Source organism: Oncorhynchus tshawytscha, linkage group LG11 (genome assembly GCF_018296145.1).
Source record: "Oncorhynchus tshawytscha isolate Ot180627B linkage group LG11, Otsh_v2.0, whole genome shotgun sequence".
NCBI lineage: Eukaryota > Metazoa > Chordata > Actinopteri > Salmoniformes > Salmonidae > Oncorhynchus > Oncorhynchus tshawytscha.
This window is the reverse complement of record NC_056439.1, coordinates 47,564,538-47,635,560: the sequence shown is the minus strand read 5'-3', so window position 1 is coordinate 47,635,560 and position 71,023 is coordinate 47,564,538. Positions and strand designations below refer to the sequence as shown.

At 41.5% G+C, this 71,023-nt stretch overlaps 4 protein-coding genes and 2 long non-coding RNA genes across 17 annotated transcripts; 4 read left to right on the top strand and 2 right to left on the bottom strand.

Annotated features, from left to right (window-relative positions):
* Window positions 1-18,684: 18,684 nt before the first annotated feature.
* Window positions 18,685-21,937, bottom strand: LOC112262100. The gene is made up of 2 exons (XR_002955287.2): window positions 21,663-21,937; window positions 18,685-19,767 (listed from the first exon to the last, which is right to left on the bottom strand). It is a non-coding gene; the product is annotated as an uncharacterized LOC112262100 (long non-coding RNA).
* On the top strand, window positions 20,230-28,275 carry LOC112262101. The gene is made up of 3 exons (XR_002955288.2): window positions 20,230-20,968; window positions 27,246-27,382; window positions 27,917-28,275. It is a non-coding gene; the product is annotated as an uncharacterized LOC112262101 (long non-coding RNA).
* A 5,112-nt stretch (window positions 28,276-33,387) lies between these two features.
* lrr1 (leucine rich repeat protein 1) lies at window positions 33,388-39,222 on the top strand. Of its 4 annotated transcripts, none has more exons than XM_024437811.2 (5): window positions 33,388-33,665; window positions 34,013-34,330; window positions 35,032-35,130; window positions 36,883-37,610; window positions 37,748-39,222. In XM_024437811.2, exons 2-5 carry the CDS (start codon window positions 34,148-34,150, stop codon window positions 38,001-38,003), a joined length of 1,266 nt encoding a protein of 421 aa, XP_024293579.1. In that variant the 5' UTR covers window positions 33,388-33,665; window positions 34,013-34,147; the 3' UTR covers window positions 38,004-39,222. The 4 variants fall into 4 exon arrangements, with proteins under 4 accessions (XP_024293579.1, XP_024293578.1, XP_024293577.1 ...); XM_024437810.2 differs by having other exon boundaries at window positions 33,388-33,790; XM_024437809.2 differs by having other exon boundaries at window positions 33,388-33,790; window positions 34,010-34,330.
* LOC112262095 (kelch domain-containing protein 1) lies at window positions 38,170-53,167 on the bottom strand. Of its 7 annotated transcripts, none has more exons than XR_006084588.1 (10): window positions 53,054-53,167; window positions 52,792-52,864; window positions 49,152-49,269; window positions 48,030-48,104; window positions 47,558-47,838; window positions 47,388-47,454; window positions 45,447-45,531; window positions 43,485-43,537; window positions 40,572-43,264; window positions 38,170-40,406 (listed from the first exon to the last, which is right to left on the bottom strand). XR_006084588.1 is itself a non-coding variant. In XM_042330196.1 (8 exons), exons 1-8 carry the CDS (start codon window positions 48,485-48,487, stop codon window positions 43,129-43,131), a joined length of 603 nt encoding a protein of 200 aa, XP_042186130.1. In that variant the 5' UTR covers window positions 48,488-49,103; the 3' UTR covers window positions 42,497-43,128. The 7 variants fall into 7 exon arrangements, 1 of the variants encoding a protein (XP_042186130.1); XR_006084587.1 differs by having other exon boundaries at window positions 47,388-47,667; window positions 47,780-47,838; XR_006084589.1 differs by having other exon boundaries at window positions 47,780-47,838.
* Window positions 50,250-62,858, top strand: pole2 (polymerase (DNA directed), epsilon 2). 2 transcript variants are annotated; one of them, XM_042330195.1, is made up of 19 exons: window positions 50,250-50,311; window positions 53,848-53,948; window positions 54,287-54,362; window positions 54,470-54,547; window positions 54,820-54,913; window positions 55,552-55,626; window positions 55,748-55,831; window positions 56,160-56,216; window positions 56,363-56,411; window positions 56,516-56,588; window positions 56,855-57,027; window positions 57,325-57,414; window positions 57,532-57,586; window positions 57,782-57,841; window positions 57,948-58,025; window positions 59,625-59,733; window positions 62,121-62,297; window positions 62,460-62,527; window positions 62,700-62,858. In XM_042330195.1, exons 2-19 carry the CDS (start codon window positions 53,924-53,926, stop codon window positions 62,716-62,718), a joined length of 1,440 nt encoding a protein of 479 aa, XP_042186129.1. In that variant the 5' UTR covers window positions 50,250-50,311; window positions 53,848-53,923; the 3' UTR covers window positions 62,719-62,858. The 2 variants fall into 2 exon arrangements, with proteins under 2 accessions (XP_042186129.1, XP_042186128.1); XM_042330194.1 differs by lacking the exon at window positions 50,250-50,311 and adding an exon at window positions 53,182-53,319.
* A 125-nt stretch (window positions 62,859-62,983) lies between these two features.
* On the top strand, window positions 62,984-70,757 carry klhdc2 (kelch domain containing 2). Of its 2 annotated transcripts, none has more exons than XM_024437807.2 (14): window positions 62,984-63,121; window positions 63,816-64,064; window positions 64,345-64,424; window positions 64,543-64,660; window positions 65,018-65,130; window positions 66,120-66,201; window positions 66,469-66,552; window positions 66,674-66,754; window positions 66,993-67,051; window positions 69,060-69,169; window positions 69,252-69,324; window positions 69,489-69,576; window positions 69,719-69,771; window positions 69,993-70,757. In XM_024437807.2, exons 2-14 carry the CDS (start codon window positions 63,822-63,824, stop codon window positions 70,114-70,116), a joined length of 1,308 nt encoding a protein of 435 aa, XP_024293575.1. In that variant the 5' UTR covers window positions 62,984-63,121; window positions 63,816-63,821; the 3' UTR covers window positions 70,117-70,757. The 2 variants fall into 2 exon arrangements, with proteins under 2 accessions (XP_024293575.1, XP_042186131.1); XM_042330197.1 differs by having other exon boundaries at window positions 63,013-63,121; window positions 63,798-64,064.
* Window positions 70,758-71,023: the final 266 nt, after the last annotated feature.

Sequence of the window (71,023 nt, the reverse complement as noted above, 5' to 3'; positions counted from 1 at the left end):
GAAGCACGGGGGTGGCAGCATCATGTTGTGGGGGTGCTTTGCTGCAGGAAGGACTGGTGCACTTCACAAAATAGATGGTATCATGAGGTAGGAAAATTATGTGGATATATTGAAGCAACATCTCAAGACATCAGTCAGGAGGTTAAAGCTTGGTCGCAAATGGGTTTTCCAAATGAACCATGACCCCAAGCATACTTTCAAATTTGTTGCAAAATAGTTTAAGGACAACAAAGTCAAGGTATTGGAGTGGCCATCACAAAGCCCTGACCTCAGTCCTATTTTGTGGACAGAACTGAAAAGCGTGTGCGAGCAAGGAAGCCTACAAACCTGACTCAGCTACACCAGCTCTGTCAGGAGGAATGAGCCAAAATGCACCCAACTTATTGTGGGAAGCTTGTAGAATACTACCCAAAACGTTTGACCCAAGTTAAACTATTTAAAGGCAATGCTACCAAATACTAATAGAGTGTATGTTAACTTCTGACTCATTGGGAATGTGAAGAAAATAAATAAAAGCTGAAATAAATCATTCTCTCTTCTATTATTCTGACATTTCACATTCCTAAAATAAAGTGGTGATCCTTACTGTCCTATAACAGGGAATTTTTACTAGGTTTAAATGTCAGGAATTGTGAAAACTGAGGTTGAATGTATTTGGCTAAGGTGTATGTAAACTTCTGACTTCAACTGTATTTATATGTACATATTCTTATTCAAACCTGACTCAGCTACACCAGCTCTGTCAGGAGGAATGAGCCAAAAGGAAAGAATTCTTAACTGACTTAACTGACTAGCTTATACACATTTGTGTGTATAAGGTAGTCGTTGTGAATTTGTTAGATTACTTGTTAGATATTACTGCATTGTCGGAACTAGAAGCACAAGCATTTCGCTACACTCGCATTAACAACTGCTAACTATGTGTATGTGTATGTGGCCAATACAATTTGTTTTGATTTGAGTGATGGAGTGCTGCATCAGATGACCTGGCCTCCACAATCACCTGACCCAATTGAAATGGTTTGGGAGGAATTGGACCACAGAGTGAAGGAAAAGCAGCCAACAAGTGCTCAGCATATGTGGAAACTCCTTCAAGACTGTTGGAAAAGCATTCCAGGTGACTACCTAATAAAGCTGGTTGAGACAATTTCAAGGGTGAGTAAAGCTGTCATCAAGGCATAGGGTGGCTACTTTGAAGAATCTCAAATATAACATATATTTGGATTTGTTTAATACTTTTTTGGTTACTACATGATTCCATGTGTTATTTCATAGTTTTGATGTCTTCACTATTATTCTACAATGTAGAAAATAGTACAAATAGTTGGAAAAAAACCTGAATGAGTAGGTGTGTCCAAACTTTTGACTGGATCTACATACTGTATATACGTTTGGGTTGAGGTCGGGTGATTGTGGAGGCCAGGTCATCTGATGCAGCTCTCCATCACTCAAATCAAATCAAATTATTATTGGTCACATACACATATACACATTAAAATACAAAAACACAGTCATGGGAAACACAAATATAAAATCACCCAGAAAACAGTTACATTCCTCCACAAATAAGTCCTCAATCAATACTTTAAACTGCCCGAACGGCACCAGAACCTCAAGATGAATTGTATATAGAATTTTATTCCAGCAATACGTTGGATTAAAACTAAAAGCAGATTTAGCTAGCTGGCTGAAGACCTTAGGAACCTTAAGAGTTAACCAATTCTGTGAACGGGTTAGGTAACTCAGGTGTCTATACTTCAACAGCAAAGTTAGATAAGACAGAAGTTTATAAAGTAGGGCTTTGTTCACAAAAAAGGGAGTAATGTAGAGATCTACGGTTCTTTAGCAAAGTCCAGACAACCTTTTGATACAGGATGCAGTGATGAGTATCAAAACTGTCCCCTGGAACAAAACGAAGGGCACTATGGTAAATGCCATCCAAAAGTTTAAGAGTAGTAGCAGCTGCTCTTTTTAATAAATATCATCACCATAATCAAAAGCAGATAAAAAGGTTGACTGAATCATTTTCAACCCAAACCAGACAAGAGTAAATTAATCTATCAATCTTATGCATCTCTATTTCCATGCACTGCATAAAGAGGAGCAATATCTGAGAGCCACATTTACAATGCTAAGGACAAGAGACATTTATTAAAAACAATTGCAGAATAATATGAGTTGATATTTTTCATACAACCCTACACTTTTCTCCCAAATTTTGTTTTGTGGTTTAGATGTGAGAAAAAAACAGGCATGATTCAAAGCCACCCCAAGAGATCTTTATTCAACGAGCCGAGTAGATGGAAGAAGACCTCTGGGGATGCACAGGTATGCAGATAGTTCATGGAAATGGAAGCCAACGGTCATATAACGTTGATTCAAGCACTAATTTACTCCTTAACCTTGCAATTGGGAGAAAGATATTAAAGCGTTTCACATGACAAATGAGCAACAGCGCTACCAGTGTTCCCATCACTGACTGCAGGACATGAATTGATACCTGGAAGATTCATGGTCTCGACCAGATTGTTGTACTTTCTTTTTAGAGGAATAATCCACTTTGTTATTATCCGAGTGCCATTTAAATGTATGGCTGGACTGGAGGCTGGGCAGTGTCTCGTGGAGAATTGATGAGGTGTGAAATGTGAAATTAAGTTGAATGCAAACAGGCTCATATAAAGGAGGTTTAGACTGCCTGAGGTAGGATGATGTTGAGGCCCAGCACTCTACATCAGGGATCATCAACTAGATTCAGCCGGGGGTCGATTTTTTTTTCCTTAATTTGTAGAATGCAAATTGACCGCAAGACGCCCAAACAGATTTAATATTTGAGTTAAACATAATTTAAAACCTTGCTTACATTTGTATACGATTACTTGTCTCTCTATTATGCGTGGAAATACTGGAAACAGATTTCTAAAATTAAAATCACTTGGAGACAATTTTATGTCTTTTATGTCCAATAATGAAAATAATGTACTTTCTTTTTAAACAGACTGAGTGTGGTGAGGTGTGGTTTGAAACAATGAGTGACGTATTTAAAGGGCAGTGGCCATGCTGATAGCGTTCCCCAACCCAAAACCCAACCTCCTCTCTGTTTTTCAACTGATCGTTTAGTACGGCACCGTTTCTTTTCAATTGAACGTCCCAGAACATAAAAACTTACTGAACCGTCCCAGGTCTGTGCAATACGAGGATCATCAGAAATCACACTTACATTAAGGTGCGATGTAAATGTTAACAAAATGTTGAAACTAGCTCTAAGAAACTTGAATCGGCTACTAACTAGACTGTTGAACAGGAGCCTCCAGTTGTCTTTAGCTGCCTCTGTCATTTGAGAGGGCAAGAGTAGATCATAAATAAAAGACAAGTGAAGAAGATGTGGCAATGCAGATACTACAGAGAGGTGCGGAGGCTTGATGATTAGTTGACGAGTAAAATCAGGTGTGCTTGTCCGGGGCCACAACAAAAATATGTACTGTTGGGGGTACTGGAGGAGGGAAACACTGTTGGGGGTACTGGAGGAGGGAGACGCTGTTGGGGGTACCGGAGGAGGGAGATTTTTTTTTCTCTCCTTGAGCAGGGTTGGAATGGATTAAAAGATATTTCCATCTTTGATAGCTGCTGCTGTATCTTCACAGACCAGAGGACTTTGCACCCCAACCAGCCCAGATTCAGCTGTACATTTACATCTATTATGTAATGCAAAAGTGATTTGCATATCTTCTCTTGCCCTCAACTTTGTAACATGGAGAAACACATAGATATATATTATTCAGAACTGAAATGTTTGCAATCGATAGATGACAGTGCAGAACAAAATATTAGATATAGTTACAAAGATTATGGCTAAGCAGTTTTCCGTTCATCTACCAACCTACCTGTGAAGTCATGGTGTACACTCTACACTCTGCAGCTTACCTACATCTGTGAAGTCATGGTGTACACTCTACACTCTGCAGCCTACCTACACCTGTGAAGTCATGGTGTACACTCTACACTCTGCAGCCTACCTACATCTGTGAAGTCATGGTGTACACTCTACACTCTGCAGCCTACCTACATCTGTGAAGTCATGGTGTACACTCTACACTCTGCAGCCTACCTACATCTGTGAAGTCATGGTGTACACTCTACACTCTGCAGCCTGACCCAGTGAAGTATCGAGAGGAGCAGTCCAACCTCCTATAGCTTGAAGAAGAAATTAGTCTGTTTTTTTTCTACAGGGACAGGAGTTTTACAACGGAACCTTTTTTCATCCGAGAAGGTTCAAGAGTTCTTTAGGGGTTCTTTGTTGGGTGAAAACGTTCTACCTGTATGTACCCAAGGGTTCTCCTCTAAAGGGACCATTTTTTTTAAAGAGTATACTCTTCGAGGTGTCTTCGTAAATGTGAAACACGAGCAGCCTGTCCAACCCCATCATCATACAGTATGATAAACCATGTAACAATCCATTGGTCAGTGCAAGTATTGTGTCTGGCTACCCTGTCAAGTCTGTGTGAGGAGAATAATAATTTAAGGAAATAACTAAGACATAACCATGAGGTAACTGGCCAGTCACATTAGACAAAACAGCAGCTTGTGATTACTAAAGTCTATCTCCAACTTGTCAGATAGACAGAGAGCAGGGAATTGTTTAGAGTCAGAGTGCACCAGACATTTTAGTTATTTATTAATGGGGTCTGACTCTGAAATGTTTGGAAAATATATTCTCGTTAGCAACATTGTGTTTATCTTGATGCCTTATTTTTGCTTCTGTTTCCTTTGATGTGTCACACATCTCAAAGAAACACTTCACTGACATCTGAGAGATTGTTGCTGGATAAACATTTATAGTTATTTGTGATCCAGAGAGGAATTTGATAAATTGTGTTACTTCTGCAAAAGGAAGACAGAGATGGCTGCCACCAGCTTCCATTCAGTAAAACATTATGTTGTTGGGCACTTTTGGATCTTATTGCCCTCTGTCTACACCAGTGAACTACATCTCTAGAGCCAAATTGAATTCTATTAGGATGTAATGACCTTTGTCATGTTGTTGTGGAACAGTTGAGAACCTGGGCGGAGATGCCGAGTGTAGTAAATGGAGTGAAGAGTTCCAAGGCTCAATCAGAATCCCCTTTATGCGCTAAGTATATTTACTTACACATAGAGTTCCAAGGCTCAATCAGAATCCCCTTTATGCTCTAAGTATATTTACTTACATATAGAGTTCCAAGACTCAATCAGAATCAGAATCACCTTTATGCTCTAAGTATATTTACTTACACATAGAGTTCCAAGACCCAATCAGAATCAGAATCCCCTTTATGCTCTAAGTATATTTACTTACACATAGAGTTCCAAGGCTCAATCAGAATCACCTTTATGCTCTAAGTATATTTACTTGCACATAGAGTTCCAAGACCCAATCAGAATCAGAATCACCTTTGTGCTCTAAGTATATTTACTTACACATAGAGTTCCAAGACCCAATCAGAATCACCTTTATGCTCTGAGTATATTTACTTACACATAGAGTTCCAAGGCTCAATCAGAATCACCTTTATGCACTAAGTATATTTACAGTATATGCAGTTATTATTTGCAGTTAAATGATGGTTGATGCAGCGGAGAGTGCATAGTCCTTTAGTCTCTATGGGCCAGATGGGTGGTTGGTGAGAGCCCCAGCACGGGGGGCGAACACTGAGGTCAACAATGAGACTCAGAAAGTCGTTACAGAGTAGCTGCTGCAGCTACACTGAAGACATTATAAAGCTGTGACGACACTAGTATCGCAATATTTTTTCCATGGCAAAAAAAGAAAACACTAAGCAGACCAAGGTCTATGGTCCTTTAAAAACCTTCTGTATGTAAAATATTGTATGCTATAGCTTGAAAAAATAAATGTGTTTTACTCTGGATGTTTGTTTCCAACATTAGGGCTGTTTTCATAAAGAAGTTAAATCCGCTTTGTGTTTTGTTTCCTTGCCATACTAACGAGCATAGTGATACTGGTATCGTCCAGGCCTTATCATGGAGGAGATTAATGGATAAATGATTGAATGAATTTAGTTTTACACCATCATGAAAGACATTTACTTCGATAAGGTAGGTGCTGGTAAACTGGGATTGAACCCCAGCTGGCTGTGACTGGGATTACCATAGGGCGGTGCACAATTGGCCCAGCGTTGTTTGGTTTAGGGGAGGGTTTGGCCTGTGGGGCTTTACTTGGCTCATCGCACTCTAGTGACTCCTTGTGGTGGGCAGGGCACATTCAGGCTGACTTCAATTGTCAGTTGAACGGTGTTTCCTTTGACATAATGGTGCAGATGGCTTCCGGGTTAGGCGAGTGGGTGTTAAAAATCACGGCTTGGTGGGTCATGTTTCAGAAGACGCATTACTTGACCTTTGCCTCTCCCTAGCCCAGTGGTGAGTTGCGGTGATGAGACAAAGGGGGTGAAAATTACAGACCAGTACCAGTCAAAGGTTTGGACACATCTACTCATTCAAGGGTTTTTCTTTATATTGATAATTTTCTACATTATAGAATAATAGTGAAGACATCAAAACTATTAAATAACACATATTGAATCATGTAGTAACCAAAAAAGTGTTAAACAAATCAAAATATATTTTATATTTTATATTCTTCAAAGTAGCCACCCTTTGCACACTCTTCACATTCTCTCAACCAGCTTCACCTGGAATGCTTTTCCAACAGTCTTAAAGGAGTTCCCACATATGCTGAGCACTTGTTGGCTGCTTTTCCTTCACTCTGCAGTCCAACTCATCCCAAACCATCTCAATTGGGTTGAGGTTGGGTTATTGTGGAGGCCAGGTCATCTGATGCAGCACTCCATCACTCTCCTTCTTGGTCAAATAGCCCTTACACAGCCTGGAGGTGTGTTGGGTCATTGTCCTGTTGAAAAACAAATGATAGTCCCACTAAGCACAACCCAGATGAGATGACGTGTCGCTGCATAATGCTGCGGTAGCCATGCTGGTTAAGTGTGCCTTGAATTCTAAATAAATCACTGACAATGTCACCAGCAAAGCACCCCCACACCTTTACACCTCCTCCTCCTTGCTTCACAGTGGGAACCACACATGCACAGATCATCAGTTCACCTACTCTGTGTCTCACAAAGACACGCCGGTTGGAAACAAAAATCTCAAATTTGGACTCATCAGACCAAAGGATAGGTTTCCACTGGTTTAATGTCCAATGCTTGTGTTTCTTGTTATTGGTGTCCTTTAGTGGTGGTTTCTTTGCAGCAATTCGACCATGAAGGCCTGCTTCACACAGTCTCCTCTTGTTGATGTGTGTGTTACTTGAACTCTGTGAAGCATTTATTTAGGCTGCAATTTCTGAGGCTGGAAACAAATGAACTTATCCTCTGCAGCCGAGGTAACTGTGGGTCTTCCTTTGCTGTCGCGGTCCTCATGAGAGCCAGTTTCATCATAGCGCTTGATTGTTTTTGCAACTGCACTTGAAGAAACTTTCAAAGTTCTTGAAATTTTCCGTATTGAATGATCTTCATGTGTTTTAAAGTAATGATGGACTGTGGTTCTTTTTGCTTATTCAAGCTGTTCTTGCCATAATACGGACCATGTCACAACACAACTGATTGGGACACTACTGCACTGTTGGAGCTAGGAGCACAAGCATTTCGCTACACCCGCAATATCATCTGCTAAATATGTGTATGTGACCAATGAAAGTTGATTTGATATGATTTGAACAACACAACTGATTGGCTCAAATGCATTAAGAAGGAAAGAAATTCCACAAATTAACTTTTAACAAGGCACACCTGTTAATTGAAATGCATTCCAGGTGACTACCTCATGAAGCTGGTTGAGAGAATGCCAAGAGTGTGCAAAGTTGTCATCAAGGCAAAGGGTGGTTACTTTGAAGAATCTCAAATTGAAAATATGATTCCATGTGTGTTATTATAGAGTTCCAAGATGGCGTAGCAGTCGGATGTGTGTTTTGTCTTGTCCCGTCCTGTGTAAATATCATTTTCCTCTTTTTTTCAGTATATATTTCATCTCACTTTCTGTCTACAGACTGAATACACTCTCCTGCAACCCGCCTCACCCAATGTGGTACGGATCTGCTATTTTTATACTTAAGAACCGGAACCCCCATTAGCAGCTAGCCAGCTTATACCTGGGTGTCTGGTTAGACTGTAAACTCTCCTTCCAGACTCACATTAAACTTCTCCAATCCAAAACTAAATCTAGAATGGGCTTCCTATTTCGCAACAAAGCCTCCTTCACTCATGCTGCCAAACATACCCTCGTAAAACTGACTATCCTACCGATCCTTGACTTCGGCGATGTCATTTCCAAATAGCCTCCAACACTCTACTCTGCAAACTGGATGTAGTCTATCACAGTGCAATCCGTTTTGTCACAAAAGCCCCGTATACTAACCACCACTGCGACCTGTATGCTCTCGTTGGCTGGCCCTCGCTTCATATTCGTCGCCAAACCCTCTGGCTCCAGGTCATGTATAAGTCTTTGCTAGGTAAAGCCCCGCCTTATCTCAGCTCGCTGGTCATCATAGCAACACCCATCCGTAGCACACGCTCCAGCAGGTATATTTCAATGGTCATCCCCAAAGCCAACACTTCCTTTGGCCGCCCTTCCTTACAGTTCTCTGCTGCCAATGACTTCAACGAATTGCAAAAATCACTGAAGCTGGAGACTTATATCTCCCTCTCTAACTTTAAGCATCAGCTGTCAGAGCAGCTTACCGATCGCTGTACCTGTACACAGCCAATCTGTAAATAGCCCAGCCAACTACCTCATCCCCATATTGTTATTTATCTTCTTGCTCTTTTGCACCCCAGTATCTCTACTTGCACATAATCATCTGCCTATCTATCACTCCAGTGTTAATGCTAAATTGTAATTATTTCGCCTCTATGGCCTATTTATTGTCTTACCTCCCTAATCTTCTACATTTGCACACACTGTATATAGATGTTTCTATTGTGTTATTGACTGTACGTTTGTTTATGTGTAACTATGTGTTGTTTTTGTTGCACTTCTTTGCTTTATCTTGGCCAGGTCGCAGTTGTAAATGAGAACTTGTTCTCAACTGGCCTACCTGGTTAAATAAAGGTGAAATAAATAAAACATGAAACATTTCATAGTTTTGATGTCTTCACTATTATTCTACAATGTAGAAAATAGTAAAAATAATGAAATAACCTTGCATGAGCAGGTGTGTCCAAACTTTTGGCTGTTACTGTATATATAGCAATATTCGCATAAATCCATCTATTGTGCTTGACGTCATGTATAAGGCACTCTCTAGGAAGGCTTTGTCTTCTTAATGAAATTACCACGACAGGATTTTCACTGCAGCAGACTGATTCTTCGGGGCAGATAATAGCTCCTGTTTTATGGGAACAATGTGGCATTCACTGGCATAATCAATTGTAGCCCAACTCTTTGTATAGATCAGACACACGTCTGTTTTGTTTGGTAGGGAAATGGATTAAACCTCTGTCGCATTCCTTCTTGGAACCAAGTTCTCCTCTTTCCCTGAGCTTTGCCTCTAATTCCGTCTGAGAGCTAAACCAATCAGAACCGTATTGTTGTTGTTCCAACAGTCACATAGAGGACACTAGGCTGTTTTTGCATGTACTATGTTTATAAGTCATTTGTTTAAAGCATTGGGGGCTTTGAACAACAAAATAATGGCTTTGTTCCACCGATTAAATGTACGGCTTGGAACTTCAAACAGTGGACTTTTAATGTCGGAAGTCGTGGAACCGAAGGGAGGAACTAACAATTTATATGGAGAAACGAAGCTCTGTCTTTCAACTCGGTCTGAAATGTCTCTCTGAAACATCAGTAAGCGATTTTCTTCAGCCCTGCTAAAACGTGTTCGGATTTCCACTTCAAGCAGATGTGATACCTCACTTGAATTTTCCCTTTAAGATGGGAGCAACTAGGTAATGGTGTAAACAGAAGCTGTCCTGTTAGGGCACTCACCACCTTCAGTTCTGCCTTCACTTCTCTGTCGTCTGCTGTAGGGAGGAGAGGCAGGAGAGGCCCGGGCAACAGCAGGGTAGCAGTGTGAATTCAATTTAAAGCAGTGCTCCCAGAGGCACCATGGAGACATTTTGATGGCTGGGGCAGCATCTCATTGAATTGGTAACTCAAGAAGACTGTCAATGAAGGGTACACTTTAACTTCAGTGAGTCACCCAGTGTTGCTGACTGTGCTTCCGTGGTCATGTTGAATTAAGTATTCTACAAACTGTTACACAACAAAAAAGCTAACCGTCTGTAATAACTAAGAAGGGTTTTTCTACAATGGAGATCATGCTGAAATATTGCATTGTGCTGGTTCCTGATGTTTTCTGGAGAAATTATTTTATCTCTCAAACACTTACAGACAGTTCACAGACATGGATATAAGACAATGGGTAATGTTTTGTGGATATTAGAGTACATTTCACAAATTTCCGCCAGGAAATAATGTCTATATTATTGTAATAAACTCACGTAGTTGTCGTCACAAACTCCACACAGTTCTCATTGACTAGTTGGATATCCGTTTCCAACTGAGTAAACCATTTCTGTATTTACAGTATTCTTATGAATATTCTGTTTGATCATGTTATATTGTTTTGCTGACCATTAGTCAATATTACTCATGAATGTAACTTTTTATGCCAAATCGTTTTTAAAATCAAATCCAATAGTTTTTCATTCTACTTGCCTTGAAAAGAAAATGGTACACACTTAATTGTATGAGGGCTGGACATGAAGATAAATGAAAGTAGTGAAAAAAACACAAATTTTTGCTGGGATTCCGTGGGACTGTCCTCCACACGTCTCCATTAATTAGAAGTTGCAGCATGTTCATAATTCCTCAACTTTTAAAAACTGAACTATGTCATCAAATAAACGAAATACATACAAACTGAGAACAGTTGATACAATCCCAATGTTGTGCATCTGCAGGCAGTTTTGAAACACAACAAGTCTTTAGAGGAGACAGAGGAGAACAAAACAGACCTCTGAGCAAACTACAAAAGCTCCTGACCAACATACAGTAGCGGTAGTTAACTAAAACTAATATGATCATTCAATATTCTGAGTAAAAGGTGAATAACAGAACTGTTGCTTATCAAAATATATGCCTATACTTAGAAAAAAAGGTTTCAAAAGTTTTTTTTTTGCTGTCCCCATAGGAGAACCCTTTTTGGTTCCAGGTTAAACCCTTTTGGTTCCAGCTAGATCCGTTTTGGGTTCCATGTAGAACTCTCTGTGTAAAGAATTCTACATGAAACACAAAAGGGTTCTATTTGGAACCAAAAGGGTTGTACCTGGAACCAACAAGAGTTATTCAAACGGTTCTCCTACGGGGACAGCCAAAGAACCCTTTTAGGTTCTAGATCCCTACTCAAAGGTTAGAAAAATATTTGATACAAAAAAAAGAAATCCTTTCACCTTAGTTTGATAAATTAAGTGCCCACCCAGAGACAAAAATGTGATATAAAAACAGGTTCCTATGTTATTTAATTTTTATTTTTGTCTCTCTGAGTAATTATCCCATTATTATTAACATTCCATTGATCTATGTTCAATGAAGCAGGAAAATAAATGAACAGAAGAAAACTAGTTTTGTGGACTGCAAGCCCCCTTATGACCCACATATTACATTGTAAGAAAGATGGTATGATATTGCATCTGATGTTGTTATTATTAAGTTATACTTTTGGATCTTCGAAGCGTAAATAAATTAAACAATGTCCTCTAGATGAACCAATCAGGGTGAACGGCACAACAATACCTTATCTTACAAACAATCCCTAACCTGTATAAATAAAATATATGGATCTAATATCAAAGGTCTAACAGAGGCAGAGACAAAGAACGTTGTTTATGCGTAATGAGATGGTTTTTGGGGTTGAGGATGTCTAATCAAGTGCCATTAGTTCTCATTAACTGTGACAACACTCCCCATTTAGTTAACGACAAAGTCAGTTCCCCTGAAATGGATACTATGTCCAGGTTAATAATATTGGACCCACACTAATTACATTGCTGTGAACAAATGGATTGTTTGAATTCCATAACTCTATTACCGTAAACCTCCAGAGAGGCAAAGTCAAGCACGCTATAATCAACCTACATGAGGGCAATTAAACCTGTGTGACAGCTACCAGACGTGAACTGAAATATTCAGTTAGCCCAACGGCGGTGAATTCCCTGGGGTTTGGAGAAAGGTTTCAGGCTATTCCATTGTGATGGGTTGAGGTCGTATAGTACGTTCGCATTGCAAGAAATATGACGGATAAAATATTGAAGTGTACAGTGGCTGAAATCTTTATTTTGATTCAAAATGTGTGTACTAATTAAGGTGATTACTGTATATATGTAAACTCATGTCTGATTTACATAGTTCTTAACCCAGTCTTTAGATCTAATTGGCAATCATTGTAGACGTATCCCCTCCTGTGCTCCCTTCACTTGCTGTCAGAAACATTTTGACGCATCTCATTTGTCTTTTGTACTCACTCACGGAATGAAAACACATAATAAACATGACAGTGCCAGGGATTGACAGTCATGTTTGCTCTTTACGCCTGATTGGCTCCCGTAGATCTTGACTCAGCCTTGTGATGGTGATAAGGAACATTATGACACAGAAAAGCCATGCAGGAACCACACAGATAGCTTGCTATTTTGACAGTGTGTTGCAGTAGTCAGACCTGGGTTCAAATAGTATTTGAAATCCTTCACGTACTGTAGGCCTACTTTAGCCGCTCTGATTGGTCTTGCCTGCCTGAATCGATGCAAACCCCACCCATCTGGCAGGCAGGTTCAAGTAAACACTCAACGTATTCGACAGATTCCAAATACTATTTGAACGCAGGTCTGTATTCTTAAAGCGTCTCAGAGTGGAACTGCTGATCTCAGTTGGCCTCTTTAACCTCTTTGATCAGCTCTACCACTCTGAGACGCTTGATGGCTATGGGCCCTGTTTGCTGTCTCTTCACTTGCAATGGAAGTCCAGCATCATCACCCTGCAGGCAGCTACAGTAGCTACAACTGCATGCTATAGACGGTTTGAATAATTGATAGAGGTAAGGGGCCGCTAGCTGGCAGCTGAGTGAAGGATGTTGACTTTATCAGAAACGGACTAAGCATTGGGCAATTCTGGCAAATGCCAGATGAGCTGGTCCATCTTTATCCCAGTGGGCCAGTATAAATGTGTGTTTTAGCTCATAATAATCATTATTTGGCTTTGAGGACAAACATGGGTCCGTGTGTTAAGTGCTTGCTAAGTGGCATGTATTATTATATTATATCATACTATACAGTATGGTAGACATAGAGACATGGCAATGAGCTAATGTTACGAGGTGAGTTCAGTTCGAACGGTTGATATTTTCCATTGAAAACAGGATAAAATGAGAACACAAAGAGTAATTAAAGAGATTTCAATATTTTTTGATGTAAGTGCATGTACTGTACATAGGTGGCTTCTTATTACCAGACCATTAAATGCAAAGCAACATAAATAGATTTGTTAAGTGTTTGAAACCTCCGCATGGGTCCTCATTAGGCCTTTTAGGGATTAGGCCACAAATCCAAGCATAGGATGAGTCAACAACATTATTTGGATAGAGTTAACCGAATATTAACATTTTAAAAGTGTGATTTTTCTACAAAGATGCAGTAAGTCATTGTTGGCCTTGGGGCCAATGTAATAAAACCGTTTTGATTGGCTTCCTGAAAGCGCCTTACAAAGCTAAGTATTGAGAGAAGCAATCTCTCTATTGTGCATTATTTGTTTGTTCTGTTTTCTCTTGGGATGGAGCTCATAATTGTACAGGTGGTGGTGAATGTATTTACATGTATCCTGGTAACTTCATGAATAAACACGGGAGTTGCCTGCTCTTAAATATTAATTAGCATGCAGGTCATACAAACCACTTCTCCAGATGGATTTAGTTGAAGTTTAATTTAAAAAAAGAGAGGGTTGAATAAGTTGTTTATGTTCATTTCCATTAAGGTCAACAAAGTCATCTGCTGAAGGTGCTTATGCCAAGGTTGTTCTGTGCTCTATCCTATTCACAGTGCAGGTTTTCTATACCGGTGGTTGGATTTTTCATTTGAACACATTCAATGTACAGTAGCTAACACTTCTCCTAAATGATCCTGTAGATCTAAAACAGAAAGTTATCTATGTACTTTTTTATGTGAAATTTTAAATTGTACTAAATTAAACCAGAATTGGAATTTTAGTACAAAGGGGTGTGACTCACCACAATTAGGAGTGGGGGGGGGGGGTCTAGTTTACACACAATAACAGTTGCACTGATTGGACGTCACTGTCACCATGTGTATATTATCGTCCGGTCGTTTTGCAACTCAGCAGGATGTTTCTGTTTTCTCACACACCACAGGTTACACACAGTGTTATTGCCTGCCTCTGGTACACTGGTGTAGGTGGACTTGATGCCAAATTTGAGGAGTTATAAATGTTTATTGGTCTTCGCCGCCGATCGCATTGAAGACTCATTGCCAAGAGAGACAGAGAGAGAGAGACTCACAGAGATTGCCTGCTCCGAGATAGAATATTGGATTTTCCAAATGTCAATGGAGGGGCCTGATCATTAAACTGAATATATTTTCTCTCCTTGAAGCAATTTTGGGTCGTGCTGGCTTCCCACTCACTTTGCCAGCAGCTTTTTTTCTGCAATTATTCCCAGAGCTTCGTCTTTTGCTTTAAATAACATAGAGGGTTGTAAATAAGATGGGTTGGCAGTAGTACAAGTGGATTTTCAGTAGAAAATGGGCCAATAATTGCACCCCCCCTGATCGAGATGGTGTTTGTTGATGTGTGTGTTTGTTCATTGTGAATAAATGCTGGGGATACTTGGAGTTATGGATCAATACGTTTTTTTTTAAGTCACTTTTGACATCTGCACACATTTCTATAAAAATGTGCGAAGGTGACACCACTTTTATGGCTCTCATGGCACTGATAAAGAGGCTCTAAAGTGAACTAAGGTGTGTCTCAGACAGGTGACAGATGTTCCTTCAGTTAAAGATGGGGGATGTCATTGAGTGTAGGTGTCATCCCAGAAGTGATTTAAGTAGAGAAGTCAATGTAATCATTACAAAGGCATTACTTGCCTAGTAGAGCCGCTTATCTATCAAACTAAAGAGTAATACAGTAACAACGTGGGTTTAGTAAATTTACGGTGTATTTTTCTGTTCAACGCACACTGTTATGTCATTCAAAATAACATCTGTAATATCACATAATAAATACTAGTATACCATTTATCTCAAAGAAATGGATCAAAATTCTGAACTCATTTTTAAAACTATAATTATTTTTATGGATGCATTTTTTTTCTTCTTTTACCAGTGCCCGTGGCCTCGTTAATGAAACATGTTGGTCCCTAAAATACTATTTAATTCAAATCCAAAGAGAGCTCTCAGGGGAAATCAGGTAATATCAGAGCCATCCTGATACCAACTCATGTTTGACAGAGCCAATGGGCAAACTAGGGAAAGGTTAGTTTGATACAAGTGGCTTTTTGCCAGGTACAAACAATATGAAAACTTCCCTCGCAGCTATTTCCAAATGTTAGAAACTAAATATTGTTTCTACAGTCAAGAAATACTGAAGCACACTGAAAACAGGCACGGTTTGGGCAAAACACTATTTTATTTACTGTTCTATCAAACATTTTTATGCAAGTAAAGTACATGTCGGATAACAAAATGTAATGACAGGCCTGATGGAAACAACAAATTTGTGTGTAAACTTTCCAAATGTGGACAAAAAAATAAAATACAGTAGACAAGGTGGGATCACTTTGTGTTGGTAAAATTCATTATGCGAGAAATGGCGCCTTTATGTGCAAATATTGATATAATACCCATATCTGCGGGAAGTAGGGGTGCTGAGAGTGCTGCAGCACCACCTAATGTATATTTGTTTTTGTTTTTCTAGAGAGATTCTTTCACAACAGCAGTAGACTGGGTCTTTACTAGTCCTGTATTGGCGGACCGATACAGACATCTATAGCGCAGGCACAATAAAAATCAGCATCTCCACTTCGGGAAAAAGGTAGTTGTATAATAATGGCGGTCGCTGCCGTTTAAAATGAGGGAGTATGATAATATATTTTTTATGATCTTGGCCTTATTTCTATTACAGCATATTTGGATGACTGTCATTCATATTCCATTCACCCAGCTCAATGTAACATCGATAGGTTTAGCCTACTACATGTTACTTGAATTTTCCCTATATCGAGCATGAGGTTGCCACAACCTAGCCTACGAAATAGAGTTTACAACGTAGGTGCACAGGTCGAGAGAAATCTGAGTAATCAAAGTGACAGAAATTGACACATTCGAAACAATAGTTTCTATTGGACAGTATGTACAGGTACAGTATGTTTATCTAATTTCGTTCAGTTTTATTCCATTTAAGAAACTTTTTTTTTTAACAGAATCGGTGGAATAAATACATCCCTGATCACACACAAAACACAGTTCACTTTCATAGCAACCACATACAAACAGGATGATCCCTTTGATCGCTGGATAACTGGATAATTCCTTCTCGCATCTACGCGCTCTCCTCCTCTCACCAGCTGTATGTGACCAGGCAAAAAAAAACTTTCCAAGCCAAACCCTCATATCATAACCGCTAACCTCTACACACAGCCTACATCGTTGTCACCATATTACCCAACATCAAGTCAACATAGCTACTAGTACTAACACTTTAGTAAACCCACTACAATCATGCAGTACAGTGTACAGTCAGCAAGCAGTTTAGAAGTTCCACCGGCGAGCCAAGGTGGTAATAAATTAATAAAACCAAATGCTTACCTTGACTTGGAAGAGTTCCAGTGTTGGATAGCCATAGCTAGCTAGGTAACATAGTATCCCTCTCTGTTTGAGATGGGTGTTTGAGTAGGCTAAACTAACTAGCCTCCACTGTTGTATAATTAAGAACAGTATCTTGCAGGATTCAATAGTTGGAATTGTAAGAGTTGGTGCCCTGTCCATTTCTCTGTGATGTCATTCTAATGGAATCCAGAAAGAACAAAACCCTGTCCATTTCTCTGTGATGTCATTCTAATGGAATCCAGAAAGAACAAAACCCTGTCCCTTTCTCTGTGATGTCATTCTAATGGAATACCAGATATAACAAAACTGTCCCTTTCTCTGTGATGACATTCTAATGGAATCCAGATAGAACAAAACCCTGTTTTCTCTGTGATGTCATTCTAATGGAATCCAGATAGAACAAAACCCTGTCCCTTTCTCTGTGATGTCATTCTAATGGAATCCAGATAGAACAAAACCCTGTCCCTTTCTCTGTGATGTCATTCTAATGGAATCCAGATATAACAAAACCCTGTCCCTTTCTCTGTGATGACATTCTAATGGAATCCAGATATAACAAAACCCTGTCCCTTTCTCTGTGATGACATTCTAATGGAATTTAGAACAAAACCCTGTCCCTTTTCTGTGATGACATTCTAATGGAATCCAGATAGAACAAAACCCTGTCCCTTTCTCTGTGATGACATTCTAATGGAATCCAGATATAACAAAACCCTGTCCCTTTCTCTGTGATGACATTCTAATGGAATCCAGATAGAACAAAACCCTGTCCCTTTCTCTGTGATGACATTCTAATGGAATCCAGATAGAACAAAACCCTGTCCCTTTCTCTGTGATGTCATTCTAATGGAATCCAGATATAACAAAACCCTGTCCCTTTCTCTGTGATGACATTCTAATGGAATCCAGATAGAACAAAACCCTGTCCCTTTCTCTGTGATGTCATTCTAATGGAATCCAGAAGAACAAAACCCTGTCCATTTCTCTGTGATGTCATTCTAATGGAATCCAGAAAGAACAAAACCCTGTCCCTTTCTCTGTGATGTCATTCTAATGGAATCCAGAAAGAACAAAACCCTGTCCCTTTCTCTGTGATGTCATTCTAATGGAATCCAGATATAACAAAACCCTGTCCCTTTCTCTGTGATGTCATTCTAATGGAATCCAGATATAACAAAACCCTGTCCCTTTCTCTGTGATGACATTCTAATGGAATCCAGATAGAACAAAACCCTGTCCCTTTCTCTGTGATGTCATTCTAATGGAATCCAGAAAGAACAAAACCCTGTCCTCAAACATTTACATCAGAAGGTGCAAAGCTATGGGCAAGACACAAAACATCCACAATCACATTAAATATTTTTTTATTGATCAAATATCACAGAAAACAACCACTTTTTGTGCAGTATTAATTTACCATCCTTACAAACCACTTAATGTAAATGTAGATTACTAAATTGTACATAGGCTGATAATCTAGGCTTGTACCTGTAGACGTTCTATCACCATGAAGAACAACAATGACCAATCCAAGTAATTGAGTACATTGAGACATCAAATGGTTGGTGATGCTATGATGTGATGATGTGGCTCAGTTGGTAGAGCATTGCTCTTGCAATGTTAGATTTGTGGGTTAAATTCCCATGGGGGACCAATATGAAAATGCACTCCTGTAATTTCCTCTGGATACGTGTGTCTACTAAAGTGGAAAAGGAATGAATAGAACATTTCAATTTTTACATATAAACAAGTTGCATTTGCAAGTATTTCAAGAAACTGGAAAACATATCATGCAAGCATTTTTATTATTATCAAATTAACTGTTTTTTTTTACAGATAATTTACAGACTCAAGTTACAAATGTAAAGACTTAATAGAAATACATTTAGGTAAACAATAAAAATAAATAAAAATAATAGCAAATAAAAATCGCAGTACCCCCACCCCCAAACTACTTCCCGATCATATCGAAGTAAATTTGGGAGTCACACTATGATTTGTTGTGTAGTCTTCCCACTACAACTCTGGAAAGCATGCAGTTTATTAGACTACAGATGCAATAAATTATGATGAACTTCACAGGATTGTGAAAGTGCAGGGTGATGAGCAGGGCCGGCCCTCCCATTAGGCATTTTGACACTTGGCTGCCGCTCTTCGGGCGCCCCTGATCGGCTACAACACCACCTGCAGCACCCCAGCCACCAGCTCATAGCGTTGCTGCAGTTCCCCACCCCATTCCCTCTTCTCCCGAAGTTCACTCCAACTATCCTTGGTAGCTAAGGTGATGCGTGTGTTTATATGGGATTATCCATTTATGAAACATTAATACAAATGAATCTGCCAAATAAATTATTGCATTTAATTTTGTAGTTTGTGTGTGAGGAAGACAATAAGTGATTAACCTAGCCTGTTAACGTTAGCTAGCTACTACTAGTGCATATCATTTTAGCTAAAGGTAATCTATAGAGATTTAAATAATGCTCTTACTATGTCTAAGATACCAAAAATATCGGGAAGATAATATTTTAAAACAACAATAAGAAAAGAGGCCTAATTTCTAAACCAAAGAAATTCGCTGGTGAAATGCATCAGTGTGCAGCAATGTCCATCAGCCGGTGTGACAAGCCCACGAGGACAGGCCATTCATTAATCGACAACGATGAGCCCCTGTTCGCTGATTCTAGCAGCAAAGAGTCAAAGCCATGCGCTTCCACCGATGATGACATCTCTCTGGTTGGACAAGAACGGGTGGTCGCATCAGGCCTAGCCACACCTCCAAACAATGCCGGCGAAGACCCTACTATCTTGGACCCAGACTCAGATTCGTCGCTCCCCGTCCAGGATGACAGTGGTGGTGCTGCTGCTAAATCTGACTCCCAGACAACAACAAAAAACATAAAAGATACAAGTGAGTGGCCAAAATATATGAATGGATCTTAACGGGATCTGTTAGTGCAGGCTGGGCCACATCAGGACAAGGAGGGACATTTCTCAAGAGATGAGGGGCAATGAAGGTTTTCGGTGGCCCACTACAATAGGAGGATGGCGAACCGGGAGAGACCAAGGCAACGATGCAACCTTCTGTTTTTGCTGCAAACTTTTTTCACAAGAGTGCAAATTTGCGCTGGCCAGGGATGGAACCAGGGACTGGAAGAATCAGTGCCACCTCCTCAGCTCGCATGAGAAGTCACATGACCACCTAGATAGTTTCCAGAGGTGGAAGGAGCTGGAGATGAGGCTGGTGTCCAAGCAAACTCAGCTGATTTGATTTCAGGAGGGATGTTATTAATAAGAAACTAGTTTTCCTACTATAGGTAGTAGGTTGCATAGTGATAGCAACAATGTAACTCTCTGATGCAGGGGTTAAATGAAAATTCCCTTTTGCCTTGTAAGGGACCTCCTATATATACGTCCACCAAAAATGTTACCGGCATAAACACATCATTACATAGATAGAGTTTATTTCTTCATTTTCCAAAAAACAAGTTGTAAGCATACCTGTTTGACATACACAATTATCCTATCCATAGATGTCGGTATAGCCAAATACTCCAATACTGTTGCATGCACAGATATAATACCTCCGTGTCTGGGTAGGGCTTGGTGTGTTTGACTAAAACCAGGGCTCGAATTGAGAGAGGGTGTCACAAACCCTTTGTTAAAGAAAATGGCAAAAAGGATATCTATTGTTTGCTTTATATTTTGAAATAAATACATTAAACGTATCAAGATTATATCAAGCGTTATATAACCATGCTTAACTCGGTGATGCCTTATGGTAGAAACAAGCTCTGAAATGCCCCGGAAAGACGTGACTCCGATGCATATGAGGATATATTGATTCCTCTCTATGACAATCGGAAGCTAAACTGCAGCCTATAATATTCGAGGAGATACAATTTAGTCCCTATTAATTGAGCTTTTCTCTTTCTGAAAAGAGAAGATGTTTGTTTAAACCCAGGCAACTTTTAGGGAAGCACTTCTGTTGTTGGATTATACAACGGACGAGTAGCCAGCAGTTGAAGTTTACAGTTTTCTGCGTCAAGTAGAGCCTCTGTCTGGGTGGAAAGGTAACTTTTGAAAGTGCCATGTTAAGATTCATAAGGATGTCTAAAATGCCATTTGTTTTTGTCTCGCCTAGGGCGTCAGAACGTCCAGGACATTGGTGATTTTATCAATGTAATCAGATCAATGTAATCAGATCAATGTAATCCGCATCGAATAGCCCGCGCAATATGCACCTTTTCAGGTAAGTCAGGAACCAATATACACAGTTAGGAAAGCAAACAATAATTTGCATCCTGTAGCACTATTTCCAAAAAGTTTTGGGACACTAAAGTCCATGGAGAATATCCAAGATGGCGTAGCAGTCGGGCGTGTGTTTGTCTTTTCCCGTGTAAATAGTGCTATTTTGTATACCTTATAACTGGAACCTCCATCAGCAGCTAACTAGCTATGAGTCATGTTAGCTACTGCTAGCAGTCTTCACCTTTAGCTCGGACACCAGCCAGCTTTAACTCGGACAATACCTGCCAGTCTGCACAGCGCGATATCAACCCAGAGCATATCGGACTGCTTTTCTCTGCCGCAAACTCTGGACCATTACACCGGATCATCGCAGCTAGCTAGCTGCAACCGAGTGGCTATTGTTGGCTAACGCCTCTATCCCGAAGAAAGCACCAGTTAGCTTTGAGCTATCCTCGAGCTAGGCCTATCTCCTAGCTAGCCGATGAAGTATACCAGCTAATTCTTGGGCTACAATACCTCTTCTGCCAATTGGCCTGGACCCTTTATTGTTGACACTTAGCCCCGCCGATCCATCACGACTGGTCTGCGGATGTAATCGTCCGATGTGGTTTCAACAGGCTTTTCCGTTGCAATGTCGCTGAAGACCCCTCTGCTAGCCCATCCCACTTGCTTTCTGAACGCCATGTCTCCTGCTCACCTAGCCTAGTAGCGACTACTGAACGGCTCCTTGACTCACCTATTGCTGCTCATTGGACCCTATGATGAATCGGCTACACAGCTGATGCCTGCTGGACTGTTCACTAACACGGTACCTCATTTTGTTTATTTTGTCGGCCCCAGCCTCGAACTCAGGTCCTGTGTGTACCTAACTGACCCTCTCTGCCCATTCATCGCCATTAACTCGTTGTTGTCTTAGCTCTCCCGATCCATACCTGTGATTGCTTTATGCCTCTCTCTAATGTCAATATGCCTTGTCTACTGCTGTTTCGGTTAGTTCTTATTGTTTTATTTCACTGAATTGCACCTAGTCCCGCTCAGCATGCCTTAAATAGCTCTTTTGCCCCACCCCCCACACATGCGGAGACCTCACCTGAGATAACTGGTGCCTCCAGAGATGCAACCTCTCTCATCGTCACTCAACGCCTAGGTTTACCTCCACTGTACTCCCATCCTACCATACCGTCTTTACTGTACATTATGCCCTGAATCTTTCCTACCACGCCCAGAAATCTGCTCCTTTTTTTCTCTGTTCCCAATGCACTAGAAGACCAGTTCTTATAGCCTTTAGCCGTACCCTTATCCTACACCTGTTCCCCAGGCGCTCTCATTTGTTGACTTCTGTAACCGTAAAAGCCTTGGTTTCAAGCATGTTAACATCAGAAGCCTCCTGCCTAAATTTGTTTTATTCACTGCTTTAGCACACTCCGCCAACCCTGATGTCCTAGCCGTGTCTGAATCCTGGCTTAGGAAGGCCACCAAATGACATTTCCATCCCCAAATACAACATTTTCCGTCAAGAGGGAACTGCCAAAGGGGGCGAGTTGCAATCTACTGCAGAGATAGTAAACTCTTCTTCCAGACTCACATTAAGCATCGCCAATCCAAAATTAAATCTAGAATGGGCTTCCTATTTCGCAAACAAGGCCTCCTTCACTCATGCAGCCAAACATACCCTCGTAAAACTGACTATCCTACCGATCCTTGACTTCGGCGATGTCATCTCCAAATAGCCTCCAACACTCTACTCAGCAAATTGGATGCAGTCTATCACAGTGCAATCCGTTTTGTCACCAAAGCCCCATATACTACCCACCACTGAGACCTGCATGCTCTCATTGGCTGGCCCTCGCTACATATTCGTCGCCAAACCCACTGGCACCAGGTCATGTATAAGTCTTTCCTCGGTAAAGCCCCTCCTTATCTCAGCTCACTGGTCACCATAGCAACACCCACCAGTAGCATGCGCTCCAGCAGGTATATTTCACTGGTCATCCCCAAAGCCAACACTTACTTTGGCAGCCTTTCCTTCCAGTTCTCTACTGCCATTGACTGGAACGAATTGCAAAAATCACTGAACCTGGAGACTTATATCTCCCTCACTAGCTTTAAGCATCAGCTGTCAGAGCAGCTTACCGGTCACTGCAACTGTACACAGCCCATCTGTAAATAGCCCACCCAACTACCTCAGCCCCATATTGTTTGTTTTTTGTTGTTGCTCTATTGCACCCCAGTATCTCTACTTGCACATCATCATCTGCACATCTATCACTCCAGTGTTAATGCTAAATTGTAATTATGTCGCCACTATGGCCTATTTATTGCCTTATCTTCCTAATCTTACTACATTTGCACACAATGTATATTTTTCTATTGTGTTATTGACTGAACCTCTGTTTACCTTTTGTTTATCCCATGTGTAACTCGATGTTGTTGTCTTTGTCGCACTGCTTTGCTTTATCTTGGCCAAGTCGCAGTTGTAAATGAGAACTTGTTCTCAACTAGCCTACCTGGTTAAATAAAGGTGAAATATGTTTTTTTATTTTTTATTAAAAGATTGAAATTATTATGCCATGTTATTGACATTGAACTGATTATATAGCCTCCTAACCAGATGTGTTAAAAATGGTTTGTAGCATAAGCCTATTAATTGGGCTGATATTATGTTCTGTTCCTCCAAATTTTAGCTGAGAAAAAAATTGTCCCAAGGCCAAACATATTGGGGGGGCATGATGGTGATGAGCTTGATGCGCCTTTCCAATAAATATTGACGGTCATAATATGGTGACATGATGATCAGGCTTGACCCATGTTGTAAAGTACTTTACTCCATACATTTTCCCTGACACCCAAAAGTACTCATTACATTTCGAATGCTTAGTAGGACAGGAAAATTGTCCAATTCATGCACTTATCAATAGAACATCACCTGGTCATCCCTACTGCCTCTGATCTGGCAGACTCACTTAACATAAGGATTGTGAAATGATTTATACTTTTTTACTTTTGATACTGAAGTATATTTTTGAAATTACATTTACTTTTGATACCTAAGTATTTTGAAAACCAAATACTTTAAGACTTTTAGTCAAATAGTATTTTACTGGGTGACTTTCACTTTTACTTGAGTCATTTTCTTTTAAGGTATCTTTTACCCATGTATGACCATTGGGTACTTTTTCCATCACTGCTTGACTGGCGTTGGGACAAATAGAGGTGTAGAGGTTTTAGCAACAATAGTTTTTATGAAAAAAAATATCGGTAGAGTTGAAAATGTGATGGAAACACATTGAACCTGAGATTTTTATTCAGTACAAGAAAGTTAAGCAAAAAAAGTACATTTTGTGTGAACTACATCATCACGCACTGATTTTTATCTGCAACAAGTCAGTTTGGGGGAAATTACCTTTGTGCAGATTTTTGAATATTCGCATGAAATCTGTCGCCAATTGGATGAAAACCTAGCTATTGAGATTCATTTAGCATTTGACAATTTTGCTTTTAGTAATTTGTGCATTATGAATAAGCTGACGAGCTTTCCAATTCGATTTTGTTTTACTTTGTGCCATCATAGAGTCCCTGATATTATATTAAGAAGCGTTCTTCTTAATTATCCTGGTAATAGAATTACCATGTAGCCTAAATGGAAATTGAAAATGTTATTCGTTTTGAGTGGTCATGAGGGATAAGGAGTGAAAGGAGTCATCCTAACACAATAATTGAAAAAAAAAAAAAAGTAATTTCCTTTTGATGCTTGGAAATGTATTGAATGAGATAATTCCAGGATGTCTATATCCTTCCAGACCTATTTAGTCGAGTTCTCTTTTTGCATCCTCTGGTCTCAACATTGATTGGCACATTGGGAATATGTCACACATCATTATAGCTCAATTAAGCACATATTTCAGATAAAACAAGGTTTTATCATGACCTCTCTGTTTGAGTGTTCTGCCCTTAAATGATTATATATCTTTTTTTAATGTCCCTGGTATCCTTAAATGAACCATGATGAATACCAATAACGGTCCAATATTTTCTTCTCGTACAAATCAATACTGTAGAAATACAGTATAGTTCTCTGGAAAGATTTCCAGTATTCCTCATTATGTTCATCATTCCAAATCCCTGACTGCTGTCCCACGTTGAGTATTTACACACCGCATTCAGTCTATTATCTGGCACTCAGACATGGCAAGGGCCCCTTATTTCTGAATTCAATGAAGCCAGAAATAGAGCGGTGGTTTCTATGTCTCTCACTGAGTGTCAGAGAGTTATTGAGATGAATTTGCTGGTATCAGTACAGCCACAGATGACGGTAGCCACCTGCCATCCACTTCCATAGGTTGATCGTTTTCTAGTTCTATAAAGATGAAGGAAAAAAAAACAAAGGTTTCACATGCTGAAAATGGGCCCACAGGGTGCAGTCAATATAAAATGCTGAAGCAAGGACTGAAATAAGGGCCAATCTCTTTTATTTTTTTTGTATTATTGTTTTATTTTTTAAATTTTCAGTCCAGATATAAACTTATACATACGATCAACAACTTACAGACGCACACAAACAATTACTACATCTCATCTGCCCAGACCTGCATGCTCACACCCACATCCCTAGTGCCTGCATGATTGTTTGTCACTTGGCCTTAAATAGTACCAATTAGTTTTTCTCGGTCGCCCAAGCTATACCAATATTTCAAAAACAAAATAATTAGATTTTTCCCATTGTGTTAATGATGGCGGATTTCCAATCTAACACACATCTTTCATAGTAGGCCTACACATAAGACTAAACTACCCATCTGTCCTGTAATTGATTATTCATTCCTATAGCCCAGTGAATGGCATACTCTTAGGCAGACAGACAGAGAGACGGACACTATCTGGCATGTGTCTGCCATAATAGTCAGGCAGGAACGTCACCCTTATGACCACTAAGTATCTGTCACCAACCAGCAGTGCTATTCAACCTACCTCTGACACCTAGCCAAGTTGGGGAATACAGGAAGCTGATTCCAGAACATCTCACACACACCAACTCAATAGAACACTGTTCTAAAAAGTCTAGAATCTTGCAGTAGCCTAAGTGTGGCTCCTTCTAAAGGCATTTTTGCATTTCAACCTGTCTCATCTATGGTAATAATTACACCCTGACAGAAACCAAAGCCACAGACCTTTTCTACCACCAAGTGGCCATTTTCTGAAATGTATTTCAGCCATTGCATAATGTACACTACCGTTCAGGGTCACTTAGAAATGTCCTTGTTTTTGAAAGAAAAGCACATTTTTCTCTATTAAAATAACATCAAATTGATCAGAAATACAGTGTAGACATTGTTGATGTTGTAAATGACTATTGTAGCTGGAAATGCTGTTTTTCTTTTAATGGAATATCTACATAGGCCCATTATCAGCAACCATCACTCCTGTGTTCCAATGGCACGTTTTGTTAGCTAATCCACATTTATCATTTTAAAAAGATAATTGATCATCAGAAAACCCTTTTGCAATTATGTTAGCACAGCTGAAAACTGTTGTTCTGATTAAAGAAGCAATTAAACTGGCCTTCTTTAGACTAGTTGAGTATCTGGAGCATCAGCATTTGTGGGTTCAATTACAGGCTCAAATGGCCAGAAACAAACTACTTTCTTCTGAAACGTCGTCAGTCTATTTTTGTTCTGAGAAATGAAGACTGTTCCATGCGATAAATTGCCAAGAAACTGAAGATCTTGTACAACGCTGCGTACTACTCCCTTCACAGAACAGCGCAAACTGGCTCTAACCAGAATAGAAAGAGGAGTGGGAGGCTCCGGTGCACAACTAAGCAAGAGGATAAGTATGATTCTCTTGTCTTCAGAGACTGAACTTTCTGGGTTGCTTAACAAGGCTGGTCCAGACAGCCATGTTGTCCTTGTCACGTGAGCTGCTGGGACAGACGGAGAACCATGGTCTGCCGGGTTGAGTTCTGTAGGAACTGATATAGTTGAGTTGACTGCCTGATTTGCTGCACGCGTTTATTCACGTACACGCGTATGTATTGTTACACAACTTTACTGTCAGTGTAGAATCTGATTGCGTCTAATTTCATGTCTACTTCTTCCACAGTGAGTTTGGCGATCTCCACGGCCAACACAGCCATACACAGCTCCAGTCTTGGAATGGTGAGCTCTGGCTGGGGTGTTAGTCTGGCCTTACTAAGGACAACGCCTACATCGCTGTGACTATCTTTGTCTGACTTTCAGGTAATCAACCGCTGCTATTTAATTAATGATGGACTGTCGTTTCTCTTTGCTTATTTGAGCTGTTCTTGCCCTAATATGGACGTTGCCCTCTTTGGGGACAGCGAGCACCATCCCCCTCTCTCTGCACCATCCCCCTCTCTCTATACTCCCTACACCAGGCTCTGTTCGGCAGGTCATAAATTCCTTGAGGAGTTCTCTCCTCATGGCCAGAGTATAAGAGAGAGTGAGTTTTCATAGAGAGAACAAAGGAATTTCTTCCACCTCACAGAACTTGAGAACCGAACAATATTCATGTTCTGGAGAATGTATAAATGGTCGATGAAATAGCCAGCTATGAACTGGCCCGTTGGGTACAATTCTGTGAAACTCATGAGTCAATACAGCAACATTACCATAACCCTGTTAATACAAGAGTCTCAGTTATGAGGTCTGCATCTAAACATTGTATAAAATGAATGAGTAAAGATGGAACTATTTGTGAAATGATGTGATGCTATGTAATGATAATGTGAGGAATTGTATTTCTGTTTAAAGTTTCACTTAGTCATTGGCCCGCCCCCAGGAGCACAGACAGGACCTGGCGTCATGGGAACACCCCCAGGAGCACAGACAGGACCTGGCATCATGGGAACAGCCCTTTTCTATGTTCCCAATAAAACCCCCACCTGGGTTTTCCCACTTCAGACCGAGCTTACCTCAATTACGAGGGTTGAGACGAGACCAGTACCTCATCACAGAGGGCTAAGAGTTGAGCAGAGACCATATATTTCTCTTGCTGAATTCTTAACCATACCACGTGGTTAAACTCTTAGACTATCTAACCGACAGAATAAGAACAAATCTTTGATAGTAATTACTAGTCTGCGGCTAGGAATTCGGTATCATTGAACGCGAAGACCGACAACCGCCTGAAACATCTATTCTATAACAACATTGCTGAATGTTACTCTGAACTATCCATTCTAATCACTGCAGAGAGAGAGAGAGGGCGGACAAACTCCAACAGAAACAAACTTTCCAACAGAGATCAGGACGACACACTGAGCGTAAATATATATATTGATTGCAATTATTCCCGAACGAGTGAGCGTTCATGTGCAAAGGATTATCATTTCAATTGTTATAATTATCAACTTTGTAGTGTCTTACCTCAGTCGACCCCCACTTCCCTTTTGTCCACCAAGCCGCGATGACGGTTTAGCCCACTAGGGCACATCTGCTATCATTTCCTTGTAACTATATCTACTGTTTGTTTATACATTTCTGTGATTTATTTAGTAAATAAATGATTTAAGACAATTGATGTATGGATCACTCATAGTGAAGACTGGGTTCGTGCAGATAACCAACAATTTACGACATTTGGAATGAGACTAACGTGAGGTAAAGAATAATTCATTAATGAGAAGACATTAAAATATCTGAAAGTTATATTAGGAAAATTATTACTTTGTAATCTGAATATGTTCCTTGGTGCCCCGACTTCATAGTTAATTACAGCTACCTGATTTAATTAATCACAATTACAGAGAATTTATTTGATAAACTAAAAATAAGTCACCAGTTTAATGATGCCAAAGACACGACAAGAGCTCTTCTGTATACCACCCCTACCTTGTCACAACACAACTGATTGGCTCACATGTATTAAGAAGGAAAGAATTTCCACAAATGAACTTTTATTTAACAAGGCACACCTGTTAATTGAAATGCATTCCAGGTGACTACCTCATGAAGCTGGTTGAGAGAATGCCAAGAGTGTGCAAAGATGTCAAGGCAAAGAGTGGCTACTTTGAAGAATCTCAAATATAAAATGTATTTTGATTTGTTTACATTTTGGGGGGTTATTACATGATTCTATATGTGTTATTTCATAGTTTTGATGTCTTCACTATTCTACAATGTAGAAAAGAGTCAAAATAAAGAAATCTTAGGCTTGTGTGCGGATGCTCGGCCATGTAAACCGGCTTCATGAAGCTCCCGACAAACAGTTCATGAAGCTCCCGACAAACACACACACACACACACACACACACACTGTCGGAAGGGTAAAGGTTTGGTGAGTTCAGCATAGGTGTTGGAGGAGTTGAGTTGTGAATGAGAATTTACCAGTTGAAAGTGTATGGGCATTGGAATGCATTGAATAGTATATTGCTATGGTTTTTAAAAAGTAGAAATAGTATCAAAAAGATCATGCAGTCTGAAGCCGTCTGTAAGGTTATTTGATGTCTCTAGCTCAAAGGGTTTAGAGCAGGGGTGGGCAGAAGAAAAATATGAAGACTATTTTCAGTCGAATTACATAAGTGTTTAACTGTTACAAGCACACTAAAACCCTGAAAGTATTACCGCTGGTTAGTTCAGTAGCATGTGTGCGACTAATTGAATTAGTAGTTCAAAAATAAATAACTTATGTGGTTAAAGACTCATTTGTCAACCATTTACTGTGTACAACATGACATTTTTTTTATACACATAAAATATATGCAAATTCACTGTTCATTTATGTACATATTTCATGTTGATAGGAACATCCTATCTTGATAATTGAGTTTCTGTTTGTTAATCTTAGTCCACCTGTCGGGCTCGTGCAGTGGAGGCGATCTTCTTGGGCTATACTGAGCCTTGTCTCAGGGTAGTAAGCTGGTGGTCTGTTGTTATCCCTCTTGGTGTGAGTTTATATCCTGCCTGTTTGGCCCTGTCCTGGGGTATCGTCAGACGGGGCCACAGTGTCCCCTAAACCCCCCTCAGCTTCCAGTATCTATGCTGCAAAAGTCTATGTGCCGGGGGCTTGGTTCAATCTGTTATCTGGTGTAATTATCCTGTCTTATCTGGGGTCCTGTTTGAATTTAAGTATGCTCCTTCTAATTCTCTCTCTCTCCCTCCCCTCCCGGGGGACCTATCTGGGCTGATGACTCCTGGCTGTCCCCAGTCCACCTAGTCGTGCTGTTGCTCCAGTACCAACTGTTCTGCCTGTGGCTATGGAACCCTGACCTGTTCTGGACGCGCTACCTTGTCCTGGACCTGCTGTTTTCGACTCTCTCTCTCTATCGCACCTGCTGTCTTGACCTCTGAATGCTCGGCTATGAAAAGCAAACTGACATTTACTCCTGATTATTATTTGACCCTGCTAGTCATCTATAAACATCTTGAAGAGCAATCTAGCCTTAATGGCCATGTACTCTTATCTCTACCTGGCACAACCAAAAGAGGACAGGTCACCCCTCAGAGACTGGTTTCCACTCTAGGTTTCTTCCTAGGTTCCTGCCTTTCTAGGGAGCTTTTCCTAGCCACCATGCTTCTGTATCTGCATTTCTTGCTGTTTGGGGTTTTAGGGTCAGTTTCTGTATAGCACTTTGACATCTGCTGATGTTAATAAATTTGATTATGGTGCCATTTTTGGAAAAGGCTTTGCCATGGACTTGTGCATTATCTCCTGCGACCTTTTGACCCAGAATTCGGACAAACAAATTGTAATATCTCAGCACATATCAAAGTTGCAGGTTAATGTTCAATCTAGACTTGGTTTGCTCCATCGTAATCGCTCCTCTTTCACCCTAGCTGCCAAACTAACCCTGATTCAGATGACCATCCTACCCATGCTAGATTACGGAGACGTCATTTATAGATCGGCAGGTAAGGGTGCTCTCGAGCGGCTAAATGTTCTTTACCATTCGGCCATCAGATTTGCCACCAATGCTCCATATAGGACATATCACTGCATTCTATACTCCTCTGTAAACTGGTCATCTCTGTATATAGAGTCTCTGATCCACCTCGACGCAGACGAGACCATTCTGTATAGTTCTGGCCCTTCTTTAGACACTGTTAACAACCCTCCAGACGAGCTTCAATGCCATGCAACTCTCCTTCCGTGGCCTCCAATTGCTCTTAAATACAAGTAAATCTAAATGCAGGCTCTTTAACCGATCGCAACCTGCACCTGCCCCGCCCGTCCAACATCACTACTCTGGACGGTTCTGACTTAGAATATGTGGACAACTACAAATACCTAGGTGTCTGGTTAGACTGTAAACTCTCCTTCCAGACTCGCATCAAACATCTCCAATCCAAAGTTAAATCTAGAATTGGCTTCCTATTTCGCAACAAAGCATCCTTCACTCATGCTGCCAAACATACCCTTGTAAAACTGACCATCCTACCGATCCTCGACTTTGGCGATGTCATTTACAAAATAGCCTCCAAAACCCTACTCAATAAATTGGATGTAGTCTATCACAGTGCCATCCATTTTGTCACCAAAGCCCCATATACTACCCACCACTGCGACCTGTATGTTCTCGTTGGCTGGCCCTCACTTCATACTCGTCCCCAAACCCACTGGCTCCAGGTCATCTACAAGACCCTGCTAGGTAAAGTCCCCCCTTATCTCAGCTCGCTGGTCACCACAGCAACACCCACCTGTAGCACGTGCTCCAGCTCTCTGCTCACCCTCAAAGCCAATTCCTCCTTTGGCCGCCCCTCCTTCGAGTTCTCTGCTGCCAATGACTGGAACAAACTACAAAAATCTCTGAAACTGGAAACACTTATCTCCCTCACTAGCTTTAAGCACCAGCTGTCAGAGCAGCGCACAGATTACTGCACCTGTACATAGCCCATCTATAATTTAGCCCAAACAACTACCTCTCCCCCTACTGTATTTATTTATTTTGCTCCTTTGCACCCCATTATTTCTATCTCTACTTTGCACATTCTTCCACTGCAAATCTATCATTCCAGTGTTTTACTTGCTATATTGTATTTACTTCACCACCATGGCCCTTTTTTTGACTTTACCTCCCTTATCTCACCTCATTTGCTCACATTGTATATAGACATATTTTTCTACTGTATTATTGACTGTATGTTTGTTTTTACTCCATGTATAACTGTTGTTGTATGTGTCGAACTACTTTGCTTTATCTTGGCCAGGTCGCAAATGTAAATGAGAACTTGTTCTCAACTTGCCTACCTGCTAAAATAAAGGTGAAATAAATAAATAAAAATACCTGTTGCAAGATCCACTAGTTTATGCTTATTTACAAAACCATCTTAGGCCTCACTCCCTCCTATCTGAGATATCTACTGCAGCCCTCATCCTCCACATACAACACCTGTTCTGTCAGTCACATTCTGTTAAATGTCTCCAAAGTGCACACATCCCAGGGTCGCTCCTCTTTTCAGTTTGCTGCAGCTAGCGACTGGAACGGGCTGCAAAAAACACTCACTGTCCAGTTTTATCTCCATCTCTTCGTTCAAAGACCCAATCATGGACACTCTTACTGACAGTTGTGTCGGCTTCACGTGATGTATTGTCTACCTTCTTGCCCTTTATGCTGTTGTCTGTTCCCGGTAATGTTTACCATGTTTTGTGCCGCTACCATGCTGTGTTATGTGTTGCTGCCATACTATGTTGTCTTAAGTGCCTCTTTATCTAATGATGTGTGTTTTTGTCCTATATTTTTAATCCCAGACCCCGTCCCTGCAGGAGGCCTTTTGCCTTCTGGTAGACCTTCATTGTAAATAAGAATTTGTTCTTAACTGACTTGCCTAGTTATATTTATTTAAACCTTAATTTTTATTTTTAAGTTAATGGTAAAGCCTACAGACATGAAACAAAGTGCACTGTGCTTCTGATATTCTGAATAATTTGGTATGCTCCCTTTATCTCTAAAAGCAATGTTTACACACTAACACCCTAGTCAGTTTGAGAGAAACACCTCTGGTGGGAAAATGAGGATTTGAGAATATTCACATTAAATCTGCCGACAATTGGATGGAAATCTAGCTATTGAAAGCAATTATGGTGTTATTTTCTACACAGAAGATCATACACAATTATTGTCTGGCCTGGTTGCATTTGAGACTTCACTGTTGATCATCCGAAAGAAGCGCCATTCAACCAATTTAATGGCATTCATACCGCTCATTACTTTTATTTAGACATTTCACAGAATGTTGAGAACCGGAGGTAGGTGCTAAGAAAAAAAATGTCATGGCTTAAAATGGTTCTAGGTTTTGTCAGATTTGACTTTGTAGCAGGTTAGGAGAATTAGATTACGGTTAAGAAAGGGGTTAGGTTAAAATCAAATTCACAACAACAACAAAAAAATCGACTTTTTGGCGTTAATAATTTGACAAAAGCTGCACCCTTCTTGCCACAACCAAAGAAAATATTCTCAAACAAAATCACGTCTGCGCATGTGTACGTTTATCAGTCCTCTTCGCGCGTTCGATCCTCTGGGTAGCTACGTTTCCTTGTTGTTCTTTGGGTCCATGTTGACAGGTTAGTTTGCATGCTAGAGAGAACTTGCATGATTTTTTTTTGTCAACTCTTGTATTCCATAACGGTCCGGTAAAGCGTTTGAAACATTTCGTTAGTTCTGTTGTCATAACTTGCAGTTTGCCAACGTAAGTGTATATTATGCTGTGCTACCTTTTTTTAGCAACTAACCTAGTCAGCTATCTAACTATGTTCGTTGTCTGGCTGAGTGTGCCAGCAGATAACAGATGTCCTTGTATTTGACTTAGCTACAAACTAGCTATAAAAACTCCTAAGGTTGAGACATCTTGCTAGCAAAGTAACTTAGTGGCGTGACAAGGGCTAACGTTACCTTTTTTTTATGCCAGCAGGTTGTGTTAAACGAAAATCATACATGGGATCAAACTGCCCGTTTGGTTTGGAAAAACTTTTTTGAACACATTCATTTATTGGGATATATTTACAGAACTAACACAGGTCACGCATTTATTTATACACCTCGAGCAATGAAGCTTCAGTGCGACGTCGAAGTCGTGAACCGGATGCTTCCCACGTATGGGATGAAAAACAGAGGAAAGGGAGCAAGGTCTGTGCTGTCTATTGGAAGACATGTGGACAAGACCACACAACGCCACAACATTTATCTAATGATCTGTACAGCAAAGGATAGGACAGGGACGAAATATAAGGTTAGTATCTAGCTATTTGTTTATTTAACTACTTGGCTAGTTGTCTAGCTATATATTCTATGTTTTACAGGTATACCCCAAGTACACAGAATGAATCATCCAACTTCTTGACATTTTTAATTGGTATAGCTACTTTTCAAATGTATGATGACTTCATTGTGGAATGAATGAGTTGCATTTGATTGAAATCCATTATCTCAGATAACTTTGAGGAAAATTAACAAGGGTTGTGCTAAACTATTTGGGGTATTTTTTTTCCTTCGTCCACTGTTGATATTAGGTCAGGAAATTGCCAGGGACCTCAAGATACGATATTATCACGATACTTTGGTGCCGAAATCACATGTATTGCAATTCGATATTGCTCACCATATGTCTGCTGCAGAGGGACAAGAGAGCCATGAGAATGAGTATTGATCAGTCATGGAAATAAAAGTGCTTAAAACGAATTGGCTCCCTATTTAAAAAGAAAAAAGAAGAAGCTGGAGAACAAGCTATGAATGACAAATACTGGAGTTTTGGTGCAGATACAACATGATAAAAGGGCCTAAATATAGTTTGTGGATTTTCCCTTTTAATGGACATTAATAGTGTGTGGTCTTGCATGAACGAGTCACCAGAAATGCTAGGTAACGAATCCACCATCACTTTGTTTTTTGTTCCATGTCTTACTCTAATGTGTGTACCTACTTCCTCTACAGCTAAAAGAAAACATTGAAACATTCTTCACCAGGTTTGTTGAGGAGGGCAAAGCCACTGTGAGACTGAAGGAGCCCGCTGTTGACATCTGCTTGAGCAAGGTATGGCTCTAGACATTTTTGTATGGCGGAATCTGATCTCCAATGAAAAAGGAGAATTTAAAAAATATTTAATTTGGCCTTCAGGTTCATATGCTACTTACATTTCTGCTGGAAAAGTAGACCGCTTACACTGAAATAAATCATTTTAGGGCGTGCATATTAAACAGTTAACATGACCCAACATATAGAATGTTGCATTGCTGTATCCTCCCAGCCCTAATTAGGATTTTCAATCATCTCCGATGCTTAAAAGAATCATTGCATAATACACTGAGTGTACAAAACATTAGGGACACCTTCCTAATATTGAGTTGCACCCCCTTTTGCCCTCAGAACAGCCTCAATTCGTCAGGCCATGGACTCTACAAGGTGTCGAAAGCGTTCCACAGGGATGTTGGCCCATGTTGACTCCAATGCTTTCCACACTTGTCAAGTTGGCTGGATGTCCTTTGCGTGGTGGCCTATTCTTGATACACACGAGAAACTGTTGAGTGTGAAAAACCCAGCATCATTGCAGTTCTTGACACTCAAATTGGTGCGCCTGGCACTTACCCAGCTCAAAGGCACTTAAATATTTTGTCTTGCCCACCCTCTGAATTGACAACATACACAATCTTGTCTCAAGGCTTTAAAAATCGTTCTTTAAAATGTCTCCTTCCCTTCATCTACATTGATTTAAGTGGATTTAACAAGTGACATCAATCCATAACTTTCGCCTGGATTCACCTGGTCAGTCTGTCATGGAAAGAGCAGTTGTTCCTAATGTTTTGTACACTCCGTGTGTATCTTAGTCTGATATTTATGCATTAGCCAGACTTGTCTGAATGTGGGGAGCATGGTCTGTAAATGAGCAGCTGTTTCTCCTAAAGGGTGACAATGGCTCTAGGCTGTATTAGGGCAGTGTTGACCTTTCCCCTAGATCTTGAAACAAATTTTCAACCCATCACACACACACACACACAGGCTGTGGTGCGTACAGCTATGGTGATACACAAATGGAACCAGGCTAGCATTGTGAGAAGGACTCACTAGGCAATCCTTTGTGTGACTTATGTTAATAACATCTCGTGTGTATTATAATCTTTTTGTAATTAAATGTTTCATCTTGTGCTAGCACAACTAAGACCAAAGATATCTGTGTCAGAGGAACAAATGTAGGCCTAATACAATATGATGAAATCCGTGGGTTGTTAGTTACATTATAAACTGGATGGTTCGAGCCCTGAATGCTGATTTGGCTGACAGCCATGGTATATCAGACTGTATACCACGTGTATGACAAAAGTTATTTTTACTGCTCTAATTACATTGGTAAACAGTTTATAATAGCAATAAGGCTTGGCCTATAATAAAACACGTAAAAATGCATAATTAAGCAATAAGGCATGAGGGGTGTGGTATATGGCCAATATACCATGGCTAAGAGCTGTGTCCAGGCACTCCGCGATGTGTCATGCATAAGAACAGCCCTTAGCCGTGGTATATTGGCCATATACCACACCCCCTCATGCCTTATTGCTTAATTATGCATTTTACGTGTCTTATTATAGGCCAAGCACTTTTCCCACCATCGTGAATGTTTCTCACTCTGAAGGATAGATAGCAAATGTGTCAACTTGTTTGATATGGAGGGATTTATAAATAAATGCAATCCCTCTCATGTAACGCTCAAATAGTTTGATAGCAGGTACTATAAGAGCTGTTGTATTGACTGTTAACCACTAGTGACATCGGTCTTCTTTTGAGTTTCAGGCTGATGCTAACAGCTTGAAGAACTTCCTCTCGGCTGCTCAGTTGGCTCACAGAGGAAATGACATGGACAGCCTGCCTCTCTCTACACTGACGCCCGTCCGAGCCAGGGATGTGGAGAAGCCCAAGAAGAAGCTGACTATTGTATCCAAGAAAGACTATCCATTGACCTCCAATTTTCCCTACTCATTAGAGCAGCTCCAGGTGTCCTACTGCAAGCTCTCACGGGTGGACATGCGAATGCTCTCCCTCAAGGCACTGCGCAGACTGGACCTCAGTAATAACAACATAAAAAAACTTCCTGACACTATCGGTGACCTGGGCTGCCTGGCTGAGCTTATTCTCCACAACAACCACTTAGAGGCCTTTAGTGAAGCCCTCTGCCTGTCCAGCCTCCAGCGCACACTTCAACACCTCGACCTGAGTCAGAACCGCCTGCAGGCCCTGCCGCCTCACTTCTGCCAGCTGCGAGAGCTGATCAACCTCAAGATGGACAACAACGGACTGATGTGGCTGCCTTTTCGCATCAGCCATCTCTCTAAGCTGCGCTTTTTGTCAGCTGCACACAACCAGCTGGCCCTGCTGCCAGGGGACTTCCGAAAGTTAAATCTGGAGAACCTGGACCTGTTTGGTAATCCGTTCGCCCATCCCAACCCCCTGGACCACACCATCCAGCTCACCTTCCCCCTGACACTGCAGGAGATGGCCGCCAGGGCTGTGGCCAACCTCAGGTTAGTCCAATTATTCCTTTCAACATTTCACCCATTTACGTGCTTTTACCTTGTTTGTAAGTTTAAACATGTAGTATCACATAAAGTTTTATAGCAATATTTGAGCCTAAGTTATGTTTTGTGTTTACGCCACATAGAATCCCGTACGGGCCTCATCTCATCCCTGCCCACCTTTGTCAAGACCTGGAGGTTGCCAAGACCTGTGACTGTGGCTGTACCTGTGTGAACTACTACATCAAAACAGCAGTCAGCATGAATCTGCATCTGGTGTCTCACACTGTGGTTTTGGTAGATGACATGGGAGGAACAGATGCACCGGTGCAGCATCACTTTTGCTCCCTATCATGTTACTCTGAGTTTCTAGACCAATGCCTTCAGCGAGGCCTGAGATGATTTAAGTCCCTCAACTGTTCCATGGCAATCAGTACCGTAGCTAGGTTTCCTTCCATCCAATTTGCGACAGATTTTCATTTAGAATATTCTTAAATCTGCATTTAAAAAAAAAAGATGCTTGTTTTCCCACCAGAGATGTTTCCATCAAATTGACTTTTTTTGCGGATAAATGCTGTGTGATGACGTAGTGCACGTAAAAATAACTTTTAATTGTTAAATCCCATGTACAGAATGTGAAAACACAAGTTAAATGGGTTTCCATCGTATTGTCAAGTCTACTGATGGGTTTTGTCACAAATGTTGCGTTACACAGTAAATGTACCCACTCTGGTCTTGGCACGTGCTCTCTAGCCAACAGCTCACACACACAGTGCAGGTAGGCTACCTACATGATGAGATTTTATTATGGAGCAGAGTGATATTATTTGTCAAATGGCAGCCAAGCATCGATCATCATGTCACCAGAATAAGACCGTCAATACTTCAAGCTCAACACTGTGCTCTTTCACCACCCTATGAAGTTCATAAGTTAGTTCATCTGTAGCTTAATAAATGCATGGTTTCCCGAGTTGTAGTGGGAGGAACACACAAAATATCATCACGTGACTCCCAAGTTTACTTCGATGTGATGGTTATTGTATCAATATTTGCACATAAAGGCGTTTCCACTGTAGTTTCTCACATAATTAATTTTAGACACAAAAAGATCCCACCATGTCAAACAAATAATTGGTATTTATAGAATTGTAACGGCATTTCCTGTTTCCATCAGCCCAGTTGTAACCTTTTCCCATGCATTAGGTAATTAATCCGCATGAAATGGTCGGATGGAAACGTGGTTAATGCTTTTGGTATTATTCTGAAGGCAATGGTGACCAGCCAGTGTAGGGCAATGGTGACCAGCCAGTGTAGACTGTAATGTAAAGGGCAGTATGAACTCTTTGGTCATTGGACCTAACACGCATCTCAGAACTTCTTATGTAACCACTGATTGGACATGTGCTGATGTTCAGACATTTTGTATTCAAGTGTGTTTCACCATCAGTGGTACAGATTGAGAAACCTAAAATGACAATTAGTAGTTTATATCTGTTTAAACAATGTGTGTTTGTGTATATAAACATTTTTACATGTTTGTGGAATTCAAAAAAATTTTGATTTATTTTTTACTGTATTGGTACAAGTTTGAAAGGAAATTAAAGAAACTATCCATATCTATCATTGTCTCAATTAGTTTCTGAAGGTTTAAAATGATATTTGTCTTCTGTTTCCATTTTTAAACCTTTATTTAACTAGGCAAGTCAGTTAAGAACAAATTATTATTTTCAATGATGGCCTAGGGGGGTTAAATTCCTTGTTCAGGGGCAGAATGCCATTTTTTTAACCTTGTCAGCTCAGGGATTCTGGCAACCTTTCGGTTACTAGTCCAACGCTCTAACCACTAGGCTACCTGCCTCCCCAGGTAGCTCCATCTTGTAGTAGTACACAATGTACCAAAACAATTGTTTAAAATGTTAGTATTTGTGGTGTGACTAATGCATCCTTTATGTCAAGCAGTCTTGAACCTCGTGGCATGGTCTGAGTACAGCATTTTACAATTGTTGAATCGTCGCTCAAATGGTGAGCTTCTCCACACCCTCAACACGTAGGCCTAATAGCAAATGGTAAGTATAAAACTAATTATAAATTGGGTGGGTACTCCACTGAATGCTGATTGGCATATACACCGGTATATGGGCTTTATTGCTTAAACATACTAAACGTAAACTTTCCCCCCTTTTGTAGAAAGAAGTAAGTATATGGGAAATAACTTATTAAAATAGTTTCAAAAGGAGATCTCTGAAATTGATACATGGGAGTCTTACTGATTCACTTATTCAGATAAACCTTTTTAAATACTTTTTTTCCTATTGCCCTCAATTGTATAAAAGGATTTTAGGTTTTCACGCAAGACCTCAACGAATTGAATTAGCAACAAACTTCATATAGTATCTTTGTGACGGAGCAAGTTCCTTGACAGGAGACTCAGTCCAGGTCATAGATAAAGGAGTTTTGAAAAACGAAACCAGCAGATGTAGTATGATCACAAATGACCACCTCTTGTCCATGCTGGTTGATTTCTGTCAGCAGTACTTGCTGTGGTCTCATATTACAGTCCTGAAAGGTCTGCTCAGCAGGCAGGTCATCTTCCTCCTGAGACTGAGCCACCTCCACATGCTCACTGAATTGCACAGTCTTCTGTTTATCCTTAGTTGGAGCTTGACTTTCAACTATCTCTTCGATCTTGGGGGATGAGCAGTCTTTGGCCTGGTCACTGTTGTCAAGATTGGATGGGATGACCATTGCTGCAGTGTTAGATGGGTCATCTATTCTCTCGCTCAGGGATGATGGGTCTGTTTCCACCTAAAAGAAAAGTAGTTGTCACAGTGGATGTTGGGGTTAGTAACAGCACTGATGAACAGAAGCCTAACGGTTCAACAACAACAGGGTCAGCTTTTGCTAGACATACACTATAATAGTACATTTTTCTTCTACTGAATGAATGTTAACCTAAAGATGATGGCTCACCTCATCATGTAAATTGTCATCTGACTGTCCCTCATTCTGGTCAGTGCACCCAGTCTTGCCATCAAACTCAGTGGGCTCTGAAGCTTTAGCTTGGTGTGATTCACCACTTTTCAGTTTGTGTTGCTTGTCCTCCTCAATGTCACCAGACTGTTCAGAAAACTCCATCTTGTCTTCCAGGACTGAGATTAGTTGATTTTCAGACCGGAGTGATGTGGCATTTCCAGAGTGAACGTCTTCTGAGATGTCCCCTTCATTGCAACCACTGTAGTTGGGGGTATCTTCAATGCCACGTCCTCTGTGGTCGGGGGTATCTTCTTTGCCACGTCCATTGTGGTCGGGGGTATCTTCTTTGCCACGTCTGTTGTGGTCGGGGTATCTTCTTTGCCACGTCCTCTGTGGTCGGGGGTATCTTCTTTGCCGTTGTGGTCGGGGGTATCTTCTTTTCCACGTCCGTTGTGGTCGGGGTATCTTCTTTGCCACGTCTGTTGTGGTCGGGGGTATCTTCTTTGCCACGTCCTCTGTGGTCGGGGGTATCTTCTTTGCCGTTGTGGTCGGGGGTATCTTCTTTTCCACGTCCGTTGTGGTCGGGGGTATCTTCTTTGCCACGTCCGTTGTGGTCGGGGGTATCCTCTTTGCCACGTGTTGCGTCTTCCGACTGCGCTGCGCTTACACAACTATTCTCAAAATCCTCTTCACCATCATCATTGACAAGCTGCCGGCCAGACACTTCAGCGACTGTTGGCTCCTTCAGAGGTAGAACAGGTAATGTAACAACCAGTTGTTTCTTTTGCTTGTTGAACTTTGCCTCTCCCTTGTTTTCATCTACTGGATATGCCATCGGCACCTCTAGTCTGTAAGCTGGTTTCTTGGATTCCAAACTAACAAGTCTTTCAGTCACATCTAGATCAGCATCCGCAACAGATCTAAGCAAAGGCAAATCAATAGTGATGACAATCTCTTTAGGGCGTGGGCTCTGAGCTGAATCTCTTGAACACCTGAAATCTTGCAAATCAATGAATGATCTGTATTTTAGAGTGTAATGTGGTTTTGTTGGCTTCTTGGGTGAATTGACATTTTGTTGTCTCTGGCTGATCTGGGTGTCGGACTGAATCTCGGCCTTCGGTATAGGGCTCTCCTTTTGATTTGTTGCCGTATCTGGTTGCTTTTCGTCGGGGTAGGGGAACGAGAGATGATTGTCAAGTGGTGAAGGTTTTTCCTTGGCAGGTTGACCAGGTAAGGGCTTGCGCATGACGGCAGCGTGTGGTGTCCCTTTGTATTTGATTTTCAAAACTCTTACATTGTTTTTGTCTAGCTTCACTTTGCCCCCCTTCTCGACAGCCTCAACAGCAGTGTTGTCAACCATTTCCATAAATCTTGGGTTGTTTCCAGCCATGTGAATAGTGTCTGGATGAAACACAACATCATAGATTGTGTACTTATTCCCCTTTGCATCCCTGTCTGGCGTTCCAGGTGTCAAGCTGTGGGGAAGTGACCAATGCTGCCCTACTCTGCCAGCCTCGTCTACCCTCCTAAACTCAGGTTTACGAATCATGTCATTGCTGCAGACATTGATGAAGCACTTCTGCCTACCGTCCATACTCGTCTTCAGGGCTCGGTAAGGTTTGGGGTGGACAAATTGAATGTCCACGCCCCTCTCTTGTTCTAACAACTTGATTTCTTCCTCATATTTCTTCTTGTTCTCTGGCTTTGATATTTCCTCTGCGTATTCGTGCAGCATCTTTCTGAATTCCTCATTTTGAAAAGCCTTGGTAAAGCGGCCCATTTCATCCGGTGTCATATTCAGGTCCTTGAGTTTGGAACCGAACTCCATATTGGTGCGAGAAGCTAACTTGGCTACTGTAGCCACAAAGTCTTTTCACTCTTGTAGCTAGCTTTGATATCCCAGCACAAAACTACAACTTTACTACAATGATTTTAAGGTGTTACACGAAATATGAACAGATATTATACAGCAAATCATTCGCAACCTGCCAAAAGTAAAGTTTCTCAGTACTTTTGAGTTGTTTGTAGACTAGGTTACCAAGGAGTTGTGGCGTAAACGCAGGAGCAAGCTGCCGAGTGTCTTGTGTGTTGACGAAACCATGGCAACAAGGCAGCGCAGCAGCCAGGTACTGGAGAGGGCTCGTCCACTCGCGTGGCGTTTGTGTAATAGCCATAATACAACTTTAACGAATTTACATTTTTATGACTGTCTTCAAAAGTTTTTTATATAATGTTGTTATTATAAAGTGGTGGCCAAAGCAAAGTTGTAGTTGTAAAAATTATGATATCAAACATTACAACAGTCTTGTTTGCAGGCAGAAAACACACCCATTCACAGTCATAATATAAAATAAACTGTAAAACATAAAAAAATATATATGGATACATAATGATAATTAACTACAATCTTCTGGAAGATAAATCTTCCCACATACCCTGCAGGCCTTATCAACAGTAATACGTGGAACATAGAGTATGAACTATGAACTCTGTATTATCAATTTACTGTAGTCTACTATTGATAATTTCCCACTAATATTTACATATGAAAATGCTATATTTTCCTAGATGTCCGAAAAAAGGACATTATCCTCTGTACAGCTGGCAGTAGTTTTGGGGGCATACATGGAAGCTGTTTTTGAAGCAGTTTGTAGTTCTTCACATTCTTGGCTATGTAATCCTCACATATCCTGTGGGGGAAAAAAATGTTTTAAAGAACAGTGAAAGTGTCGGCTAAGAGGGCAGGGCACTGCATGCATTTGGAAGATGTAGTTTAGTATACTAATCTTTCACTACGTTATAGCATCCATGTAATGTCAAACAGTCAACATGATTTCCAAAATATCAAAGTGTGTTCTAGCTGAGACAGATTCTCCCTCATTGAACAAATGATCATAATTGATTAGTTACCGAAGGAGGTGGTAGGGCTGGATCTGGAAAACAAGTACATCATTGCAGTGACCCTAAAGAAAGGTGATTGTAAAAAAAAACGTGAATTGTGTCATAAACAATTCTTTATATACCCCACCACAACAGCTCATTGTAAAGGTGTTCCATAATTCATCATCCATATGGTCCATAATCCATATGTTCCATAATTCATAATCCATATGTTCCATAATTCATAATCCATATGTTCCATAATTCATAATCCATATGTTCCATAATTCATAATCTATATGTTCCATAATTCATACTCCATATGTTCCATAATTCATATTCCATATGTTCCATAATTCATAATCCATATGTTCCATAATTCATAATCCATATGTTCCATAATTCATAATCCATATGTTCCATAATTCATAATCCATATGTTCCATAATTCATAATCCATATGTTCCATAATTCATAATCCATATGTTCCATAACTCATAATCCATATGTTCCATAATTCATACTCCATATGTTCCATAATTCATCATAAATGAATGCTGTATGGACCCTTTCTGTTTATGAATTTGAATAATATATGCTTTAACATAATACCAGGCAATCTCCTTCCTGTCAGAAATGGTAAAATCATCCCAATGACGAAGGTGCATAAAGATGGAAGAATTCAGATACACTACATGACCAAAGGTATGTGGACACTTGCTCGTCAAACATCTCATTCCAAAATCATGAGCATTAAAATGGAGTTGGTTCCCTGCTTTGCTATAACAGCGTCCAGTCTTCTGGGAAGGCTTTACACTAGATGTTGGAGCATTGCTGCAGGGACTTGCTTCCATTCAGTTACAAGAGCATTACTGAGGTTGGGCACTGATGTTGGGCGATTAAGCCTGGCTCGCAGTCGGCCCAAAGGAGTTCGATGGGGTTGAGGTCAGGGCTCTGTGCAGGCCAGTCAAGTTCCTCCACACCGATCTCGACAAACCATTTCTGTATGGACCCCGCTTTGTGCACAAGGACATTGTCATGATGAAACAGCAAAGGCCCTTCCCCAAATTCTTGCCACAAAGTTGAAAGTACAGAATTGTCCAGAATTTCATTGTATGCTGTAGCATTAAGATTTCCCTTCGCTGGATCTAAGGGTCCTAGCCCAATCCATGGAAAACATCCCCAGACCATTATTCCTCCTCCACCAAACTTTACAGTTAGCACTATGCATTGGGGCAGGTAGCGTTCTCCTGGCATCCGCCAAACCCAGATTTTTCTGTCGGACTGCCACATGGTGAAGCGTGACTCATCACTCCAGAGATCTCTTTTCCACTCCAGGCGCTTCAGCACTCGGTGGTCCCGTTCTGGGAGCTTGTGTGTCCTATCACTTCGCGGCTGAGCCGTTGTTGCTTCAAGACATTTCCACTTGACAATAACTTCATATAAAGTTGACCAGGGAAGCTCTAGCAGGGCAGAAATTTGATGAACTGACTTGTTGGAAAGGTGGCATCCTATGACAGTGCAAAGTTGAAAGTCACTGAGCTCTTCAATAAGGCCATTCTACTGCCAATGTTTGTCTATGGAGATTGCATGGCTGTGTGCTCGATTTTATACACCTGTCAGCAACGGGTGTGACTGAAATAGCCGAATCCACTAATTTGAAGGTGTCCACATACTTTTGTATATATAATGTATTACATACTTGTTTTTAGCACTACCCACAGAGTTCCTAAACTATACTGTTCAATATGCCTATAAATCAGCACAATGTACTTTTTCTTTTTTTTTCAAATTGCCGCCATCTTGGAGCTAGAATTGGGATCATGTATACTACGCTAATGCCGATACAAAAAAAAAGAGTAACCGACAGCATTGTACAATATGGCGAATTTAGCAAACGAGGCATTTGTCGTAAGTACATGGGGGGCCGCAATCTTTATGCACCTTCACCATTGAACCATACGTTCCCTGTATGGTTTCCATAATACTTACTGTGTCTACAAGGAGGATGAGGTCGCAACTACCCCCAAACACAATGACATCAGAGTCCTTCCCTTGGCACGCTGTGTGCCACAACCTGAGGGTAGAAAGTAAATAAGATGGAGACTTTAAGAGCCAGGTTAATCATTCAAATCTTCATAGGAACATCGTTAAATCTCCGAGCTGTTTCCCAAAACCATCGTTATTAACATTGCACTTGAAAACGCTCGTAATCTAACGCCTGTAATCTAATGCCTGTCTCAGACCTTTCATAGTACAGCTAATGCTTCAAACACACTGACAGTGTTTTTGCATTTTGGTGCACCAGAATTACATTAATTTCCAATGAAACGCTGCGTATGCCTTGCAGCACTGCGTTGCAGAGACAGTTGCAGTGCGTTCTGTGTGGTGAGGACGTTGGGTTTATCGAACATATGCGTCAAACTGTATACGTAGACGGCTTGACAGAAATGGCAACAGAAGGTGAATGTTGAACTTTTGTTGCATACATTTCCAGATGATGCTGCATACTATTTTGCGCAATGACTCTGTCGGTATGTCCAAAGCGTTTTTTTACCCTCCTGCGTCACTGTGTACACAGAGGATCTCTGCTAAACAGTGTTAATCCTCCTCGTCGTGATTTGTAGTCAACTTCAACAAAGTTGACTACAAATACAAAGTTGTCTTTGCAATTGTAACAACCAAGCAAAGGATAAATAAGAATATGCTTCAAATGAAAACTGCAGATGACTGCATTAAAATAAATGGCTTACTTACAGTATAGGCTATAGGCCTACAGTGCTTTCAGAAAGTATTCACACCCTTGGACCTTTTCCACATTTTATTGTGTTACTGCAATTAAAAAGGATTAAATGTAGAGTTTGTGTCACTGGCCTACACCCAATACCCCATAATAAAGTGGAATTATTTATTGGGAATTTTTTACTAATGAAAAATAATTAGAATCTGAAATGTCTTGAGTCAATAAGTATTCAACCCCTATGTTATGGCAAGCCTAAGGAGTAAACGTTTAATTGATTAACAAGTCACATTATTTTTGTGAATGACTACATCATCTCTGTACCCCACACATACAATTATCTGTAAGGTCCTTCAGTAGAGAAGTGAATTTCAGACACAGATTCAACCACAAAGACCAGGGAGGTTTTTCAATGTTTTGGAAAGAAGGGCAGCTATCGGTAGATACATCTGCTTTAAAAATAAATAAATAATAAAGTATCCATTATGAGCATGCCAAAGTTATTTATATATTTTACCGCCCCTTTTACTCCCCAAGTTCGATCATGTCTCATCGCTGCAACTCCCCAACGGGCTCGGGAGGCGAAGGTCGAGTAATGCGTCCTCCAAAACATGACTCGACAAACCGTACTTCTTACCACCCGCTGGCTTAACCCAGAAGCCAGCAGCACCAATGTGTCAGCGTAAACACTGTTCAACTGACAATAAGGTCAGTCTGCAGGTGCCCAGCTCGCTGCAAGGAGTCACTAGAGCGCGATGAGACAAGTAAAGCCCACCCAGCCTGGATCAGTCGATGTGCAAAAGGGTTTTAACGGCCACGTTACTAGCGAAGGCTCTAGGAAACACTTTCACTACTAAAGACACATCTTAAAAATGTGAATCGTGAGAATGACACATCATAAGAATGTGAATCGTAAGAATGACACATCGTAAGAATGTGAATCGTAAGAATGACACATCGTAAGAATGTGAATCGTAAGAATGACACATCGTAAGAATGTGATTCGTGAGAATGACACTAACGCTATGAAAGCACTGGGAAATGAGGCCCATATCATAGAATTACATATAGAGATCCTATAATTCACTCTGAGTCAGACAATGTGTTAACAGTTTTACCATTTGCACATTTTTGGTACATTCCTCAAATTGGAAAATGAAACACTTTCTGCTAACAACTAGCACATACACTACCTTGGTTTGTTCATGTATGGATGCTCTCTCCATTTCTTTGTCTCTACATCAAATGCCCAGCCATCGCCTAGAGATGCAAAATTTGTTTTAGAAAACCAAATAATGCCATGTTTCCATGGAACATAAGGTACAGAGGTAGGATTGGGAACCTGAATGGGTAAATGACTGACTCATTGGTTCGCAGTCCATACCCAGTCCTCCAAATAGAAACAAAGCACTATCAGATATTGCGGTTAGGGTATGCCACGACCTTCCCATTGGCACAGTGGATTCTGGTACTCTGGAAAAGCCATTTTGAAAGAACAGATAAAAAAAAAATCAAGTGTGATGTGATTACAGAATAGTAACCATTTTAAGTTGAGCATTTGAAAGAGTGAATAGTAAATACGTACATTTCGGACCATGTCCATGATTCTAGATATAAACAATAAATGTCACTTGTCCTCGATTCCTAAAAGTGAAAACGGAAAAACAGAAGAGTTTATTCCAGACCAGCGCAAAAGAAACTTGAGTCAAAAGTCCTATGTTTCATTAATGTTCAGCAGAGAGACACAATCTCATGAATCGTTGTGACACTTCAGGTTGTCTGTTTCAATGCAACCACGGAGAGAGGTGTTGAGATACATCGTTTTTCACCCTTACTCTGCCTCCACATACGTATCCTTTGTTCCTAAGTGTTGCACTGGCATGGGCAGCCCTGGGGTCAGGGGCACGACCCTGTAGACAAAAACAACATTTACAGTGTAACTAGATATCCACAAAGAAACAATCATATTTTAAGTGTCTTGCCTTATATGCTACACTGTTAATCATATGCTATGACAACACCATGTTTTTGTCTATTCACTGAATTAATTGCTTTATTATATATGTAAACACAATTTAACCTCCATTGGTTTTTCCACACTGGTTTGTTGTTCACTCCAACAGGCCCATGTTGGGTCAAACATATGAACTTCATTGTTCCATCCCCAATAGAGGTCATCCACCTCCAAAGCACAATATTACTAATTCATACAATAAGTTAATAGTAAATGAATGTATACCTATGGACATAATTGCACCCGAAAGCAAAAAATTACCCTTGATGCCTCATCCATAAGAAAGCTTCTATTGTTACTGATGTCATCAAGTTGCTTATAACCATATCCAGCGAAGTAGATGAGCCTACAGAAATACCAAAATATCTTCCAATCACAAGGGGTTCCTATTACTACAGAAAGACCAAAACATATTCCAATCACAAGGGGTTCATATTACAGGGGAGCTAGGAACCCCCATAAGTGTAAGAAAGACTTTAGCCTGGCCAGCACACTATTTATTTAGACCACCTATAATAGTAAAGGTGTAATCAGAACCCTGACAATCTTTCTATTTACATAAAGAATGTTTATCTCTGGGTGAGGGAGATGAGCCACTCTTATGGTTCACTTTCCTCCAGCTATATTTCCCATCCAGGAGGTTGACACAGTAAAGCTGCAAACACAGAGCAGTTCATCATGTAAATGTGAACAAAACAATATAAGGCTTTGTAAACTATTGAGGATTTTCACACTTCCCTGCCAATGTGTACTGTACCATCAGCGCTTGTTTTCATCAAGTGTCTCAGAGTAGGAGTGCTGATCTAGGATCAGGTCCACCCTGCCCATGTAATCTGATTCATTATCATCTAAAAGGAAAAAACGAATCATACATCCGTACTCCTACGCCGAGACACTTTGTGAATACATGCTCTGGGACCCTTTTTCTGTTGAATGAGTTTACCTAATTGGTCTGTCCGTTGTCATTGCATCCCCCAAATATGTACATGTCCCCATTCAAAGAGCAGCCACAGGTGCCTGACATTGGGGGTGGGACCTCTCCAGACATTTGACACATTTCCCTTCAGATTGGAGAACAAACAAACAATAAACAAACAGAACAGGGAAATGAAGGATTCCGTTCTGCAGCTAAATCATTCCAGAACACACATTGCACATAAAGCATACCATTAACCAGATGTATTTAGAGAGTTGAACCAATGGGGTTTCTGCATCATGAAGCATTTACATGACACTTTAACATTCGATGGCAGCCATGTTAGCTCCCCATTAACATTACATGGGAAATGTTTTTTAAAAATACTATAAAACTGAATGTCTAGAATTAGCATTATGATTCATTTACATGACACTACAACACTATGCACAACATAGCAGCCATGTTAGTTCACCATTAACATTAGATGGGGAATATTTAAACCATGCTGTGTAATTGTATGTTCGTAAATTCACCCTAGCAACCTACTCCGATTTCAGAGTGCTCTGGTTTGAGTGCCAGAGCACAGAATAATTGAGGAATTTACGAACGCCCTAAACTTGGTTGTTGTGACAGGTGTAAGTAAACATCGACTAATTGTTTTAATTAAATTGTTGTCAGCAACTCAGTTACAGTCATGAATCCTCTTGATAACATGACACAACACTCAATAAGCTATGCCAGCTCTGTCTGGGCGAGTAAAATGTTCAGAATTAGGTGTTTTTGTAACAGGTTAAAGGAAATATTCATAGCCTGTTATACATTAAAAAGTATTAGTAAATTCATAGTATGTGAGGATCTTAAAACATCTAAGGTTAAGAAGATGCATTCAGTATTAGTTGATAGAGATTGATAACATTCATATAATTGTGTTAAAGTTAAAATCTGTCAAAGGGTACGAATTGTGAGAGTAATGTGTAAACGTTATATTGATTACTTTATTTTGTGGTGCCTAAATGTGTTAATCTGTCATCTACGAAATGCTCTTAATCTATGAGCCGGAGATTGATTGCTCTGGTCTCCACCCATATTCCTGGGGAAAATCGCGGTCTTTTCTCATTACTAAAACGTTGAATTGAGAATACAACACCGTATCACTCTCGTGATTATTTCTCCCCTGTTCTCAGGTACTTTATTGATGATAAAAAATAGTAATTTAAATGTTATAACTGCTAACATGTCAAGAGTGTTTAAGGTGTGTCTTAGTAACTTCTTGAGGAAGTTAGAGTTAAGTTTGAAGAGAGTAATATTAGCCCTGCTCGGTTGAAGTGAAGAATAGCATCATACTGAGAGTAGCTGCCATTTTATGTCGATTGTGAATGAACATGTACGTTGTTAATAAGATATTTTGCTGTGTTAGTTGTATAATGGGTTTTCTGTTGTTTTGTAATGTGTTACTTTTGTGAAATGATTACACTAAACGTTGAATTGAGAATACAACACCGTATCACTCTCGTGATTATTTCTCCCCTGTTCTCAGGGGCATAACATTTTCTCATTTATGTCTGGAAGTAGCTACCTAGCGAACTCTTTATGCAGTTGGCGTGGGTGGGTTGACTGTCATTGTAAAGGGTTTGTTCGTAAATTCAATCTGCAGTGCCAGAGTGTGCTCTGGGCGTTAGTAAATTCAGAGCGTTATCAGATTGTCCGTTCGTAAATTCAGAGCGCACACTGGACGCTCTGGCCGGAGGAGTAATTAGGGTTGATCCGTGCGCTCTGACCTCACGACGGCAGTAAAGCACCCAAGCTATCTGCCTAACGTTGGCTAGCTTGCAAGCTACTTCCAGACATATGAGAGAACACCTCACTCTGACCATTTGACTCTTGCTCGCCCTAGCAGAGTTGGTTAGTGTTTTCATGTTATCACGAGGGTTAGTGACTCTAACTGTGTTATGGCAACAATTGAATTGCGTTTTTTGGGAGGGGCCGATGTTTGGTCATAGTGCCGTCCAGCATCACTACTCTGCACGGTTCACGGTTCTGGACAGCTACAAATACATAGGTGTCTGGTTAAACTGTAAACTCTCCTTCCAGACTCACATTAAACATCTCCAATCCAAAATTAAATCTAGAATTGGCACCCTATTTCACAACAAAGCATCCTTCACTCATGCTGCCAAACATACCCTTGTAAAATTGACCATCCTATCGATCCTCGACTTCGGTGATGTCATTTACAAAATAGCCTCCAACACCCTACTCAACAAATTGGATGCAGTCTATCACAGTGCCATCCATTTTGTCACCAAAGCCCCATATACTACCCACCACTGTGACCTGTACGCTCTCGTTGGCTGGCCCTCGCTTCATACTCGTCGCCAAACCCACTGGCTCCAGGTCATCTACAAGACCCTGCTAGGTAAAGTCCCGCCTTATCTCTGCTCGCTGGTCACCATAGCAACACCCACCCGTAGCATGCGTTCCAGCAGGTATATCTCACTTGTCACCCCCAAAGCCAATTCCTATTTTGGCCACCTCTCCTTCCAGTTCTCTGCTGCCAATGACTGGAACGAACTACAAAAATCTCTGAAACTGGAAACACATCTCCCTCACTAGCTTTAAGCACCAGCTGTCAGAGCAGCTCACACATCACTGCACCTGTACATAGCCAATCTATAAATAGCCCAAACAACTACCTCTTTCCCTACTGTATTTATTTAGCTCCTTTGCACCCCAGTATTTCTACTTTGCACACTCATCTACTGTCAAATCTACCATTCCAGTGTTTTAATTGCTATAATTGTATTTACTTCTCCACCATGGCCTATTTATTGCCTTTACCTCCCTTATCTCACCTCATTTGCTCACATTGTATATAGACTTATTTTTCTACTGTATTATTGACTGTATGTTTGTTTTACTCCATGTGTAACTCTGTGTTGTTATATGTGTCGAACTGCTTTGCTTTATCTTGGCCAGGTCGCAGTTGTAAATGAGAACTTGTTCTCAACTTGCCTACCTCGTTAAATAAAGGTGAAATACATTTTTTTTTATTCTGCACTCTGACACACACAGACGAGAGTGCTCTGAAATCGGAGTAGATATCCAGAGTGAATTTACAAATGCTACTCCTTGGCCAGAGCATCAAGTGTGCCCATTCATAGAGAGAAACGCTCAGAATTTATGATAGGACAATCTGACAACACTATGAATTTTTATGAATGCTCAGAGCGCACACTGGGTACACTCTGACACTACGGAGTGAATTTACAAACGCTCCCTAAATGTCTAGAATTTTAACACAATTCAAAATTCAAAAACTCTAAATACCAATATTCCACTGTGTCAATGTAATAACATTTTAGTAACTATGTAGTAGGCCTAACACCTCTAACATGCGATGCAGAGTTGACAAATTATGACCTGTAGTGTTTACAAAGTCTGCCATCTAATGATATGTTGGTTTCAGTGCAATCTTTGAGTACATTTTTGCATATTATTTTTTTCATGGGTAGATTAGATTTTTTTATTTTTATGTTTAGAATGTAGTTTTCCAAGGATCCAAACTTCTGTATTACATCAATTTATTAATTCACAATCTTTGAAACGTCTATATACTTCCCATATACAAAAATACAATTTGTTATAATTAGATTATTATTCTTACCATATACACCTCTTTCTAAATCATAAAACCAGACTTCATCATTTGGCAAAAAAACTTCATCCTCAGCAATTGACTGCAGAAAACAATTGAAACGTAAAAGTAAATATATTTTTATTACTGAATGGGAGGATGGAATAAGTTGCTAACCCTATATGATAAATAAACATATGATACATAAACATATGACAAGACTGATATACATTAATAACCATGCCAATTGATCATGCAATGATAAGTAATAATCTGGGTAATAGCTACTTACATGTCTGGCTGCTTTATCCATGTGTTTTTGAGAATACCCACTGTTTTGAAAACCTCAGCTGACTTCAAACAGCAAATATCGGCAGAATCGTGCAGTAGTGAAGCTTGTGTAGAATCTTTGCTTTGAAGGAAGTGACGAAACATATAGGCGGAAGTTAATATTTAGCGCCAAATGTTGATTGTTGAAGAAAGATTGAACATGGAGGTTCGCAGAGTGAAGACGAAAGTATCTGCTGGTTTCAAGATGAGGGGACTTATGCTTCGACCGTACGCTGTCATTTGTCAATCATGTTGTTCTTGACATAATATTTGGTTTACAGTAAATGTAATGGCTGCATTACTAGTTAGTAGCTAAATCTGTCTTGTTGTGTCGGTGATACCAAGAAAGAAACTAGGAGGCTAAGGTTAGCTTAGCTACAGTAAATTACATGGACAGCTAGCTAGACATTTTAGTAGTATGCTATGCATATTTATGCAATTAATCTATAGAAACTAATGCAAATGTTGTATGTTTTTAATAGGAATGATGGGATTGATGTCTGGCAGTCAGAGGTATACTACAAAGCAGCATCAATGAGCTAGCCAGCAAACAACCAGAAATAACAATTGATTTGAAAGTTAGCTAAACATAGATATGTGTTTGGTTGTTAAGTCAATTAGACCATGCCCATTTCAAGCATATCTTAACAAAAAAAGTTATTTCAGAATATTTAGACAAGTTAGCTGGCTAACTCTTTGATGCAGCTTTCTAGTATACCCCTCCGATGTGTTCGTTGTGTTGTTGTTGTCCTCCAGGGAAGCCAGCAGGTACCTGGTGGAGGTGTTGGAGTCTGTCGATGAGCTTGAACTGGATGATGTCATCGAGAGGGTCATGGATGCTGTGGAGAAGCAGCCATGTACGTCTTCTTCGATCATAACAAGCTACTAAAATGATGTACAAAACTCAATACAGTCAGTTGTTTTGGCGATTTTTTTATGTGACCTTTTATTTAACTAGGCAAGTCAGTTAAGAACAAATTCTTATTTTCAATGATGGCCTAGGAACAGTAGGTTAACTGCCTTGGTCAGAGGCAGAACGACAGATTTTTACCTTGTCAGCTCAGGGATTTGATCTTCCAACCTTTCGGTTACTAGTCCAATGCTCTAACCACTAGGCTACCTGTTGCCTCAAAAAATGTATTTCAGAATATTCTATGCTTGTGAATGATGTAGCTATTCCTCTTCTCCTGGACAGTGTCCTCCAGTATGATTGAGCTGGCCGTGGTGGAGACTGCTGTGCAGGACTGCAGCCAGTCATGTGATGAAACCATGTATGTTGAGAAAGGTGTCAGTCTCACAATACCCAATTTCATACACATTCTCTAGATAGTCATCCTCAAATTTGACTTATTCGTGTGAACTATTTAATTATTTTCAGAGATAATGTTTTCAACATAATTGGCGCTTTTGACGTGCCAAGATATATCTACAGCACAGAGAGGAAGAAGTTTGTACCGTAAGTATGAATGTATAAACATTGACTTCCTGATGCTTTACTGTTTGTTTACTTGTTTAATTACTTGTATGTGCTGTGTACTTTATTCAGCTTTTATCTGCCAAGTACTGGCAACATGCAAGGTAATAAAACTACTACTACTATAGGTTGACCACATCTAGTCTACATGGTTCACATGTTATATCAGAAACACTCTAGAATAAATGATCTTTCTATTGAAACCAACATATGAAGAAATCCATCAGTGAAAGCGTTGTTTGTTCTTCACCTAGCCTCAACATGACCACCCACTCTGTTCCAAGTCTCTGTGGCTCAGCCAGGGACAAGGCAGAGCTCTTTAGGGAACGCTACACACTCCTACAGCAGGTCAGTAGGCTACATTTCTTTTCCCTCTGAATCCATCATAGTTTGATGATCTTTGTATATGTTGGCCTTAAAGCAACTGTACAGTGTTTCCAGACTTCTCTGACATAATATTACCTATATGTAAATACAATATGAGTGAAAAAGTTTTCCTTAAAAAAAATTGTAATGAAGAACAGTATGTTAAAAAGCATATTTTCTGTGTTGGAATGGTGTGGGGGTCATTAAAAATGTTCACGAGAACAGACCACTGATTGGCCAGCTCATCTTCCTCAGGAGGATGACATCATCATTTATGAGGAAATAGCAAGCATTTTTTAAACAGTCTGTTTTAGTTACAAGTTTGAGGTGGGTTTTTTTAAACTGTTTTTTTCCCCCTCCAATTTATGCTTGTCCACATACGAGTGTAGGATGAGTCATCAACATTATTTGGGTATGGGTTAACAGAATATTAACTTTTAAAAGTGAGATTTTCACTGGACAGTTACTTTAAAAAATAAAAAAGTTTCTTTCCTGAGATGCTGCTCTCTGTGAGGTCGTTGTAAAGAGAATGTGTTCCCAATCCACTTAAATAAATGAAAAGTTAAATCGGTGATAAAGGTGTACCCTGATCCACATTGACAGTTACCCTGTTTCTGTAGCGTACACATCGGCACGAACTCTTCACCCCACCTGTAATAGGGGCTGCAGCAGAAGAAGGCAGAAACAAATTTCAGGTAATAACTCTGTCATAACCTAAAACACACTTAAACGTGTTTAATGGATTTGATATAAGCTAAGAGGGTGTTCTCATGTTGAACATTGATTGCCCTGATCTTGCTCTGTTCTTGTTTTCAGCTTCAGACTGTTGAAGCACTTTTAGGTAGTACGGCTAAACTAGGAGAGGTCATTGTTTTGGGGATGGTCACACAGCTTAAAGAGGTGAGCAGCTAAAATTAATGTTAATGACTTTTTAATTGGAAAATATAGTAATATCTATAGATATACAGTGCCAGTCAAAAGTTTGGACACACCTACTCATTCCAGGGTTTTTCTTTATTTTTACTATCTTCTACATTGTAGAATAATAGTGAAGACATCAAAACTATGAAATAACACATATGGAATCATGCAGTAACCAAAAAAGTGTTAAACAAATCAAAATATATTTGAGATTCTTCAAAATAGCCACCTTTTGCCTTGATGACAGTTTTGCACACTCTTGGAATTCTCTCAACCAGCTTCACCTGGAATGTTTTTTTTTTTTCAGGGGAAATTCTATCTGGAAGACCCCAGTGGTACAGTACAGCTGAACCTCTCAAAGGCAATATCCTTTCACTGGTGGGGATGGTGATGGAGAGCGAATGATACAAATGTTCTCTTACATAATTCAAGGGGCCAATTAAAGTCTTGAATATAGTCCATGTTGATTGTATTTCAGATCATGCATGTTTTCTTTAACCTTGTCCTCACCAGTTCCACAGTGGACTTTACACAGAGTCCTGCTTTGTTTTGGCAGAAGGTAAAATAATTTATCTTCTCCATCCACATTAATGGACATCGAAGGAGATGTACCTTATTGTGTTATGCAATGACTTAGTAGTCCGGTCCTCTTTCCCCCCATAGGCTGGTATGAGGACTCAGTCTTCCATGTCAACGCATTTGGATTCCCGCCGACTGAGCCATCATCCACCACAAGGTCAATAGATTACAATGTTGCTGACCTATCAGTGTTGTCTTCATTTAGAAATGCACATTACCTACATAATGCCTTCTCCTCTGAAAATCAGTAGGCCTACTGAGAAGGGCGAAAGTTATTTTACATTCCAATGTATTGTTTTTAACTCTACAGTTGGCATTTAAAAATATATTTTCCTTTCCCCTATGTTTATTTATATATATACAAGAAGATAAACAAATAAATGTATAAAAAAACCAGCGATGAGCATGGACTCTGGTTTTTAGGGCCTACTACGGTAACGTGAACTTCTTCGGTGGGCCGTCCACCACGTCGGTGAAGGCCTCAGCCAAACTAAAGCAGCTGGAGGAAGAGAACGAGGACGCCATGTTTGTGGTGGTCTCAGACGTGTGGCTGGACAGCGTGGAGGTGCTGGAGAAGATCCACCTTATGTTCTCAGGTTCGTTCCACCCATAACGTCACTGACAGAAGAGGAGCTCGTATGGGGGTATTTACCAGGTTACTGTAAAGCACTTTGTGACAACTGTTTATGTAAAAAGGGCTTTCTAGATACCATTGGGTTCATTGATTGACTCGAGCATTTATGCAAGTCGTATTAATGTTGACATTGATGGTTATTGTCATGTGTTTCATGTCCATCTCTGACAGATTTTGAAGTCTCCATCAGTGTGCTCAATTTCTATCTCTCCTGCTTAATAGTATGGTCTGAAACAACCTTAGCATGTTTCCATTGTAGGATACGCAGCCATGCCTCCTACCTGCTTCATCTTCTGCGGCAACTTCTCCTCGGCCCCCTATGGAAAAACACAAATCAAATCACTCAAAGGTAAGAAAGATTGAGTAATTAAAAAAATAATAATGCCCTGCTTGTGAAGTACTGGCCTGGCAAATGGGTTATGACAGAAGCATTAGTACACACAATTGAAGTATTTTTCCCCCCCAGAGTCGTTGAAAGTTCTTGCCGAAGCAATCTGTGAATATCCCAGCATCCACAACAGGTAACGTGTGAGGGAGGAAAACCACTTGGTTGACCTAAATGTCTGATATTCCAGGAAACAATTTCAACAGTACTACATTGTTGCATCCAGGGTGACAAACTGTTTGGGAAATATTCACCATGCTGCATTGTGGGTCTTCTACGGGAAATTGTTGTATTTACTTGTCTAACTGAATGCATCCTTTCAAAATTGCAGTAGTCGCTTCGTGTTCATCCCCGGTCCTGAAGACCCTGGTCCGAGTACAATTCTACCCAGGTGAGAGTTGAAAAACAAGATGGCTGTTATTCCTCTGTTGTGTTGCTCATGATTTGACTGTAGTCGTCTGATGTACTGTACTTTATATAAATGCTTATGTCCTCAGGCCCCCATTGGCAAACCACATCACTGAGGAGTTCAGACAGAGGGTGCCATTCTCTGTGTTCACTACCAACCCATGCAGGTGACTGAAATATATGTATTTTTAAATGTTTTAAACCTTTATTTAACTAGGCAAGTCAGTTAAGGACAAATCCTTATTTACAATGACTCTAATTTACCATGGGCAAACCCAGACGATGCTAGGCCAATTGTGCGCCGCCCGAAGGGACTCCCAATCACGGCCAGTTGTGAACCAACTTGGAAATATAATATTTGTTGATTTATTCTATTTTGAGGAATTTGTCTCTTGAGCTTTATTAAAGGGATATACAGTGCATTCAGAAACTATCCAGACCCCTTGACTTTATCCACATTTTGTTACAGCCTTATTCTAAAATCGATTACATTTTTTTTTCCCCTTATCAATATACAAACAATGCCCCAGAATGACAAAGTAAAACTGAGTTTTAGATTTTTTGCAAATATGTATATATATACAAAATTTAAAAAAAATCTCATTTACATAAGTATTCAGACCCTTTACTCAGTGCTTCGTTGAAGCTACCCTTGGCAACGATTACAGACTTGCATGTTCTTGGGTATGACACTAAAAGCTTGGCACACCTGTATTTGGGGAGTTTCTACCATTCTTCTCTACAGATCCTCCCAAGCTCTGTTAGGTTGGAACTTGAGCATCGCTGTACAGCTATTTTCAGGTCTCTCCCAAGATGTTCGATTGGGTTCAAGTCCGGGCTCTGGCTGGGCCACAAGGACATTCAGAGACTTTTCCCGAAGCCACTTCTGTGTTGTCTTGGTTGAGTGCTTAGGGTCGTTGTGCTGTTGGAAGGTGAACCTTCACCCCAGTCTGAGGTCTGGAGTGCTCTGGAGCAGGTTTTCATCAGGGATCTCTCTGTACTTTGCTCCGTTCATCTTTCCTTCGATCCTGACTAGTCTCCCAGTCCTTGCCACTGAAAACATCCCCACAGCATGTTGCTGCCACCACCATGCTTCACCGTAGGGATGGTGCCAGGTTTCCTCCAGACCTGACACTTGGCATTCAGGCCAAAGAGTTCAATCTTGGTTTCATCAGGCCAGAGAATCTTGTTTCTCATGGTCAGAGTCCTTTAGGTGCCTTTTGGCGAATTCTTAAGTGGGCTGTCATGTGCCATTTGCTGAGGAGTGGCTTCCGTCTGTCCACTCTAGCGTAAAGGTCTCATTGGTGGAGTGCTGCAGAGATGTTTGTCCTCCTGGAAGGTTCTCCCATCTCCACATGTTTAAGATCAGAGAGACATAAAAATGGTATCCAGTTCATCTGACTGGGGAAGTGGATAAAAGTTTGGATTTTGGCAACGAAGCCCAACATTGTCAAAAACATTTGCTTCCATTTGCTCATTATAACAAACAGTCAAGGCTGCTGAGGGGAGGACGGCTCATAATAATGGCTGGAACGGAGCAAATGGAATGGCATCAAATGCATTAAAACCATGTGTTTGATGTACTTAATACCATTCCACCTATTCCACCCCAGCCATTACCACCAGCCCGTCCTCCACCGTTAAGGTGCCACCAACTTTCTGTGATAACAATTGACCATTCTTTGACAGTTAGTTTTCACAGGTTTTGTCATTGCATGTAGTCTTTTAACATGTCACGACCTGTGAATCAAATGTTCCTATGTCAGAATCCAGTACTGCAGCCAGGAGATTGTTGTCATCAGAGAAGACCTGGTGAACAAGATGTGCAGAAATTGTGTCCGACTGCCTAGCAGCAACCTCGACATTCCAAACCATGTGAGTCTTAGCGTCTCAGCTATGACATACCCAACATATACTAGTACAATTACCTACAGTACCAGTCAAAAGTTTGGGCACAACTACTTTATTCCAGGGATTTTCTTTATTTTTACTATTTTCAACATTGTAGAATAATAGTGAAGACATCAAAACTATGAAAGAACACATATGGAATCATGTAGTAATCAAAAAAGTGTTTAACATATTTTATTTGAGATTCTTCAAAGTAGCCACCCTTTGCTTTGATGACAGCTTCGCACACTTGGCATTCTCTCAACCAGCTTCATGAGGTAGTCACCTGGAATGCATTTCAATTAACAGGTGTATCTTGTTAATTTGTGGGATTTCTTTCCTCCTTAACTTCTTGACGCTACCCATCCCTTGAGTGGGATAATTGTCATCAGCAACCGCTGAATTACATAGCGCCACAGTCAAATAATATGACAAAAACGATTCATATTCATGAAATCACAAGTGCAATATTGCAAAACACAGCTTAGCCTTTTGTTAATCCACCTGTCGTCTCAGATTTTGAAATTATGCTTCACAGCGAAATCAATCCAAGCGTTTGTGTAAGTTTATCGATCGCATGACAAAACATTAAGTACACTTTGTATCGGGTAGCTTGGTCACGAAAATCAGAAAAGCAATCAAATTAATCGTTTACCTTTGATCTTTGGATGTCTTCACTTACAAGACTCCCAGTTACACAACAAATGTTCCTTTTGTTCCATAAAGATTATTTTTATATCCAAAATACCTCAGCTTGTTTGTCGCGTTATGTTCAGAAATCCACAGGAAAGAGAGGTCACGACAACGCAGACGAAAATTCCAAATTATATCCATAATGTCCACAGAAACATGTCAAACGTTTTTTATAATCAATCCTCGGGTTGTTTTTAAAATATATATTCGCTAATATATCAACCGGGAGTGTAGGTTTTTTCAATAGGACAGGGAGAAACAATGGCCGCTTTACTCTGTTGTGCAAAATTCACTCAGAGCCCCCACCTATCCACTTTCTCGCTAATTTTTCAAAATAAAAGCCTGAAACTGTCTAAAGACTGACACCTTAGGGAAGCCATAGAAAAAGGAATCTGGTTGATATCCCTTTAAATGGAGGATAGGCATGCATAGGAACATAGAGGTTTCAAAATAAGAGGCACTTCCTGATTGGATTTTCCTCAGGTTTTCACCTGCAATATCAGTTCTGTTATACTCACAGACAATATAAAAATTAAAAATATATAATAATGATATACATTTTTACCCCCTTTTTCGTGGTATCCAATTGTTAGTAGCTACTATCTTGTCTCATCGCTACAACTCCCGTACGGGCTCGGGAGAGACGAAGGTTGAAAGTCATGCGTCCTCCAATACACAACCCAACCAAGCCGCACTGCTTCTTAACACAGCGCGCATCCAACCCGGAAGCCAGCCGCACCAATGTGTCGGAGGAAACACCATGCACCTGGCAACCTTGGTTAGCGTGCACTGCGCCCGGCCCGCCACAGGAGTCGCTGGTGCGAGATGAGACAAGGATATCCCTACCGGCCAAATCCTCCCTAACCCGGATGACACTATGCCAATTGTGCGACCTCCCGGTCGCGGCCGGTTACGACAGAGCCTGGGCGCGAACCCAGAGTCTCAGGTGACACAGCTGGCGCTGCAGTACAGCGCCCTTAACCACTGCGCCACCCGAGAGGCTCACAGACAATATTTTGACAGTTTTGGAAACTTTAGTGTTTTCTTTCTAGGCTGTGTGAGGGCTATTTGACCAAGAAGGAGAGTGATGGAGTGCTGCATCAGATCACCTGGCCTTCACAATCTCCTGACCTCAGCCCAATTGAGATGGTTTGGGATGAGTTGGACCTCAGAGTGAAGGAAAAGCAGCCAACAAGTGCTCCGCATATGTAAGAACTCCTTCAAGACTGTTGGAAAAGCATTCCCGGTGATGCTGGTTGAGAGAATGCCAAGAGTATGCAAATCTGTCAAGGCAAAGGGTGGCTACTTTGAAGAATCTAAAATCTATTTAATTTAACACTTTTTTTGTTTACTACATGATTCCATATGTGTTATTTCATAGTTTTGATGTCTTCACCATTATTCTACAATGTATAAAATACTAAAAATCAAGCAAAGCTCTTGAATGAGTAGATTTGTCCAAAATTTTGACTGGTACTGTACATTATATAAACATAGCTAGTTAGTTTGGCCCGTATTCACAAAGCGGATCACCCCCCCCCCCACACACACACACCTAGATCAGCACTCCTACTCTGAGGCGCTTTGCGTGAATATTTGTCCTGTAGTTAAATTTATTCTTCATGAATGATAACGACATGAAAATGTCTGCCAATCACCAATAAACTCTCTTTCCCCAGTTTGTGAAGACCATCTTGTCTCAGGGCCACCTGACTCCCCTGCCGCTGTATGTCAGTCCAGTGTTCTGGGCCTATGACTATGCTTTACGGGTTTACCCCGTGCCTGATGTCATCATCTTTGCGGACAAATATGACCCTTTCAACATCTCCAACACAGACTGCCTCTGCATCAACCCGGTACGTTATGCTTATTCCTAGATTTCTACCATTTTGTTTTATTATGAGACTCGGTATGAGATGTTGGTCTTGGGTTTCGAACTATATTATGATGAGATCTTATATTCTTAATTTAAGATTTTAAAAATATTTTTTATATATATTGTCATTCTGTTCTTGCAGGGCTCCTTCCCAAAAAGTGGCTTCACTTTTAAGGTATATTACCCATCCAACAGGACCGTTGAGGACAGGTGAGAATTTTTTTTTACTCTTTGTTTATGCATGCTCTACACATAATTCACTTGGTGCTAATCATTGCTTTACTGGCAATATGGTAACTATAGTATATTCAGAGTCAACTTGGTTTTCATGTCGGTCTTCATTTCTCTGCTGATCTAAATATTTTTTTATTTTTCCTCACAGCAAACTTCAAAGCCTCTAAAGACCAGAAGGATTATTTTGGACGGGGGGAATCGGCTGTTATGGTTGTGTAAAAAAATAAAATACTTTTGCTAAATCCCTTTTTATTTTATTTGTATGTACCTTTTGTATCATGGAGAATAAAGGTTCACTGTCATTGAATTGTCATCTTTGTGCTTTTTTACTTGACTGGTTAATGTTGGACAATAAAGCAAATAAGAATTGTGTTACTCTTCTGTACTTGCATAAATCAAATGATTATATTTGACCTCACAAAGATGGCGGAAATAAGAAGTTATTGGTTAATTCCGGTCAGGCATCTTGTAATTGACGACTTCAACCAGATGTCGCATAATAATCACTGAACAAAAACAACGTTTCACACTGAAGGCCAAAGCAGCCGTGGACCATTTAAAGCAGACTACGTAAGTGGATTTTTTGTTGTTGTTGTTGCTGCAAGGTTGCATAGTTCCTTTTATCAATGTTTAGGTGGCGTTAAAACGCAGTTAAATTGGTTGATAGGGCGAACTGTGTAGTACGTTAGCTAGCTTGCAGACAGCTAAGTTTGCTAACGTTGGCTAGGTAGCTTTTGGTGTCACGTTGAGTCGGTATAGGCAAAAAATTATGCTTACTGCAAACTAGTCTTTTTGCACAAGCTACGCATTTATATTGTCTTCATGATGGCAAGCAAGCCAACATCATGACTTGTGTTTCCATGTAAACCAACAGTCAGGGAACCAACCATCAGCCATGGTGGTACTGAAACAGTTGCCAGCTGTTGATATTAACTTACTTAGCCGGCAACAACAATTCTAGTCCTACCCTGTAACAGCTAACGCTATATATTTGACTAAAAAGAGAAGACATTTTACAATCTGAATGACTTATACATCTCTTAGAATTCATACTGTAAAACGTATTCTCTTTTTAGTCATACTAACCCTGTTCATAACAGCCCATTGTTGGCTGAGCTATCTGCTTAGCTATATCCTATAGCTAGCTGCATGTTGGGATGAGATTTAACTATAGTGAATGTTTGTATTGTTCCAATACCCCTCATACTCCTCTACTCTGAATCCCTGTGTATGCAAAACTATGTAGCTCTCTTCTCCCATCCAGGTGATCATGGCAGAAATGGAGGAGGACATTCCTGACCCCTTGCCTGTTGAGGAAGATGAGGAGTTGGAGAGGGATGAAGAGGAGGGAGAATTTGACTGGGTGGTGGATGAGGCTGATGAACTCGATGATGAGGATGTAGTTGTTCTGGACACAGAAGCAGAGCCCTTTGAGTTGGAGCAGCCAGCTGAGCGCAGTGGCCACATAGCAGTGGTGGATGGACACTACATGTACGTTTGGGGAGGATATAAGGTAAGCAAGTATGACAGGCATTCTGAATAGACTTTTGTTTATATGATAGTGTATCTAAATAATTTAATTTGGAACTATACCATTTTAATCAATGATTGAAACAATGATCAATGAGTCTTCAATCAATTATAGTTTTTATTGGAAGATTTGCTGTCAACTTTGACCTATGAATACCATTTGCCACAGTCCACTTTGCCAGATATAACACAGCCGAACTCCCAGCCAACATGTGTACAGATTATGTAATTCCATTGACTTCCCTCGTTTGTCTTGTCATTAGAATTCCCAGACCACTGGCTTCTTTGACTTATACTTGCCAAGGAATGAAATCTGGATCTACAACATGGAGACAGAACGATGGTAATAATGATTTTTAAATATACTTTTGTTAGTGTCTAGAGTGTCTCAAATGATATGGCTCCCTATATAGTGCCCTACTTTTGACCAGAGCCCTTATATCTACTGTCTGTATTTGCAGGAAGAAGCAGATGACTGCGGGTAACCTGCATACCTCCATGTCTGGCAGCTGTGGAGTGTGTGTGGATGGCGTCCTCTATCTGTTTGGAGGCCACCATGCCAGGGGAAACACTGACCGGGTGAGAATATACCGTGTGTGCATGTACATGGACTCTGTTATGTCTTGTAGAATCTTGGCACCTAAGGTTGTGTTCAGTCTGTCCCTTTTCAGAAACTGTGTTTACAAAAATATTTTATGTACTGCATGCTAAGAACTATGTTTTTGATAATTCTTTGGTTAAAATCCCCACTTTCAGCATCGGATGTTAATTCACCACGGCAGGATTTATTTATTTATTTATCTACATCTCACCTCAGAAGCCTGTTTTCCAACAAACCATTTAAATGTTAATGTCTGTTACGAAACTTATGATGTTGTACCTTTTTTGATTTCATACCATCGCAACGTTGTCCCTGTTCTGCTTCGTGGCCTTCAGGTCTTTCGGCTCCCCCTCCGAACACCGGCCCTCTGCTGGGAGGAGATGAAGGATCTCAAGGGCCTGGCCCCGTCCTGCAAGGACAAACTAGGCTGCTGGGTCCACAAGAACAGGTGAGGTGGCCCATTGGCAGGCAGTGAGTTAGATTATAGAACCGGTGAGGTGGCCCATTGGCAGTCAGTGAGTTAGATTATAGAACCGGTGAGGTGGCCCATTGGCAGTCAGTGAGTTAGATTATAGAACCGGTGAGGTGGCCCATTGGCAGTCAGTGAGTTAGATTGTAGAACCGGTGAGGTGGCCCATTGGCAGTCAGTGAGTTAGATTGTAGAACCGGTGAGGTGGCCCATTGGCAGGCAGTGAGTTAGATTATAGAACCGGTGAGGTGGCCCATTGGCAGTCAGTGAGTTAGATTATAGAACCGGTGAGGTGGCCCATTGGCAGGCAGTGAGTTAGATTATAGAACCGGTGAGGTGGCCCATTGGCAGGCAGTGAGTTAGATTATAGAACCGGTGAGGTGGCCCATTGGCAGGCAGTGAGTTAGATTATAGAACCGGTGAGGTGGCCCATTGGCAGGCAGTGAGTTAGATTATAGAACCGGTGAGGTGGCCCATTGGCAGGCAGTGAGTTAGATTATAGAACCGGTGAGGTTGCCCCTTTGGCAGGCAGTGAGTTAGATTATAGAACCGGTGAGGTTGCCCCTTTGGCAGGCAGTGAGTTAGATTATAGAACCGGTGAGGTTGCCCCTTTGGCAGGCAGTGAGTTAGATTATAGAACCGGTGAGGTTGCCCCTTTGGCAGTCAGTGAGTTAGATTATAGAACCGGTGAGGTGGCCCATTGGCAGTCAGTGAGTTAGATTATAGAACCGGTGAGGTGGCCCATTGGCAGGCAGTGAGTTAGATTATAGAACCGGTGAGGTGGCCCATTGGCAGGCAGTGAGTTAGATTATAGAACCGGTGAGGTGGCCCATTGGCAAGCAGTGAGTTAGATTATAGGTCTAACTCATTGCGCCATTACATATTGTTGTTGCGCCATTACATATTGCCTCTAAAGAAAGAGATGTTTATTTTGATGTTTCTCAATGAACTGCTCTGTGTGTCGACAGGCTAGTATTCTTCGGGGGCTACGGCTATATGGCACAAGGAGCTCACCGAGGGACATTTGAATATGATGAAACTTCATTCATGGTATGGTCAATTAATTCTACAACTCTGCAGCTGCTTTTTAATGGCAGTATGAAAACAATGGTCTGTTTAGTCTATTAGTCTGCAGCAAAGGGACTCGTCAGTAAGGGTAAATCCTTGGTCGTGTTCATTAGGCACACAACGGAAGAACATGGACTGAAACAGGGAAGGACAACCTGGACTTGTCCAATAAGAGTTGGTGTTTTGTAGAAAAATGTTTTCTGTTGCATGGCCTAATGAACGCAAGCCCTTCAATGTGTGTTGTAACAGGGAGATAATCCGGGGCGGGGCTGGAACAACCACATTCACATCTTAGACCTGGAGAAGTCCACTTGGAGCCAGCCAGTCACCAAGGTAACGCCGTTCCCATAAATCCTGTCACGTTACGACTTTGTGTTGGAAGCCATTTTGTACAGCTGTCTCAGTGGGAGCCCCATTCTCACCTCTCCTTTCCCTCCCTCTCTCCTGGCGAAAGGGCAACGCCCCCTCTCCCCGGGCAGCGCATGCCTGTGCCAAGGTGGGCAACCGAGGCTACGTGTTTGGGGGGCGTTACAGGGTAAGTAGGAATGTTCTTTGAAAATAGTTTACTCAAGCTCCTGCTGAGTTTATGGTCATGCTGTCTAATGTAAAACAATATCACTGGCCTGTAGACAGAGATTTAGATCTTCACGATGTTAATTTATATGATTTACATATTGTTATGCCTTGTTACATCATAGATTATAAAGGATATTGTGTTCTAAATGTTTGATGCTCTTCCTCCATATGAGTAAGGCTTGACTCTTTCGCAACAGGATTACCGCCTGAACGACATGTACTACATCGACATGGACTCCTGGGAGTGGCATGAAATGTATGCTATGGCAACTTATCCAAAATGTCCTCATGTTATAGCGTTATACGCATCCATTTTTTTATGGGAGGATGTTGTGTTCTTACCCATGGATGTCCTTGTGTGTTCACCATGATGGTACTAACAACTCTTAACCCTCTCCCCCTCCACCTCTCCCGGTCCCACCTCCCCCTCCACCTCTCCCGGTCCACCTCTCCCGGTCCCACTCCCGGTCCACCTCTCCCGGTCCCACCTCTCCCGGTCCCAACTCTCCCGGTCCCACCTCTCCCGGTCCCACCTCCCCCCTCCACCTCTCCCGGTCCCACCTCCACCTCTCCCGGTCCCACCTCCCCTCCACCTCTCCCGGTCCCACCTCTCCCGGTCCCACCTCCACCTCTCCCGGTCCCACCTCCACCTCTCCCGGTCCCACCTCCCCCGGTCCCACCTCTCCCGGTCCCACCTCTCCCGGTCCCACCTCTCCCGGTCCCACCTCCCGGTCCCACCTCTCCCGGTCCCACTCTCCCGGTCCCAACTCTCCCGGTCCCAACTCTCCCGGTCCCACCTCCCCCTCCACCTCTCCCGGTCCACCTCCACCTCTCCCGGTCCCACCTCCCCTCCACCTCTCCCGGTCCCACCTCTCCCGGTCCCACCTCCCCCTCCACCTCTCCCGGTCCCACCTCCACCTCTCCCGGTCCACCTCCCCTCCACCTCTCCCGGTCCCACCTCCCCTCCACCCTCCCGGTCCACCTCCACCTCTCCCGGTCCCACCTCCCGGTCCCACCTCCCCGGTCCCACCTCCCCCGGTCCCACCTCCCCGGTCCCACCTCCCCGGTCCCACCTCCCCCGGTCCCACCTCTCCCGGTCCCACCTCTCCCGGTCCCACCTCCACCTCTCCCGGTCCCACCTCCACCTCTCCCGGTCCCACCTCCACCTCTCCCGGTCCCACCTCCACCTCTCCCGGTCCCACCGGTCCCCCTCCACCTCTCCCGGTCCCACCCCCTCCACCTCTCCCGGTCCCACCTCCCCTCCACCTCTCCCGGTCCCACCTCCCCTCCACCTCCCGGTCCCACCTCCCTCCACCTCCCCGGTCCCACCTCCCCTCCACCTCCCCGGTCCCACCTCCCCTCCACCTCCCCGGTCCCACCTCCCCTCCACCTCCCCCGGTCCCACCTCCCCTCCACCTCTCCGGGTCCCACCTCCCCCTCCACCTCTCCCGGTCCCACCTCTCCCGGTCCACCTCTCCCGGTCCCACCTCTCCCGGTCCCACCTCTCCCGGTCCCATCTCTCCCGGTCCCATGTCCCACCTCCCCTCCACCTCCCCCTCCACCTCTCCCGGTCCCACCTCCACCTCTCCCGGTCCACCTCCCCTCCACCTCCCCTCCACCTCTCCCGGTCCCACCTCCCCCTCCACCTCTCCCGGTCCCACCTCCCCTCCACCTCTCCCGGTCCCACCTCTCCCGGTCCCACCTCTCCCGGTCCCACCTCCCCCTCCACCCTCCATGCTCCCCTCCACCTCTCCCGGTCCCACCTCCCCTCCACCTCTCCCGGTCCCACCTCTCCCGGTCCCACCTCCCCTCCACCTCTCCCGGTCCCACCTCCCCTCCACCTCTCCCGGTCCCACCTCCCCCTCCACCTCTCCATGCTCCCCTCCACCTCTCCCCTCCCGGTCCCACCTCTCCCGGTCCCACCTCCCCTCCACCTCTCCCGGTCCCACCTCCCCTCCACCTCTCCCGGTCCCACCCCACCTCTCCCGGTCCCACCTCCACCTCTCCCGGTCCCACCTCCACCTCTCCCGGTCCCCACCTCCACCTCTCCCGGTCCATGCTCCCCTCCACCTCTCCCGGCCCATCTCCACCTCTCCCGGGCCCATCTCCACCTCTCCCGGGCCCACCTCCCCCTCCACCTCTCCCGGTCCCACCTCCCCCTCCCCTCCACCTCTCCCGGTCTCACCTCCCCTCCACCTCTCCCGGTCCCACCTCCCCCTCCACCTCTCCCGGTCCCACCTCCACCTCTCCTTGGCCTTCTGCAGGAGTGTTCCTCAGCAGGGTCCTGTGGGACGCTCATGGCACTCCTTAACCCCTGTGTCACCTGACCACATATTCCTGTTCGGAGGCTTCACAACTTCCCGAGAGACGCTCAGTGAGTGAAGAATATTTAATTTTCCTTAAGAGTCCATGGCTCGACCACAATGAATTCCTCTATCTATTTGTCATATATACAGGTGATGCTTGGCTGTACTGTGTCAGCAAGAACGAGTGGCAGCAGTTCAAGCACAATCACACAGAGAGCCCCAGGTAATATCTCCATAGAGATCAATGAGTCTATAAAAACTATCTTCATGACAATATCACCAAATAAGTGGTTAGGAAAAGAAGCTGCGTGTCTCACTGTGTACATTGTTTGTGTTATGAGTCAGTGGTGATTTTTCTCTGATTTTGTGTGTGTGTGTGTGTGTCAGGCTCTGGCACACGGCCTGTTCCGGTCCTGGCGGAGAGGTGTTTGTGTTCGGTGGCTGTGCCAACAACCTGCTGTCCCATCAGCGAGCGGTGAGGACGGTTAGAACAACACTCAGTCATAAACTACTAGACCTTTCTTGGTGTCACTTGAAATTAGAACAAAAAAAAGATTGATAACCAGTTTTACTACCAAGTATAGTCTGAATATGTTCTTCCATTTCCTTTTCAACAGGCTCACAGCAAAGAGTTGCTGGTTTTCACGGTTCAACCCAAGTCACTTGTTCGGTGAGTAGAAACCGAACCCAGACAATATGGCCCATACACCGAAATACTGTTTTTCACTGCATGCATTAATGAACACAACCCAAAGTCCAGGTCCCTGTTTCAGTCAGTTTCCTTCTGCCTAATGAACACGTCAACTCTTGATACAATACATCTTGTGGTCAACCTAAAACTTACCTTCCCATGCGAACTGGGAAGTTAAATATTGCCTGATTTTGTTTTAGGTTCTGTATGGAAGCAGCGCTGCAGCACAGAGAGTTGCTATCTGGGTCCTGGGACTGCCTGCCTAAACATCTGCTACACACTCTCAGACAGAGGATGGGAGGCATCAACGCCCTGGGCTCATAAGAGCCATATACCACCACGTTCTTTGGGGTGGTAGGGTTGAGTGTGTATGAGATGGTTGACTGCCACGGCCGTGCTGCTAGCTGAACGAAGAGGGCAGCTCACCTGATCTGGTCACCAAGTGTCATGAGGAGTGGGTCGAGAAAAACAAAGTAAATTCGTGTAAATCATTTAGAGAAATGGAGGCTTTTGTAGGGACTAGTGTTGGCAAATCCCTTAGGCCAGTCAATCAGCAAACATGGCAACGTTATTTATCCTAATTCTGAGTGCTCTCTTTTATGATTGTATATATTGTATTGCATATATATGTGTGGATTTGGTGTGCCTGTGTTTAAAAAAAAAACAAAAAAATGTATATTTTTTTAAGTAAAAGTATCATGTATTCAATCCTGCTGGAGAAGTGGCATACCTTAGACCATGTTAGTCAGAAGAGGCTCGTGTAGCATTTTGTCTGTTTTAAATCAGGTAATACCAGTTACATTGGAGCCACATTGCACTGAATTTCATTATCAAGAAGTTACTTGTTTGGTATTATTCTTGTCTGATCTGCACAGCTTTCCCTTGACATTTTTATTAGAAAATATATTGTAAAAAAAATAAATGTTTAATTTTGAATTAAGAAAATAAACCAGACAAATATGCCAGATCCGATTCTGATCTTTTACATACACACATTATCTTGAATGATAAATGTAAAAATCTGTGAAACAACTGAGGGAAATGTAGGCTTTTCCTGTCATCCATATATTCATTTGCATATTATCGGTCAATTGAAGGCATCAATTAAGTCAGCATCGTCTTATTAAGGGATGGGTTGACTCATTGTCTCTGGTTTTCCTTTGCATCATGATACTGTCCAGATGGGAAGAAATCCCATGACCAATTTATTATTTGGCTGCCAGCAGATTAG

Coding starts and splice junctions, on each gene's coding strand:
- LOC112262095 (XM_042330196.1), bottom strand. Junction 47,839..48,029: donor GATACGTATGTGGAGGCAGA/GTAAGGGTGAAA, acceptor TTTCACTTTTAG/GAATCGAGGACAAGTGACAT. Junction 43,265..43,484: donor CAGCCCTACCACCTCCTTCG/GTAACTAATCAA, acceptor TTTCCCCCACAG/GATATGTGAGGATTACATAG.
- lrr1 (XM_024437811.2), top strand. CDS start 34,148: ATGAAGCTTCAGTGCGACGTCGAAGTCGTGAACCGGATGCTTCCCACG. Junction 34,331..35,031: donor GGACAGGGACGAAATATAAG/GTTAGTATCTAG, acceptor CTTCCTCTACAG/CTAAAAGAAAACATTGAAAC. Junction 37,611..37,747: donor AGGGCTGTGGCCAACCTCAG/GTTAGTCCAATT, acceptor TACGCCACATAG/AATCCCGTACGGGCCTCATC.
- pole2 (XM_042330194.1), top strand. CDS start 53,225: ATGTTGATTGTTGAAGAAAGATTGAACATGGAGGTTCGCAGAGTGAAG. Junction 57,028..57,324: donor GATCCACCTTATGTTCTCAG/GTTCGTTCCACC, acceptor TTTCCATTGTAG/GATACGCAGCCATGCCTCCT. Junction 57,587..57,781: donor TATCCCAGCATCCACAACAG/GTAACGTGTGAG, acceptor TCAAAATTGCAG/TAGTCGCTTCGTGTTCATCC.
- klhdc2 (XM_024437807.2), top strand. CDS start 63,822: ATGGCAGAAATGGAGGAGGACATTCCTGACCCCTTGCCTGTTGAGGAA. Junction 65,131..66,119: donor TGCTGGGTCCACAAGAACAG/GTGAGGTGGCCC, acceptor GTGTGTCGACAG/GCTAGTATTCTTCGGGGGCT. Junction 69,325..69,488: donor AATCACACAGAGAGCCCCAG/GTAATATCTCCA, acceptor TGTGTGTGTCAG/GCTCTGGCACACGGCCTGTT.